Source organism: Dipteris shenzhenensis, chromosome 14, assembly GCF_047967505.1.
Source record: "Dipteris shenzhenensis isolate YYH24624 ecotype China chromosome 14, Dip_SZ_1.0, whole genome shotgun sequence".
Classification (NCBI taxonomy): Eukaryota; Viridiplantae; Streptophyta; class Polypodiopsida; order Gleicheniales; family Dipteridaceae; genus Dipteris; species Dipteris shenzhenensis.
In genome coordinates, this window is record NC_141609.1 from 36,136,166 (window position 1) to 36,208,254 (window position 72,089).

Below are 72,089 nucleotides of genomic sequence, written 5' to 3' on the forward strand. Positions count from 1 at the left end.
TGCTTTCTTTCCATGTGGCAAAGAAACCAAGTCCCAAGTCTTATTCTTCATAAGTGAACTCATCTCTGATTGCATAGCATACTCCCACTTGCATTGATCCTCACGCGTCATAGCCTCTCTATAACAAGAAGGCTCCCCGCAATCAGTAAGCATCACAAAGTCTACCCCTGGAAGAAAATTATCAGGTGGTCTAGACACTCTGGATGATCTTCTCAAAGGCATTTCAGCTTGCTGTCCCACCTGCATATCAGCCACATTTGGCTCATCATTTCCACCAATAGATGATCCATCATCTACCCTTGATTGTATACTTGTGGGAGTACTTGGTGGTACCATTTCTTGCACATTTGGTGCATGGACAGCTTGTTGTCTATCAACATATGCAGGTGGATTCACAACCTGGAAAGTGATTATGGACTCATTTCCACATCCCTCATGGGTGCCTTATGCATCTTCTTCTCATTGAAGACTACATCATGGCTGCATATGATCTTCTTTGCTTCTGGATCCCAGAGATGATGGCCCATCTCTCCACTTTCACCATAACCCAGAAAGATGCATTTCCTAGACTTAGGATCTAGCTTCTTTCGAAGCTATTTTGGCACATGTGCATATGCCTCACACCCAAATATACGCAAATGAGAGTAAGAGGGCTTCTTGCCACTCCATGCCTCTTCAGGAATACCACCATCCAAACTCTTACTAGGTGATCTATTGATCACATGTACTGCAGTCTTCATTGCCTCAGCCCAAAAACCACCAAAAAGACTTGCATTGGAAAGCATGCATTGCAACCTTTCTTGAATGGTACGGTTCATCTTTTCTGCAACTGGATTTTGCTGTGGAGTATGAGGGGATGTGAGCTCCCTCTTAATTCCACGTGTATCACAGAAATGCTGAAAGTCATGAGAGAGATACTCTCCACCATTGTCAGTCTATAGGCATTTAAGCGTTCTACCTGACTGATTCTCAACCAAGGCCAGCCATTTCTGAAATACCTGGAACACATCACTCTTCCAAGCTATAGCATAAGCCCACACTTTCCTAGTTGCATCATCAATGAATGTCACATAGTATTCAGCCCCGCCTAATGACCGTGTAGGCATGGGACCACATACATCTAAATGCACCAAATCAAGCTTTTTAAACTCTTTCTTTCCCCTTCTTTTATGGGCTGATTTAGTCTGCTTCCCATAGAGACAATGCTCACAAAATTCAAAATCAGAGAAACTCAAATGTGGTACATAACCCAAACGGCATAAGAGTTTCATTCCATTATGGCTCATGTGCCCCAACCTGCAATGGCACAAAGAAGTGCTTGGCTGCTCGGTTATTGCAACAACATGATCAAATACCCCTGATACATGTAAGGGATACAAAGTTCCACACTTGGCACCCCTGGCCAAAAGCATAGAGCCCTTCTGAATTTTCCAACTCTGAAAGCCAAAAGTGGTGTGAAAACCAGCATCATCTAGCTGACCCACTAAAATAAGACTCTTGGTTAGCTTAGGCACATGTCTCACATGTTTCAAAACAAATGTAGACCCATTTGCAAAAGAAAACTTTATGTCACCTGCTCCCACTATGTCACATGCATAGTCATTTCCAAGATGCACACAACCTGTCTTTCCACTATCATAAGTGGAGAACCATTCCCTATGGGGAGTAACATGGAATGAAGCACCAGAATCCAAAATCCAATCCTGGGAATATGCATCATCTGAAGTGGTAAGCAACTCTACAGATAAACTAGACATGAAGAGAACGTCATTGTCACTATCATGTGTGACTGCATTGATCTCCTCGATCTTCACTTTTCCTTTGTCCTCCCTTGGACTCTCTTCCTTTTGATTTGCACCCCAATTTGCATTCTTTTTCTTATCCTTTTGCTCTCTTTTTAGCTTGTAGCAATCCTTTTTCATATGGCCCTTCTTGCCAGAGTGGTAACACTCAATGTTCCGTGCCTTGGATTTGCTACGAGACTTCCCTCTTTCTTGGGACTTCCCCCTGAACTGTGATCTACCCCTTTGCACATTTAAGGCTGCATCCTGCTTGTTGCCATCCATAAACTTCCGTCTAATCTCCTCGGCCAACAAGCTACCCACAACATCATCAAATTTCAGTACTCCACCAGGTGCAGAGTTACTGACAGTTGTACGAAAGGTATCCCATGAGGATGGCAATGAACATAAGAGAAATATTGCCTTAGTCTCTGCATCAAAATTCATCTTCTGAGCCTGAAGCTGGCTGAAAATAATATTGAATTCATTCAAGTGAGAAGCAATGGAGACCCCTTCCTTCATTTGCAGCTCAAACAACCTCTTCATGAGGTAAACTTTATTAGAGGCAGTTTCCTTCTCATAAGTGGCACACAGTTTCTTCCACAAATCTTCCGTAGTCTGCTCATTTACTACTGTGAAATAAATTGACTGTGCAAGATGAAGTCTAATAGTAGACTTTGCTAATGCATCCAACTCATTCCAATCATCCTCAGACATATTTTCAGGCTTAGCTTCAATCCCTGCCAAGGGTTTAATCTGCTTCTTTTGAATAAGCACATCCCTTATTTGTTCTTTCCACAAAGAAAAGTTTGTCCCATCAAACTTTTTAATGCTGGAAAACTCCTTTTCAGACATGGAAGAGGATGCCATAATGCAAATAAAGCAAAATCCCAAATGGTAGTGCCTGCAAGAGAGAATGACACCAAATACCAAGTGCTCCCAAATGTGTATGCCACAATAGAGTGAAATATCACCAAAACTCAGAGCTCAAAGCATTAAAAGATGCATCTGACTCATGTGCATATACTATGCATCCATATGAGCAAATTTGACCCAAAAGAAAATGCCAATAAGTGCCAAATGACTCAAGCATAAACACCATCCACTAGCATATGCATCAATAATATCTCATCCAAGAGAGCATAACACTATCAGTGCATCACCTGCAATGTGTCAAAGCTGTCCCTCAGCTTAAAATAGCATCCATGTGCAAAGCGTCCATAAAAAATAGCATCCCACAAGTTAATTTGGGCCTATCAGCGCATCCAATAAGGACCGTAATGCATCCAAATGGCCTATAAATCATCCACTGCAACCCAATGCATACCACGAATGAGCGCACACTGCTCAAACTGCAACCAGAGTGATCTGCATAAGGTATGCTCAAGAAATCATAGTCCCACGATAATGAGCGGTACTGAAAATAGAACCTGAGATGCCTCAAAACATGGGCGCCATTGCATAATCGGACTCAGCAAGAAAATCTGCAAATATCTCTCTTCTGTCGGAACTCCAAAATCCCAACCAATGAGTGAGAAATGGGAGTCAACACTTATCCACTGCCATGTGGCATAAATCTAAGGTTTCAAAACCTTAGAATGAAAAATGCATAACAGAGAGACGAAATCGAAATATACACAGAGATCTATAACTCTAAAAATCCTCCACCGAATCACGCAAGAACTGACAGGTAGGGGTTTTTGGGTGTCCGGAATGCAATGGGACAGACGGTTTTGGAAACCGTGGTCTCAATCACTGGGTCCAACACACAGACTGAAAAACGTTTTTGGAAACAGAGCTATTTGTCAACTCCACCGGAGTGCGAATGATGAGCAACATAGAAGTTTTAGGACCTCCTGAGTCCACTGGAACTGACAGATCTGCAAATGGTTGCTCCAAACTTGAGTTCCAACAACCAGGCAAAAAACGCAGGAACTGACACAGTGAGTCAGAAATCCAATGAAATGATCCCAAATTCAAGAATGAAGGTGTTTCCAAGCTCCTGAAGTGAAGTGGACACCAAAAGCAAGCAATAATTGCCTCTACAAGTCAATACGGAGTCTCTGTCATCGAACATAACAGGGAAAAGCTCAAAAAACGACTTTTTCTTTGAAAGCTCTTAACAGGCTCTCAAAACCACTTCACAAAGCCAAAGTGACTTTTCCAAAGGTTCCTCCAAGGTCTCTACACACTCGGATGCAAGTAAAGTCACCCACAAAGTTTCCCACAGAGCTGCTGAGCTTCAAGCATTCATGCACGCTCAGCTAGATCACCCGGGCTCTGATACCAGTTGAGAGTGCTCTCAACGGAAGCAAGAATGGAAGAAGGAGAGAGAGAGAAACAGAGAGCCACACAAGTTTTAGTGGGTGCAGAACCACCCTAATCTTCTTTTTCATTCATTTATATATGTGTTTGAGTATTGTACATAACCGGGGTAAAGGCACAGTGACCTTTAACCCCCACAACCCCTTTTTTTGAAAGAAACCTTTGTAATACATGAGGTGAGAGTTTATGTAATATTTTTGAAATGCAACCAAATACAGAGAAATACTATACATGGAACTTGGAATTAAAATTGGTTTTCAATAATAGTGGGGTAAAATGGGGTTGAAACAAGCCCCAATCTACTCCACATAAATACTTTTTTTGAAAACACAGCATTAGTGCCTGACACGTATACTGACATCAAATACCAACATAGATACTGACACTGTCACTTTCCTATAGATTTTGTTAAGGATGATGCATATACCGATGGCGCTCTTTCAAAGGAAATACTGACACCTATGCCAATGTTTCCACACTTTGAAAAAAATTATTTCAATTTATTTTGCATCAAAATACAGTTCATCAAAAAGTGGCATATACCTTGTGGTGTTAGATCAATCCTCACCATATGGACATTTCAATATCAGTTTAGTCCAACCATAGTGCAACTCATATTATTAGTTTTTGCCATAGAGAAAATTAGGGAATTAGCTAGCAATTGGAGGGTGATTATTAGAGAAAAAGCTATGAACCTAATTTAAACGTTCAAGAAGAGGTAAAATAAAGAAATGTTACATTGTAGATTAGCTTTGGAGTTCCTTTGGAGAAAGAGATGGCAAAGACAATGATGCTAATTACGATTAATGTCATGTCAATTAGAGAAGATTTTGGCAACTTGAAGAGAGAACTAGAGCAAGAGAATGAAAGCAAGGAGAAGGAGAGGGAAAGGATAAGAAAAAAATAGAGGCAATCCCTACTATTTGTATGCATGATGTGGGCAAGGATCAGAATAAGACAAAAGCAAGCCCTACTATTTGTATGCTTGAGAATAGAATAAATGCTCTCTAGTATTGGCATAATATTACTGAATCATCTATGGTGCCTTGAGGTTTCTTGTAAACTAGCACCATTGAAATTCTCTCTATCATGGAAGATAATATAGACTCAAGCTTCAAATAATCTTAGAATACCATTGGGATGACCAACCCTCAATGCATGGACCAAGGCAAAGCAAATTTGTAACCCACTTTCAAGGTACTATGCTCAAATTTCAAGGTTCTTAACCTCCATAGATTCTCACATTGAAACTATTCATGCTCACTATCTATAAACAACAAAGGAAACCACAAGTTAGCACCATAGTTTCCAAATCTCTACCTTGGACATTCCCAAAGCTCAAAGCGAATCATAATCCTAACAATAAAGATGTAAAAATACATCTTCCTTAATTGTGAATGTATACTCGGTCCAATGCACAGATGAGGTAAATAAGCTCACAATCCTATGAACACACATAATGCAAGTCTCTAGATTGGAGCTGCTCACACAACACCACATGAAAAAGATGAAGAAGATCACAACCTTGACATTAGGGATTAAATCCATGATTGTGTTAGGGTAAAACTTTCTACGACGATGTGGGCCTAATATGTAAATAGTACCACTAGTAAGTGTGGACCTAAATCCAAGATTGGAAAATCTTGTACAAGGGTGTGGGCCTAAATGTACTAGGGATATGATTAATAATACCCTCATAATACCACTTATAATAATAGCATTATTAGTAAAATAATATTATCAATGATAAAGTAAAATCGAGCTGTGAGAGAATCCTCTAGAACACACTTTTGCAATGTCAAAGTGATTCTCCCTCTCTCCAACTTTCGTGAAGAGTTCAATAACTCTCATCTATTATTATTGATCTCATGCCAGACTTACGTAAGGGACAGGTGAAGTTCATGGTTGAGGTGTACCCTTACTCGTGAAAGATCTTGTCACTCTCCATGATTGGATTCAAAAGGCACCCGTAGCTACTTGGAGATGCTTAGAAGTTTCTTTGCGAGACTACGTTTTTACTAGGCGAATTAAAGTAACTTTTATGAAGCACAGAGATGATACTTTATGTGAACGCTCAAAGGTGATGGGTGCCCTACATGGCCCTACTCCCTTTAAGTTTTCTTAAAAAGTCACCAACAAGACTTGCTCTAACCAAGAGATTTTGTGTATGTTTTTGTTCAATGAGGATGGGTAAGTGAATAGACTACCCTTTTTAATTGGGGCTCGATGGAACCATGACATTCTCTGTATGTTCCTATTGCTATGTGGAGAGAGGAGAGACTAGCGGTTTAATCCCTTTCCTTATGTGAGTATATGAATAGCCTACTCTTTTCGTTCCTTTCCCTTTATTAAATATACACTTTGCATTAGTCAAAACCGTTTTTGTGGAAGCCTTAAGGACAGGCGAAGCCACCTTACATACCTACTGCCTTATCCTCACTCTATTCTCAAACTTCAGCTTAAGGGCACATCAATGGCTGCATGCTCCTCGCCCGCTCCCTCTCCTCCCTCGGCTTCTCCATCTCCTTTGTCTACTTCTCTTCCGAATACGCCCAGTTCCTCCACAACCATCGCCCCTCCTCCCCCCTTCACCCCTCCATCCAAATCCATGTCGTCCCAGATGGTTTCCAGCCCGGCGAGCCGCACTTCTCCTTCGAATTCATCTCCTCCATGCGCCAGGGCCGCGAGCAGCTCCTGGAGGAGCTTAACCTGAAGAATCCCGTAACGTGCCTCGTTTCGGATTCCTTCATCCCCGAGACTCAGGATGTCGCCGATTAATTTGGAATTCCCATTCAGTACTGGACCTCAACTGCAAAGGCGTATCTGATGGTTCGGAACCTTCCTAAGTTTTATTCGAAGGGATATCTCCCTCTCAAAGGTAGAATGGCTGTGATCCTGTAAAACATTAAGATGGGGAGCTTGTAAGAGTCTGTACTTTTGCTCACCCTTCTTCGTTTGACGGTTTGGCAGGTTCAGCTGCCCGCTGGAAAAATGACAACCCAGTCATGGTTGACTGTATCCAGGGTCTTCCGGCTTCTCCGGTCCAGCTGCATTTTCCTCAAGAACTGCTTGTTTCTGATCCATCCGGAAACCTTTCTCGCTTCTTGATGAAAGTTAGTTCTTGTATGCATGCCGCAGAACGGGTTCTCATCCATACAATATCTGAGCTAGAACCCGATGCCTTCGAAGCTTGCAGGGCGGCTCAAATTCCAGCGTACGCCATCGGCCCATTGCTTCATCACGCTTCGTCAGAACCGTCAATTCGATCATATGAGACGGCCAACAAGCACGAGTGCTTAAATTGGTTGGACACGCAGGCCGACTCGCCCGTCATCTATGTCGCATTTGGAAGCTACGCGACGTTGTCTCGGGAGGAGGTGAAAGAGCTGGCATACGGGCTAGAGGCAAGTGAACAGGCGTTCCTGGCGTTCTTGTGGGTTATCAGGAGAGATGCGTACGAGGGTGCGGGTGATGAGGTCGATGAAATATTACCGGAAGGCTTTTTGGAAAGGACGGAGGCGAGAGGTAAGATAATAAAGTGGGCATGAGGCGGTGGGGGGATTTTTGACGCACTGTGGATGGAATTCAACGATGGAGAGCTTATGGGCGGGGGTAGCGATGCTTGGCTGTCCGAGGGGGGCGGAGCAGAGGTCGAATGCAAACTACATAGATCAAGTATGGAAGGTGGGATTTGAGATGGAGAGAACGGAGGAGGGAGGCCTAACAAGAAGCTACGTAGAGAAAGGGGTGAGGAGACTCATGCAAGAGACCCAAGGGGAGGAGTTAAGAGTTAGGGCCAAAGAGATCATGCTGGTCGTGAAAAGCTCCTCCCAAGAAAGTAGCCTCTCTTAAGTTTTACCAGGACATGAACTTTCTTTGTGCCCAAGTCCAATGACTTTCTTAACATCATTTTATAGCCATGAATAATTGGCTTAGCCACTACCACATGCTATACACCCATGATTAATTTGTGTAGCTCCCACCACATATTCTCTCCTTTAGAAGAACCTTTTTTTCATCACCCAAGTAGCTACATAAACAAACTTAAAAGTCACTAATTTATGTTTTTACCCCCTTGTTCCCTACTTTTATAAATCGTTGTATGCTTTCATATTAGAGAATCTTTTGCAAAAACTCACTCTCATAAACATGAAATATGTGGTGAGATTGATACATGCCTTTGTTCTCTTACATTGTAACATTTTCCATCTCCACAAATGTTTTTTTGACACCAATATAAGAATTATATTATATCATTTTCCATCTCCACACATCAATACAAATGTTTTTTTAACACTAATATTAAACATTTGTATTTAACACTAATATTAAAAGTCACACTGCAAGGCTTTAGTTTCATTTAATTTTTGTCTCCATGTAGAAAATAAAATTTTAGAGATTCTAGTTTTATTTATTTTTTGTCTCCATGTAGAATATAAAATTCATAAAATCAAATACTTGATAAATAATTTAAGGATCAAAATTTCCTACAACAATTTCAGAAAAAGAACACTAAAAACAAACTTAATTAGTTTTGCTAGCTTTGCTATTCTTTAGACACGTCCCAAAAATCATTTCTAATTAGTGCATCATGTTGTCGTTGTCGCTCTTGCAAAGGTCAACAATAGGCCTTTGCACTGGGTGCAACAATACAAGGATGTGCATGACCAAGCTCGTGCACTATTAGAGACTGAGCTGCTTCCATTTGCGATTGTCATGTGTTGGCCACATCTTTTGTACCGTTTGCAATGGTCTCCTATTCAAGTTCATAAGTGGGCTCTGCTAATCCATATAGAAACAATGAGACACAAATGTGGTTGTTTATTCATAGAGTGGTTACATATATAGGCAACTGCCTCCATGTAGGTAGATCCCAGATCCACAATGATCTCCCTGATTATCTCAATCAATCACCTCCGATGATCACTCACTCATCACACCAACCTCACACACCTAACTAGAACATTTTAGCACACCTACACTCACACACTTCTTGCATAGGACTCCAATCCCATAGGCACACACACACACACACATCAATTTGCCCCTTCATTCCCCCTCTTAAATTGATGACCTCATCCCTTAGTAGTAGTACATGGGATGCTCCATGGCTTGCCCACTATCATGTGGCAACACTCATGGCCCCAACCTGTGACTCACTCATAGGACTCTTGGTTTACAACTGGGGGATGGTCACAGACTATGTATGTAAAGCCTAATGAGTCCAACATTGTCAAGGAAAAATCTCAAAAGACTAACAATCATTTAAGAATGGACTATCCATGGTAGAGAACCTTTATTGACCTCATACACACATAACTCAGGAAACATATGGATCCTTACCCTTGTCAGATTTGACTTGGGTGTTGTAAGCAGTGAGAGCTTGAGTTTTGACATTCTATGGTTCTTCTCAAAACATTGCGTGGATGGAGAGAATAGGGCTTCCCAAGCTCAAGGTAGACAAAGGAGAGATAGGAGGCATTTGAGAAGAAGATAGGGTCTAGTTGGAATCTTCTAGGAATCTCAAATTCTAACTTGGCTCTGATACCAAGTGTTAATCCATATAGAAACAATGAGACGCAAATGTGGTTGTTTATTCTTAGAGTGGTTACATATATAGGCAACTGCCTCCATGTAGGTAGATCCTAGATCCACAATCATCTCCCTGATTATCTGAATCAATCACCTCCTATGAGCACTCACTCATCACACCAACCTGAGAAACCTAACTAAAACCTTCTAGCACACCTACACTCACACACTTCTTGCATAGGACTCCAATTCCATAGGCGCACACACACACACACACACACACATGAATTTGGCCCTTCAGGCTCTCCTTGCTTGTCCTTTGTTTATGTGGGCCTTCACCTTCTAAAGACTTTGTTGCCTTTCTTAATGCCACAAAGGAATAATTGGATTTTCAAAAATGTTTGAGGAACATCATTGCTTATTTTGCTTTGGAACACATCTGTCACAATTTTGTAGTGGCCATATAGGGAGTGACCTTCTAGCAGTAGTTGTTCAACTATACATTGGAATCACATCAAGAAAGGAAGGAGCTCACGGTTCATCATTATTCTAATCCTCATATGAAAATGGATTTATAAAATATACAAGTTCTAAGGTGGTTCATGTATCTCTTATATGGACTATAATCTATCAAGATTGTAAGCACAAACCTTCAAATGCCTTCCAAAGCTTTCCTAGTGGTTTGAACATTACTTTCATGCCAACCCTATGAGGTCGAAAGAGCCACAACTTTTTTTGTATGCATTAGACTTCTTGTCCCCACACCATGAAGAGCGGGAGTTCTTTTTTTTAACATCTTCGAGTAATTCAATCTTGGGCCTTTGATTGTGTTAACTTGCACATGACCATACTAACACATTAAAGCAAAGACTTTCGAGGAATAGAATGCATCCGTTTTGCAAAATGATTGTTTATTTTTCAATGTGATGTGTCTTTAGGTTTGAAGGTTTCTTTTCGCTCAACTTGCATAATAAAAGCCCACTCAATCTAGAAGAATAAAAATTCCATGAATGAAATAGAAGGATTAAAAGCATTTATTACATACAAAGAGGAAATGCTCCGGAGGTATCCTATTCGAAGCCTACTTGGAGAGAACACACTACCACTGTAATTAACAAGACACAAAAATTAATAAAGGAACTTGAGAGAATGCAAGGTTCAAAGGATGTCAAGGAAGAATGCAATATGTTTTGGCCAAATGTTCATAATGATTTTCACCCAGCTCCAGTCTTTGAAAATGAATTTGTATCATTACTCCCATGTCCATATTGTGGACCGAAGAAGAGAGAGTTTATGCCACAAGTAGATATAGAGGTCGATTGTTTTGTTGTGGTTCGGCCATCGGATGATGAATATGAGAATGTGAAGTTTTGGGTTGCAAAAGTAGTTGATGTGCAAAGAGATGATCAAGGGAGAGCTACAACATTTACAGCGGTATGGTATGAGCCAAAGGGCAGGAAGGAGAATATGGATAACAACACATTGTATATTAATTGTATAATGAAGGAGTGGATCCCAAATGATGAAGCCATCTCACAAGTTTCGACGGAGGCAATCATAGTGTCTTGGCATTCAAGGGCAAAGAAATCAAAGAAGCGCATGGGATATGAGGTAGAAGGAAAAATAAAAATACCACAGCAAAGTATTTTGCATATACACGAATTTTTAAGGATGCTTGCCATGGAGGAAGTGCGTGTACATAATTCCCATGGTCTATAGACTATCCCTCTTTGGTATTGCCTTTGAAAACGTCCTTTCAAACCCTCGGGAAGATGTATTCACAAATTTGCAAAAGGCTATATATTTGAAGATGCGTTAAACGGTGTGTTCCATATCTCGTCTATCTCCCAACATTTTTTGTAGTTTGATTTTGGTATGAGAGCTTTGGGATATGCACATACCATTTTTTCACCTTATATAACCTACCAAGGAATCTCTAAAGGCTGAGGTTCCAAATCCTTGGACCTCCATTTGTGTATCCTTTTTTTTCTCCACACAGGCTTCTTTTTTGGAATAATACTATGCAGTCTACTAGCTTAAGCTACTGATGAAGTTTGATGCATTTATCTTAGTTCTCTCAACATGGTGTCAAGCCTCAACCAAAAAATAACCACATCGTTGATTTGAGCCAAAGAGCTCAAGACTTGGTGCCCTTGGCAAGAAGCCATGTAGAGAAAGGGGTGATGAGACTCATGCAAGAGACCCAAGTGGAGGAGGCAAGAGAGAGGGCCAAAGAGATCATGTGAGTGGTGAGAAGCTCCTCCCAAGAAGGTAGCATCTTATTTACTAACTTGCTTAAGTTCTATAAGGACATGAAGTTACGGTATGCCCGAGTCCAATGACACTTTAAACATAATTATATAGCCATGAATAATTGGTTTAGCCACCACATGATTATAGAGCCATGAATAATTGCTATAGCCACCACATATTGTGGGCTTTAGGGGAACCTTTTTGTTATCACCAAAGTAGCTACATAAGTGTTTTAGTACAAACTTAAAAGTCACTAGATTTTGTTTATTCCCCCTTGTTACCTACTTTTATAAATCGTTATATGCTTTAACATTATAGATTTTTTGCATTAAATCTACATTCTCTCTCAAGCATTTTTAAAATTTAAAGGTTATTACTATATAATATACATAATTTTAAATGTTATTAATGTATAATATATATTTATTTAAATTTATACAATAATTACATTATATTTATATTAGTTTTTAAGTTAATAATGTATATTTTTATTAAAACTAAAATTTAATATCTAGTTAATAGCAGGAAGAATATTGTAGAGATTTTTCAGATTAAGAACTATCTTACAAATACATTCACTAATTCTTCATTGTTTGAAGAATAAGTATTATATAAAGCACATATGCTAGAAGACCTCCCTTTCAAAATTATTTTTATTGTTATATTTTTTTAATTAATGTATTTATATATATTTTTATATAATAATTTTATAATATTTATATTAATTTATAGATTAACTCATATTCAACAATTGATAATGGATAGATGTTGGGAAGAACTCCATGAAGAAGAAAAAGCATAAGAAGAAGAGAAAGAAGGGAATTTATTTACATTTATAGAGCAATTATGTACCCTAAAGAAACCTTTAGAGAGATCTAAGAGCCTAGGATTTCAAGGGAAGGGGGGGTAAGTGAAATATATTATAAAATAGAATGATGCAAAGGATAGAGATTTTGATTAACAAGGCATGTCACTATAGATTATTAATCGCCCGACAATTTCGAGTATGAAAATTTCAAAGATTGTATATATACGAAATGAAGAGCAAGTTATTGATAGAGACAAATAGCTCTCTAGAAACTATGACATGATGCCAAATTAGATACCAAAATGGGAACAAGAAAACATTGAAAAGTCTATAGTGTAAGCAAAACCAATGCACCATAGAATACCTCTTTGAAAGATCGAAAAACAAAACAAGAAGAGGCCCTGTTTGGTGGTAGAATAGATTCATAGATATTCGGAAGTAGTGCGAGGCAGAGAAAGCCAGTTTCCTACTATGGAAGATCACTAACCACTGGCTACTATAATTAGAGGTTCGCTTATGAAAAGAATTCCTATTTCCCCGATCTGCCCGCTTTTAAGGCTGTGGAAGCCTTGAAGCACCTATTTTGGTCTTGTCCAATTACCAAGGAGGTCTGGTTTAAAGTGGAAGCTGCAATTAGAAAGGCAGAGGTCATGTCTTAGTTCTATATCAAAGGTAGATGGAGGATGATTCTGCTTGAGGAAACCTTTAGGCTGCTTTCTACCCTCCTGGCATCTTGGCAGTATGTTTGTGCCGGCGGTATGCCTCTCCATCTGTCAAATGAGAAATTGTTTGGCTTTCAAGGTCCAGATCATGCTTGGCCATAGGGAGTCTGCTATCTTAGCTATGGTCAAGGCGAACTTCAGAGATATAGGTTTGATGCTAGGGGAGAAATCCCTAGTGATCAGTTATTGCCTCCTCAGTATTGGTTCCCTCGTTTAAGTGCATGTGCTTGCTGGCTTTATCAACGTAGGCCACAGCTGTCCCCACTTGTAGTCGGCCCAGTTTTGTAATTGGTCGCCAGTGGAAGATGATGATCTAGTTTCTATGACCTTGAATGGTCTAGGAAAGGATTATGCACAGTTTCGGACATCCATTGCCGTTCGTGAAAAATTTCCAGATTTTGAAGAGTTGTTTGCTTTTCTAATTTTTGAAGAGCAGAGAAATGGGGGTGCATCTTCTTTAGGAGGAAATTCAAAAGAAACTGTCTTCTACTCAGGTGCATCAAACCACATGACAGGTCATGCAGAGTGGATGTAGGATGCAAGGAAAATGGAAAAACCAGGATTTGTGGAGATTGGTGATGATACTGCACATCCTATTGTGCAGATTGGTAAAATTCCTTTGTCTATGCAGGATGGGAAAAAGAAATATCTGTCTGATGTATTTCATGTCCCGAACATCACCAAGAACCTGGTTTCTGTTGGTCAAATGGTTGAGCAGGGCTTGCAGGTCATATTTAATCCTCATGGATGCTTTGTTTAGGATACGAAAAATAACGGTCGCTTGATAGCAAAAGGAAAGAAGAAGGATAGGATGTTTACGTTGGATGTGGACATGCCTGAATTGAGTGCAGCAATGTTTGCACATGGGACCGGTGTAGTTGCATATCTTGATATTTGGCATAAACGCATTGGTCATGTTAATATACAGCGAGTTAAATCAATGCAAGCCCAAAATATTGTTGCAGGATTGCCTAAATTCAAGGTTGCAGAAATGCATAAGGTTTGTGAAGCCTGTCAATTTGGAAAACAGGCAAGGAAACCATTTCCTAGGCATGTTCAAGAGAGTAAAAAGCCATTGGAATTAATCCACTCTGATGTGTGGACTACTAAAGCTGCATCTATTGGAGGCTGTCACTATTTTGTCACTTTTATTAATGACTTCAGCAGAAAAGTTTGGGTGTATTTTATGAGAAAGAAAAGTGAAGTGTTTGGGCACTTCAAAGCTTTTAAAGCTATGGCTGAAAAAGAAATAGGCCTGCAAATAAAATGCCTAAGGTCAGATGGAGGGGGAGAGTACCTCTCAAATGAGTTTGCAAGGTTCCTGCAGGAGCATGGCATAAAGCAGCAATATTCATGCAGTCATACCCCACAGCAAAGTGGACTTGCAAAAAGGAAAAATAGGCATATTGGAGAGGTATCTCGGGCCATGCTAAATGAGAAAGATCTACCAGATTATTATTGGGATGAAGCAGTTGCTACAACAGTTTACATAATGAACAGGACTCCCACTGCAGTGATACATGGGATGACGCCAGAGGAGATGTATACTGGTAGGAAACCAGACATTTCTCATTTGAAAATTTTTGGTTGCATTGCCTATGTTCATGTGCCAGATGATTTGAGGTCCAAGTTTGATCCAAAAGCTGAGAAGTGCGTCTTTATTGGTTATTCTCTGTAGCAGAAAGGGTATAGATGCTATAACCCTTCTACTTGTAAGTTTATAGTGAGCAGAGATGTTGTTTTTGATGAGATGAGCAGCTGGTATAAACCAGTAAATGTGATGATTGATGTAGATGCACAAAATGGTAATGCTGCATAGAATTCATAGCAACAATCACAAAATATCAGTGGATCTGCAGTGTCCTCTAGCAGTGGTTCACATACTTCGCCATGGATAGGTAGATTGAGATCAGGAGAATCTCCTCAAAGCAATGCAGATAGTGGTACGCAGATATCACGAAAAGGAAAAGAGAAGGTAGATCAGCCCATGTTTGATGTGAATGCAGGTCACTCTTATGTGGATGGTGAATCCAGTGGCTCAGAACTAGCCCTTTAATATAGCAGGCATTTTTTGTAAAAAATAAAATCATAATTTTAAAAATAATAAAATTTGTGAGGTGAACCCCTTGAGCGAAAGAGTAAGGCTTTCCTCTTTTAGATTAATTTAGCCTTCTGCAGGAGTGCGGGGATGTAAAGACGAATTAATTAATTGTATTTTGAGAGGCGAGTGAAACCAAGACTCGAAGAACATCATCCTACATAGTGCCACCCTTCAAAAATGGATTCTAAGAATCCTTTAATGCCAATTGCATAAAACCAAAGTTGAAAGGGTATATACTGGCTCCTTGTAAAAAGTAGTCACCCATAATCCAATCTCTCTCTCTTCCTCTCTCTCTTGTAAAAAGTAGTCACCCACCGACCAATCTCTCTCTCTCTCATTACAATTGAATTTTGAGAGGAGAGTGAAACCACATGAGAACATCATCCATGATTGGATATTCCTACATGGTGCCAAAAATGGCTTCCAAAAATCCTTTAACGCCATGTGCATAAAACCAAAGTTGAAAGGGTATATATTGACTCCTTGTACAAAGAAGTCAATCACCGACCAATCTCTCTCTCTGTCTCTCTCTCTCTTGTGCATGTGGTGTAAGAAAATGTCAACATCTGAAGGACAAAAAAAAGGCAATGGCAATATGCAAATTGGAATATTGGTCTTTTTCCACACGTCTTTCTAGCCCTCTGTTCCCCTTAGTACTTCCTTCTCTCTCTCTCTCTCTCTCTCTCTCTCTCTAGCTCTCTCTCTCTCGGTTTTCCTTGGCAATCATTACATGCATTGTAACTTATATTGACCACATAGTAACTTGTTAATGAATATGAAATTTAATGCCATTATAGAAGGTTGGCCCTTCAAAAATGGCTTCCAAAAATCCTTTAATGCCACTGAATAAAATCAACATTGAGAGGGCATATATACTTACTCCCTAGACCCTCTCTCTTCCTCTCATCTCATGCACTCTCTCTCTCTCTCTTTCCTTGGAATTCTGATCGTTTTCCATACGTGGCTCGCCTCTCTTTGTCTCACTACTTACAAGTTACTTCCAATCGTTGCCGTAACCGAAATAGTCAGGCAACACTATGGATCAACCAACCTTCTGTACTTTGCCTCATAACGAGGGGGACCTCCCTTTTCAGCGAAACAGTTGCATAATATTTTAAAACGTGAAAATAGTCTTGTAATATTTCCAAACCTCCCCTTGTTGATTTACCTTAGTAGTTATTAACGAATCATTACACTCACCTGGCTGCTTCTACGTGCACTACGAACAAGTTACTTCCAGTCTTTGCAAGCTGCCAAGTCTTTTACAGTCAACAAGCAACCGAAATAGTCACTGAGCAAGAGTCTGGACTCTGGATCAGCCAACCTTTCCTACTTTGCCTCATCCTGGCTGTCCCGAGAAGCTGTCCATCCCCAGAATGCCCCTAAAATCTCCCCTCCCATTCAACTAGCATACGTGCGGAGACCCTGCCCTTTCCCTCTCTCTCCCTCTCTCTCTCCCCCTCTCTCCCCCCGGGCCCCTACTCACCCAGCTTTCCTTGTATCTCTGTCCTCCTTTTGATGCTTCCCCTTGGTAGCTGTTAACCAATTCGACACGCACCCATGCCAATGTATTACTTCAACATGTATGATCGACAGAGTGGCCTATATAAGTGTATGGCTGGCTACTTCCACTTGCACTACTTACTCCTAGGCCTTCCAAGTCCTTTGAAAGCCACATTAGTCAGGCAAGAGAGCATGGATAAGCCAACCTTTTTGACTTTGCCTCAACCTGACCGCTCCGAGAAGATGCATGCATTGGTCATGTTAATGTACAGTGACTTAAATTAATGTAGGCCCAAAATATTTTTGTAGGATTGCCTACGTTCAAGGTTTCAGAAATGCATAAGGTATGTGAAGCCTATCAATTTGGAAAACAGGCAAGGAAACCATTTCCTAGACATGTTCAAGAGAGTAAGAGGCCATTGGAATTAATCCACTCTGATGTGTGGACTACTAAAGTTGCATCTATTGGAGGCTGTCATTATTTTGTCACTTTGATTAATGACTATAGCAAAAAAATTTGGGTGTATTTTATGAAAAAGAAAAGTGAAGTGTTTAAACATCCTACCCTTCTTTTTCCCTTTTGCTATCAAGCGACCTTTATTTTTCATATCCTCAACAAAGCATCCATGAGGATTGAATCTGACGTGCAAGCCCTGGTCAACCATTTGACCAACAGAAACCAGGTTCTTGGTGATATTTGGGACATGAAATACATCAGACAGGTATTTCTTTTTCCCATCCTGCATTGACAAAGGAATTTACCAATCTGCACAATAGGATGTGCAGTATCATCACCAATCTCCACAAATCCTGGTCTTTCCATTTTCCTTACATCCGGCATCCATTCTGCGTGACCTATCATGTGGTTTGACGCACCTGAGTCAACATACCACATATTATTGCTTTCTTCTGCACCATAAACAAATGCTCATTTTTGTCATCACCCTGTCTACTAGAGGATGCATAATTGCCTTGCTGCAATTTTCCATTCATGATGTCATTATGCTTTTTGTAGCAGTCTTTAGCCATATGACCCATTTTCCCACAGTAGTAACATTCAACATTGCTGTTTGCATTTTGGCTTCTCTGACATCCACCACAACCTCTTTGGCTCCCCCTGCCTCTAAAGTTACCACGTCCTCCTCCATAGGACTAGTTTTCTTGAATTTGCTGCATATTTTGATTTCTGCCATGACCTCCAGATTGGCCTGCTTTACCTCTACCTCTACCTCTTCCAGCATTTGAGTAGAAGACAACTTCTTTTGAAATTCCTCCTGAAGAAGATGCACCACCATTTCTCTGCTATTTAGAAATTAGCATAGCAATCAACTCCCCAAAATCAGGAAAATTCTCAGGGATGGCAATGGATGTCCGGAACTATGCATAATCCTTTCCTAGACCATTCAAGGTCACAGAAACTAAATCATCATCTTCCACTGGTGACCCAATGAAAGCAAGGGCATCTGCAATCTTCTTCACCTTCATGTGGTAGTCATTGATGCTCATATTTTCTCTCTGCACATTATGCAACTCCTACTTGAGCTGCATTTTACTGGCTTGCATATTTGTGCTATACATTTTTATCAAAGTATCCCATGCCTCCTTCGTCATGCTTGCATCCTGAATATGCACAATCGTAGAATCTAATACTGATAGATAGGCAGTACATAACTTTTCTGGCTCTCTCATGCTAGCCTTTAAATGCCTGCAATTCCTGTTGATTGGGAACATTAGGAATAACCGGTTCTTGTTTAGCTCTAGTAATGAACTCCTAATAGCCTTTTCCCTTAAGGAAATTCGTCAATCTAAACTTCCATGCTTGGAAGTTGTTCTTGTCAAGCTTTTCAGTGACTATCTATGAAAGAGCATCAGACGCCATTACAAAACACTGCAAAAATATTCTGTCACTGCAAGAAACACAACTTCTGCCTCACAAGGGCAAATTTGGAAAACTGAAAAAAGTGTTATTTGACCACACAGTAACTTCCTAGTGATAATTTTGCATCAACAGGAAATAAGAATGATTCTATCACCCCCAATATCTTTGCGCACAGGCATATGATGCAATTTCTGTGGCAACTTTTCACTGGGTTGTGGAATAATGGTTGCATAGCAAAAACAAGACACTTTTCTTAGTGCCTACGGAAAACTTTTGCCACCAAAACGGGCCCCGAAATGGCCTCGAATCAAAAAAATAATGTCACGAAGGGCTTTGCCCTAGCTCGCAGCATATACTGCCCTCTCACCACACTGCAAAGGGCATCCCAATCTGAGACAGCAGTGCACTCTTGCACTTTTTGGCTATGCTACCTATAGAGATTTGCTCCCAAACTCGAAAAAGGAAAGCAACACTGATCCTCTTACCAAGACACCGTGAACTTGGTTTGCTTTCTTGAGCTCCTTACCACGAACTGAGCTCTGATACCATGTGAAGAGAGTGGGAGAGAAGTAAGGAGTCTCACTTGCAGCTTTCTCACATACACAATGGGGGAATACACACAAAGGTGGAGGCTGAAAACAGCTAATTTTATTTGTGAAAGCCAAAAGAACTCTCTCTAAGTACAAAAGGAATAGGTGAACCCTATATGTGGGTCTCAAACCAAACTCAGCTAACCTAGGTGGCATACTAACTGAGCCACTAACTAGAGTACATAAAGAAACCTGTTATCTAGCTATTATTCATGGGCGGTGTACCAACCGCATCTACAACTAACAAGTCGGTGACATAAATGTAGAACGGTCACTTTAGCATATCAGGAGTGGAGCTCGGTATCTCAACAGGCGGTGAGGGCATAGTGGGGGAGGAGAGGGAGGGGGGGAGTATGGGGGAGGGGGACTAGGGAGGAGAGGGGGAGGAGGGAAAAAGGGGGGAACTAGCCAGAATGCATTTATTACACAAATCAAGAAAATTTGATGATTTGTGCAAAAGGCCAACCTATTGCACATGCAACAAGCTGGGGGTGCACACATCTATTGTACATGTAACATGTTGGAGATGAATACAACTTGCTGCACAAATCATCAAATTTTACCCCCAACCTATTGCACATGCAACAGGTTTGGGGTACACTCATCCTATTGCATGTGCAATAGGTTGGGGGTGCACACAACCTATTACACAAATCATCAAATTTTCTTAATTTGTGCAACACGTCATATGCACCCCCCACCTCTTGCACATGCAACAGGTTGGGGGTGTACACAACCTATTGCATATATCATCTTAAAATTTTCTTGATTGGTCTAATAGGTTATTTGTACCCCCAGCTCATTGCACATGCAACAAGTTGGGGGTGCATCAACCTCTTACACATGCAACAGGGTGATGGTGCACATAATCTGTTGTACAAATCATCAAATTTTCTTGATTTGTGCAATAGGTTGTGTGCACCCCCAACCTATTGCACATGCAATAGGTTGGGGGTATGCTCAACTTGTTTCACATGCAACAAGTTGGGGGTGCACACAATGTGAAGATAGTGGGAGAGAGGGAAGGAGTCTCACTTGCGGCTTTCTCACATGCACAATGGGGGAATACACACACAGGTGGAGGCTAAAAACAGTTTTCCTCTTCTTAGTTGTGAAAGCCAAAAGAACTCAGTACAAAGAAATAGAAGAAACCTATATGTGGGTCTCAAACAAAACTCAACTAACTAAGGTGGCATACTAACTGAGCCACGAACTAGAGTAGATAAGGAAAGCTGTCATCCAGCTATTATTTGTGGGCGGTGTACCAACCGCATCTGTAGCTAACAAGTCGGTGACATAAATACACAACGGTCACCCTGGCATATCACGAGTGGAGCTCGATATCTCAACACTCCCCCTTGAGCTCAATCCCAATCTTTGCACACCAAGCAGGTCTCTGAACTTGCGCAGCTTCTCTGCACCCAATGCTTTCGTGAATATGTCAGCTACCTGATACTCTGTGCTAACATAAACTAGATCAATAAGACCTAGTAAAACCTTCTCCCACACATAGTGATAATGCACCTCAATGTGCTTTGTCCTAGCATGATAGACTAGGTTATTTGCCAAGTGTATACTGCTCATGTTGTCACAATAAATGGCAACGGGCAAATCTGTAGATTGATGCATATCATAAAGTAGCTTATGCAACCAAGCTACCTCACATGCAGCCATTGCTGCACCCCTGTACTCAGCCTCTGTGCTCGACAAGGCAACTGTAGGCTGTTTCTTGCTGCTCCAGGTGACTGCAGCACTCCCAAAAGAGAACACATATCCACTGGTAGATCGTCTATCAGAAATACTACCAGCCCAATCAGCATCAGTGTATCCATGCAACTGTATCTGAACCCCAGCCTCATAAAATAGTCCACAATGCAATGTGGACTTCACATACCTAAGTATGTGTCTAGTTGCATCCAAATGCAGTTTCCTTGGAGCCTGCATAAACTGACTTACCAATCCAACAGCATAGCTTAAGTCTGGCCTGGTAATAGTCATATAAATCAAACTTCCTACTATGCATCTGTACATAGTAGGGTCTCCCAGAAGCTCACCTGCATCTGTGCTCAGCTTCACATTCTGCTCCAAAGGAACTAAAATAGGCTTACAGCCTTTCATCCCATATTTGGACAGCATGTCCAATTCATACTGCCGAGTCTGCAAGAGCTGTATCCCACTTGGTGATCTAATCACCTCAATGCCCAAGAAATAACGCAGCTCTCCCAAATCCTTCATATCAAACTTCTGCTTCAATAGCATTCTCACATTAAGGATATCTTCATCACTATCACCTGTGATGATCAAATCATCAACATAAATGACAAGCAGCATAATCCCTTTTTCCTTTTTTCTCACATGGAGCGAGAAATCTGCCTTGGAAATCTGAAAGCCAATAGTGACAAGATACTGTCCTATCTTGTCACATCATGCTCTAGGTGCTTGCTTCAAGCCATACAAGGCTTTCTTCAACCTGCAAACAAACTCAGGATGAATAGCATGAACATAACCTGCTGGCTGCTCCATAAAGACCTCTTCTTGCAAATCACCATGCAAGAAGGCATTCTTTACATCCATCTGATGTAAAGACCATCCCTTTGATGTAGCCATAGCAATGACTGCTCTTACAGTTGCCATCCTTGCAACTGGACTAAATGTTTCTTCATAATCAATGCCATATGTCTGTGCATACCCCTTGACAACTAACCTTGCCTTGTATCTATTCACAGAACCATATGCATTTTGCTTGATCTTATAAACCCACTTACAGCCAATTGCATTCTTGCTTTTAGGCAAAGGCACCAATTCCCATGTAGCATTGGCTTCCAAGGCATCCATTTCTTCATCCATGGCTTTCTCCCATTTTTCATTTCCCATGGCTTGCTCAAAAGAAGTGGGTTCTGGTTCCTGTATCACTTTGATCATATAGGCATAGTGAATGGCTGTAAATCCATCATATTTTAACCTATCCAAAGGATACCTAGCTCTGGTAGACCTGCACAAAATAGGCTCACTTCCAGGTGCTCTCAAAACATCCCTGGTCTTCCTTACTCCGGGTGTAACAACAGAAGGAATACCCAACTCATCATCAATGCTCTGTTTTCCATCTAAGTACTCATCATCAATGCTCTGTTTTCCATCTAAGTACTAGTATTTTGGTACACTATCTTTCTGTTTTCCATCTAAGTACTAATAAAAAAGCCCTTTTGTATTTTTACATTGTTTTCGTACAGTAGAGTATAAGAAGAAAACTTCAAAAACCTATATTACTATTGTATATTGACAAGCCAGACCAATGTAAACCTCTTCCAGATTCTATAGTTTTAAATACCTACCTTACAAATACATTATCTAATTCTTCATTCTTCGACTAACAAGTATTATACACATGGAAGAAAAGCATACATGTTAAAAGCACATGTGTAAATTTTAATATTTTCTTTTTTTTTAAATTAATTCAATTCTTGCAGAAGGTACATTTATTGATGATGCCTATTTATCATAGGAAGGGAAGCATTCCTTTCACAATCAAGCATTGTGTTGATGGTTATCCATTTCTTGACTTGTCATGTGATTGTGTTCAACACTTCGTACCTGCTCCTGCTAGACATGTTTCCGAAGACGGCCGAAACTTTATGTCGTGGTATGATTGGTATGGTGTGTTGGTAGATATTTCAGAATGTGATTGGTGAAGAGCCATCCAATATTAGATTAAACAATGTTCATTACTTTCTTTCTTCAGGTGGGTTGGAGAAGAGCCCAATATTTATGGCAGCTTTGCTAGAGGCATTGACACCATCAAATGGCAGTGTACTTGACCTAATGATGGGTTGTGGTAGCACTATAGAGGCTGCCTTGCACTCTGACAATATTTGCATGCATGTGGAGTTAGAATTGCTAGCATCTCTCCAAATGTGTATTATATTTAAAAAAAACTCACATACTCACTCAAAAAAAACTTGCTGTTTGGTAGCAACCTCAAAGGCTGAAACAAGTATAAAAATATAAAGATAAGATTTCATACATGCTGCAATGTAGTCATATTTTTAGGTTGTTCCTCAACATTAATAATGGTTTTTTCATTAGACTACATAGAAGTAAAAAGATAAGGTTTCATACATGCTTTCATTAGACCGAGTCTCTTCTCCTCTTGGAGGAAAATTTTAAAAAGTTATGAGATTTACACATCCCAAATATAGGTTTAAATAATCATAGAAGTATAAAGATAGCATGCTTTCATTAGACTCAGTCTCTTCTTCTCTTGGAGGAAAATATAAAAAGTTATGAGATTTACACATCCCAATTAAAGGCTTGAACAAGCATAAAAGTATAAAGATAAGGTTTTATACATGCTGCAATGTAGTCGTATTTTCAGGTTAATTCCAATGGTAGCAATTAGGTGCTGAATACTCTCAGCCTGAAACACTAGTAGATCGGCTTCTGTAAATGATTCCATTGGACTAGTAACTCCAAATCAAAAATCTCTTTAAGAAACAACATGCAGTTGTAGGCAACTCTCCACCCACAGCTGTGCCCATCTTTTTGCTCCACTGGTAGACATCATTTGAATTCTACTTGGTCTTGTTGCTCCCTGGTTGTTCTGACAGCAGATACTAGCCAATATGCAGCACTCTCCATCATGACATATGAAATATATTAATATGTCATGATCATAAGATACAAAATAAGAAAGTAACAAAAATATTAAGAGAACAGTTACCTTGGGGAGTTGGCATGATAGCCTGCCATTGAATTCACAAACCACAAACGGTTGACTTCAAGGTTCCAAGCAATTAGACTCCAATGTGAGCTACATGACCAAATTAAAAATGATTATTGTTTAACACAAACTTGCCAAAGAAGGTTGGAGTTGATACTTACTCCTCATGATAAGGCATAAAGATGACTTGCACCCCATCTAAATTCAAAGGGCTTCACCAGGTACAAACATCTTCTATGGTCTTTTAAGGAGAGCTAAGAATAGAAGAAAGGAGAGAATCGAGCATGTAAAAACAATTTTGCATTGCACTAGGAAGTTGAGATATAACTACACTACACCAAAAAATAAACAAATGTTAGCTCATAGACATGATTCTGCATCGTACACTAGGAAACTGAGATATAACTACACTGTAGACAAATAAACAAACCTTAGCTCATTAAAGTAGCAACAAATAAACAAACGTTGCCTAAGAATAGCTAGGATAACATTGTCATTAACCTCTTTTAAAGGATTGGAGAGGATTGAAACCTCCTCTCTACCAAAGCTTAAATACTGAGGTTCTCATTTCCAAATGACCCTAACTTCAAATGAGCTTTCCATTTTATCCAATGAAGCTAAATTTTTAAAATGGGTCTCTGTCATAGCTTGTATTCTATGTTTGCAGTCATTTTGCTTTTCTATGGTATCTTCAAAGCTCTTCTACTCATGGGATTCTTCAACCAAATTTAGAGGTGGTTGCATTGCTAAAGTAGAAGGGAGTGCCTTCATATTAACTTCATCCATTACTTCTCCCTCTATTGCCTGTAAACAAACATGAGAGATTAGATTCATTATCTTTAGATTTAAATCTTATTTTAAAAATGGTATTTAGTTGAGAAATAGAGAGTTCATACCACTAAGTATTGTCGTAATGGCCTTTTTACATAACCCCGTGAGCTATAATTATCAAAGAAGGCATTATCATCTTTCTCTTTATCCACCAACCTCTCTCTGAACGGGTCATGTCAACCTCTCTCTAAACGGGTCATGTCTTTGATTTTTTTTCTAAAGTTGAATTTCTTGTTAATCCTGCTAAATTTTTCCAAAAAGTTCAAATAAAATATCCCTCCTTTTGAATGCACGTGGTACACTAAAATTTTATGAGGTGAACCTCCTGAGATCTATTCCCTCTAACAAAAATTGCACATTGATAGTTTGCTAAGAGATCCAAGGCTACAACAAACCAAAGGTGTCATGCATATGATAGAGATGAAGCCTTTAGAAATGAGCATCATCACAAGCTGCATTTGAAGGACTAAAGCAGAAAACCAAAGGATATGGTAGGAAGTGGATCTCAAGAAACTATTCTTTTCCTATATGTATTTGCAAGCCTTAGGGGTGCATTTGGAAACAAAATGAAGGAATAAAGATCCACCCCCCAAAGAATGACCAGAAAATAAAGTGTATAAAATTAGAGGTTAAAGGTCAAAAGGTAAAGGGTGAATGATAGGCCAAAGAGCAAAAATGAGGCCAAGCAAGCATGAAGGGGCCCTTGCATGTGTGAGACTAGAAGAAGGCCACAACAAGGAAGATTCAAGGGAAGTAGCCTCAATGGAAGAGAAAACAATGCAATTGGCATGAAGCAGACATGATCTTCAAGGGATGCAGCCTCCAAACAACCATGAAGCATGGAAGCACTACCTGGCATACCTTGCATGTGCAAGACTAAAGGAAGGCTAGCAATAAGCATGTTAACAAAAGGTGACTTCACTACTAAGAACATCAGCTTCTAGGAGCCTAAGATCAAACACCAAAAGACAAATGATAACCATGACGCATGGAATTGCCGAAATTATAAAACAAAAGAAGATTAGGAACGTCACTAAGTGCAAAAGATGATTTCAGGATGGAATGTTCATGGGAGCACTAAGTGCATGAGGATATGGATGAATTTCGTTACTAATCGAGGCCAAAAGATGGAAAAGAAGTTCAATGTTTGAAGGACAAATGGTAGGCTAAAGGGCAAATGAGAGCTTTCGAGATTGATGAGATGAGCTACATATTAATGAATGGAAGAAGACCAAATAACAATTTCCCTAAGACAAAGTTGATAAGCCAATAAGGACCCAAAAGTGACTGCTTTGCCAGACAACGCCCATAGGGCCCCATAGCCTAATCCGATACATGCAAGTAGGGGGTTTGATGGGTGATGAGATAGGCCAATTAAGGTAGCATGAGAAACATGGGAGTCTATGCTAAAGTGAGTTAAGGCACAAGTCAATGGCTTGGAATTGTATAAAAGGGCATGGCCTTCTCATTGTAAGCTCTCTTTGTCCCAAGGGCATGGCCCAAGCTTTTGTAAAGCATTTAACCTTGTTTTGATGGTAGTCACTATAAATATTTTTGTTTAATGTCCTTGCATGGATATCAATAGGGAGCTTAGTAGATATGCGTGTTTCTCTCCTCTCTATTGTAATGTAGTGATGCTTATCCAAAGAACTCAGTACACAAAATGGTAAACAAGATGGAGTGCACCATTTGGCACTTGCTACAAGTTCTTTTTGGAGCTTGTATGGCTAAAAAATAAGAACATATATGTATCTACATACACCATCTCTTGGATTATAAAAGTAGAGAAGAATGGTACAATGGCATAGTGTTGTATTTTGCAAGGAGATTGCAAGGATGACAATGTACAAACCCATTTGGGATAGCTATTTTTTCTATGTTTTTCATATAGGGAGAGGCGACATAGCTAAGAAAAGGTGCATCCTTTAAAGAAAACAAAGTGTAACACTATGGTATTCTAGGCACAGCACTCCACCTCTCTTTCTTTGATCAACACATGCAACAACCAACACCCAAATTGAACTTGTCATGTGCAAGAAACTTGAATTAGAGTAGAAACTAGACATAGAGAATGCCATGAAGACTCAAAACTACTCAATATTAAGAATGAACAAAATGACAAACATTAGATCTCACCTCTATGGATGATTTTTGTTGGTACAATGGACTTTGACTCAGCTCTACAAATGAATTTTGCTCGTACAATGGACTCTTGACTTAGACTAAACGTCGTTGACTTAATTGAGACGACTAAGCTATCTTATAGCATGAAACGAGCTAGATCTGGAAGCTTGACTACACAATGATTCACTCCCATCAATAGAGATTCAAGAGAGTGCCCACTTGGCTATGACCCTCTGCTAAAGCCTCCAGCCACCACTTTGACCAAGTCACTATAAGAAATCTAATTGGTTGAACAAGGGATGTGCCATATAACACATCACATCAACAAATGCATGTGAACAAGCCACATTGAAGGTTCTCTCTAAGGATTCATGAGCCAGATACGTACTGTTATCCAATCAAGGCTCTATTTTCCATATGAATTAGGCATCTAAAATTGCGATCCTACAAACCTTTGCCAAAGAAGGTCCCCCAGGGATCAACCCAACACTCCAAATGGGGGATCAATCAAATAAGACAAACCCAAATAAGCATCTTGAATAAGTTAAAGCATGGCCTACTGACAAAGAGCAGAAGCCACCAACCATGACCACACACTCACTAAGGGCCCAGGAAATCCTAAAACACTATTCAAATCCTGTTCATTTACATTAGCATCCACTAATCTAGCAACTTCATTTTCTATTGGAGGGTCTTTAATTATGTAGTTTTTTACCCTTGAAGCCTTCAACTCTCCTCTCTCTATTTCTTATAACAAATTTTTTCCATATGCTCCTTTTTACCTTAATAATGATAGAGATTATCTCTACTTCCAAACCTTGTAGTTCTCTTCTTTTATTTTAGTACATATGTAGGTTCTCCAATTGGTAAAAGAGTTTTAAACTAGTTCTGCGCACTTAGCAACATAGAAATGGCATCTATTAAATTAAATATTGGTGACTTGTTGGACATGCTTACCTCAAAGAATTAGAATTTATGGGAGGAGTATACAGAGAAGATATGATTGATCTTGGATTTAGGCTATAAGTGACTACTATCTTTGAGACATGACGATACTAAACCCAATTTAAATGCAACTATTGAGGCTCAAGTTGGTGCTACTAAGTTGTTGTTAGGTGCTCTTGGAGGAAAGGGAACTTAATCAGATAGGGTAGAAGGTCAGGCTAAGACTTCCAAGAAGTCCTCAAAGGCCTTGCTTTGATACATTGAGTAGGTAGAGGTAGAATTGGGAAATCTAAGGCTTATGTTAAGAGGACAATAGTGGAATCTTTGCCTATAAGGAGTCCAAATGAATAAGTTAAAGCATGGCCTACTGATGACAAAGAGCAAAAGCCACCAACCATGACCACACACTCACTAAGAGCCCAGGAAATCCTAAAACACAATTCAAATTCTGTTCATTTACATTAGCATCCACTAATCTAGCAACTTCATTTTCTATTGGAGGGTCTTTAATCATGTAGTTCTTTACCCTTGACGCCTTCAACTCTCATCTCTCTATTTCTTATAACAACTTTTTTCCATATGCCCCTTTTTACATTAGTAATGATAGAGATTATCTCTACTTCCAAACCTTGTAGTTCTCTTCTTTTATTTTAGTACATATGTAGATTCTCCAATTGGTAAAAGAGTTTTAAACTAGTTCTGCACACTTAGCAACATAGAAATGGCATCTATTAAATTAACTATTGGTGATTTGTTGGACATGCTTACCTTAAAGAATTAGAATCTATGGGAGGAGTATACAGAGAAGATATGATTGATCTTGGATTTAGGCTATAAGTGACTACTATCTTTGAGACATGATGATACTAAACCCAATTTAAATGCAGCTATTGAGGCTCAAATTGGTGCTACTAAGTTGTTGTTAGGTGCTCTTGGAGGAAAGGGAACTTAATTAGATAGGGTAGAAGATCACAGGCTAAGACTTCCAAGAAGTCCTCAAAGGCCTTGCTTTGATACATTGAGTAGCTCTAGAGAGGCAGAATTGGGAAATCTAAGGCTTATGGTAAGAGGACGATAGTGGAATCTTTACCTATAAGGAGTCCAAATGAATAAGTTAAAGCATGGCCTACTGATGACAAAGAGTAGAAGCCACCAACCATGACCACACACTCACTAAGAGCCCACACAATCCTAAAACACTATTCAAATTATGTTCATTTACATAAGCATCCACTAATCTAGCAACTCTCATCTCTCTATTTCTTATAACAAATTTTTTCCATATGCCCCTTTTTACCTAAGTAATGATAGAGATTATCTCTACTTCCAAACCTTGTAGTTCTCTTCTTTTACTTCGCTACATATGTAGGTTCTCCAATTGGCAAAAGAGTTTTAAACTAGTTCTGTGCACTTAGCAACATAGAAATGGCATCTATTAAATTAACTATTGGTGACTTGTTGGACATGCTAATTACCTCAAAGAATTAGAATCTATGGGAGGAGTATACAAAGAAGATATGATTGATCTTGGATTTAGGCTATAAGTGACTACTATCTTTGAGACATGATGATACTAAACCCAATTTAAATGCAGCTATTGAGGCTCAAATTGATGCTACTAAGTTGTTGTTAGGTGCTCAAGGGAACTCAATCAGGTAGGGTAGAAGGTCAAAGGCTAAGACTTCCAAGAAGTCCTCAAAGGCCTTTCTTTGATACATTGAGTAGCTAGAGGCAGAATTGGGAAATATAAGGCTTATGGTAAGAGGACAATAGTGGAATCTTTGCCTCTAAGGAGTCCAAATGGAGTCCAAATGTATCTAAAATGCTTGCCCATATGTGTCTAATCTAATAATTGGCTCATCTATAAAGGGTTTAGAGTTTTTCCTATTGAGGGATAATTCCTTATGATTATAGAAGAGTTTGGACTAGCCTCTTTTTGTTATGGGTAGAGCTATTCCTCAATGCAGTCTAAGTGGGAATATAAATATTTCGATGAGCATAGGAATATGGCTTCCTGGGATAGCTAGTATGTTATGTATAGTGATAAGGGAGTGCATTGCTATCATTGTAGCTCTTACCTATCCTTTTTTAAGATGAACTATGTGAATGAACAATGTATTAGATCATCCTCTCTATAGCTTTGATTTAAGTAGGGATCAATTTTATAAGTAATTATTTTGGTGGTTTTCTATCTACTCAAGCATGGATATTTGTCTCTATGTTTGGGTTTTTGTGTTGGGGTTGCCATTGATAATCTCAATCAAGAGTATGAGAGGGTGATGAATATCCAAAGTGTTGGTAAGTTTTGCCTTAAGAGAGGGTTACTTGGTATTTATGTGGGTTACACAACCCATGAGGGTTCCAATTCTACCTGTGAGAGGCTACCATGGTTTTGCACTCATTCAAAAGGGTTGATCACTCAAGTAGCACTTGCACTTTAGTTTTCTTATCACTCCATGGTTGGATTGTGTTTATCCATTTGCTATGATTATTAATGCTAGCGCACAAGGGTATCACTCACTAGTTTTTAGGCACTAACTCACTTTTCTCTTTGGGGATTTGTTATGGGGTGTTACTTAGCAATAAATTTCCCATTGAGTGCTCAGAGAGACTTGAGACTTTATTTGAGGAAGATTTGAGCATTGACAAGTGGTCCTCGTGTGGACTCTACTTTTTCCATTGAGTCAATGGAATGGAATGTTGAGTGGGTTAGGAGGTGTTCTCTGTAGGTTGTGATGTTTCCCATAATGATTTATCCAAGTGGCCTTTAATATCGTTTAGACACATGACCATGCTAGAGCCTCCAAAAGAAAAAATATATCATAGAACAACTCCATAAGCTTTCCCTATACCTCTTGGTTGTGAGTTCGATACAAAGTACATGCCATCACACATGTGCAATGTAATGAAAGATTGTTGATTGGAGATTTGCGATCCGGTGAGGCAAGGCAAGTCGATATTAGAAGAGGGCCAAGGAGGAGATCCATGATAATCCAAATAAGTGGGAGAAGCACTAAAAAGCGACACGAGTTTGCATGTATAGGAAAGGTGCTTCACATTTGGGGAGTGGTGGAAAGTAAATACTCCACGAGCATAGGTGGTACTTCTTATGTAATTTTCTATTTGGTTTGAATACATTTATTTTCTCATAGCATGTCATATGATGTTTTAACTTTTAGTTCATAAGCATTCCACAATTGTGCCATGTCCTATGGACGAGGAGTATGACTATGCATTAGAGAATGGCACACATGCTCTCTTCAATAGACTAGATTACGAGGGATCCCTTGTCAATTGGAGGGCATTTGCATGCTATGTAAGTCTGCCATCCTATCCTCCTTATTCTCAATCATCTTTTTAAATCAAGGTTTGGTTATATTTTCTAAATTACTACACACAAAATTCTCACTAGAGTGAGGCATTAGGAGAGGAAGAGGGAGGAGATGAGAGGGGAGATGCAAGAGAGGGCATAGGCAAGGGAGGAGACCAGACTCGCTTAGAAGATGAAGAGGATGATGAGGACCATGAGGATAAGTAGATTTGGCTTAGAGATGTAGTTAGTTTACCTATGATTTTGTATATAGCCACCTTTCGTGCCATTTTGTAGCTCTCTTTTGACATGTATTCATATTTTATACGTACCCCATCTTTTGAAGGAAACCTTTGTAATACATGAGGTGAGAGTTTATGTAATATTTTTGAAATGCAAGCAAATACAGAGAAATACTATACATGGAACTTGGAATTAAAATTGGTTTTCAATAATAGTGGGGTAAAATGGGGTTGAAACAAGCCCCAATCTACTCCACATAAATACTTTTTTTGAAAACACAGCATTAGTGCCTGACACGTATACTGACATTGGATACCAACATAGATACTGACACTGTCACTTTCCTATAGATTTTGTTGAGGATGATGCATATATCGATGGCGCTCTTTTAAAGGAAATATTGACACCTATGCCAGTGTTTCCACACTTCGAAAAAAATTATTTCAATTTATTTTGCATCAAAATACACTTCATCAAAAAGTGGCATATACCTTGTAGTGTTAGATTAATCCTCACCATATAGACATTTCAATATCAGTTTAGTCCAACCATAGTGCAACTCATATTATTAGTTTTTGCTATAGAGAAAATTAGGGAATTAGCTAACAATTAGAGGGTGATTATTAGAGAAAAAGCTATGAACCTAATTTAAATGTTCAAGAAGAGGTAAAATAAAGAAATGTTACATTGTAGATTAGCTTTGGAGCTCCTTTCGAGAAAGAGATGGCAAAGACAATGATGCTAATTATGATTAATGTCATGTCAAAACTAACTTGCCATTAGAGAAGATTTTGGCAACTTGAAGAGAGAACTAGAGCAAGAGAATGAGAGCAAGGAGAAGGAGAGGGAAAGGATAAGAAAAAAACAGAGGCAATCCCTACTATTTGTATGCATGATGTGGGCAAGGATCAGAATAAGACAAAAGCAAGCCCTATTATTTGTATGCTTGAGAATAGAATAAATGCTCTCTAGTATTGGCATAATATTACTGAATCATCTATGGTGCCTTGAGGTTTCCTGTAAACTAGCACCATTGAAATTCTCTCTATCATGGAAGATAATATAGACTCAAGCTTCAAATGATCTTAGACTACCATTGGGATGACCAACCCTCAATGCATGGACCAAGGCAAAGCAAATTTATAACCCACTTTCAAGGTACTATGCTCAAATTTCAAGGTTCTTAACCTCCATAGATTCTCACATTGAAACTATTCATGCTCACTATCTAAAAACAACAAAGGAGACCACAAGTTAGCACCATAGTTTCCAAATCTCTACCTTGGAAATTCCCAAAGCTCAAAGCGAATCATAATCCTAATAATAAATATGTAAAAATACATCTTTCTTAATTGTGAATATATACTCGGTCCAATGCACAGATGAGGTAAATAAGCTCACAATCCTATGAACACAAATAATGCAAGTCTCTAGGTTGGAGCTGCTCACACAACACCACATGAAAAAGATGAAGAAGATCACAACCTTGACATTAGGGATTAAATCCAAGATTGTGTTAGGGTAAAAATTTCTACTAGGATGTGGGCCTAATATGATAAATAGTACCACTAGTACGTGTGGACCTAAATCCAAGATTGGAAAATCTTATACAAGGGTGTGGGCCTAAATCTACTAGGGATATGATTAATAATACCCTCATAATACCACTTATAATAATAGCATTATTAGTAAAATAATATTATCAATGATAAAGTAAAATCGAGCTATAAGAGAATCCTCTAGAACACACTTTTGCAATGTCAAAGTGATTCTCCCTCTCTCCAACTTTCGTGAAGAGTTCAATAACTCTCATCTATAATTATTATTGATCTCATGCAAGGCTTACGTAAGGGACAAGGTGAAGTTCATGGTTGACGTGTACCCTTACTCTTGAAAGATCTTGTCACTCTCCATGATTGGATTCAAAAGGCACACGTAGCTACTTGGAGATGCTTAGAAGTTTCTTTGCGAGACTACGTTTTTACTAGGCGAATTAAAGTAACTTTTATGAAGCACACACATGATACTTTATGTGAATGCTCAAAGGTGATGGGTGCCCTACATGGCCCTACTCCCTTTAAGTTTTCTTAAAAAGTCACCAACAAGACTTGCTCTAACCAAGAGATTTTGTGTATGTTTTTGTTCAATGAGGAGGGGTAAGTGAAGAGACTACCCTTTTTAATTGGGGCTTGCTGGAACCATGACATTCTCTGTATGTTCCTATTGCTATGAGGAGAGACTATCGGTTTAATCCCTTTCCTTATGTGAGTATATGAATAGCCTACTCTTTTCGTTCCTTTCCCTTTATTAAAGATACCCTTTGCATTAGTCAAAACCGTTTTTGTGGAAGCCTTAAGGACACGCGAAGCCACCTGACATACCTACTGCCTTATCCTCACTCTATTCTCAAACTTCAGCTATGGATGTGTCGCCTGCAACTCCCCACGCCCTCATCGTGCCTGCGGCTGGCCAAGGGCACATCAATGGCTGCATGCTCCTCGCTTGCTCCCTCTCCTCCCTCGGCTTCTCCATCTCCTTTGTCTACTTCTCTTCCGAATACGCCCAGTTCCTCCACAACCATCGCCCCTCCTCCCCCCTTCACCCCTCCATCCAAATCCATGTCGTCCCAGATGGTTTCCAGCCCGGCGAGCCGCACTACTCCTTCGAATTCATCTCCTCCATGCGCCAGGGCCTCGAGCAGGTCCTGGAGGAGCTTAACCTGAAGAATCCCGTAACGTGCCTCGTTTCGGATTCCTTCATCCCCGAGACTCAGGATGTCGCCGATTAATTTGGAATTCCCATACAGTACTGGACCTCAACTGCAAAGGCGTATCTGATGGTTCGAAACCTTCCTCAGTTTTATTCCAAGGGATATCTCCCTCTCAAAGGTAGAATGGCTGTGATCCTGTAAAACATTCAGATGGGGAGCTTGTAAGAGTCTGTACTTTTGCTCACCCTTCTTCGTTTGACGGTTTGACAGGTTCAGCTGCCCGCTGGAAAAATGACAACCCAGTCATGGTTGACTGTATCCAGGGTCTTCCGGCTTCTCCGCTCCAGCTGCATTTTCCTCAAGAACTGCTTGTTTCTGATCCATCCGGAAACCTTTCTCGCTTCTTGATGAAAGTTAGTTCTTGTATGCATGCCGCAGAACGGGTTCTCATCCATACAATATCTGAGCTAGAACCCGATGCCTTCGAAGCTTGCAGGGCGGCTCAAATTCCAGCGTACGCCATCGGCCCATTGCTTCATCACGCTTCGTCAGAACCGTCAATACGATCATATGAGACGGCCAACAAGCACGAGTGCTTAAATTGGTTGGACACGCAGGCCGACTCGCCCGTCATCTATGTCGCATTTGGAATCTACGCGACGTTGTCTCGGGAGGAGGTGAAAGAGCTGGCATACGGGCTAGAGGCAAGTGAACAGGCGTTCTTGTGGGTGATCAGGACAGATGCGTACGAGGGTGCGGGTGATGAGGTCGATGAAATAGTACCGGAAGGCTTTTTGGAAAGGACGGAGGCGAGAGGTAAGATAATAAAGTGGGCACCGCAAGTGGAGGTGTTGGGGCATGAGGCGGTGGGGGGGATTTTTGACGCACTGTGGATGGAATTCAACGATGGAGAGCTTATGGGCGGGGGTGGCGATGCTTGGCTGTCCGAGGGGGGCGGAGCAGAGGTCGAATGCAAACTACATAGATCAAGTATGGAAGGTGGGATTTGAGATGGAGAGAACGGAGGAGGGAGGCCTAACAAGAATCTACGTAGAGAAAGGGGTGAGGAGACTCATGCAAGAGACCCAAGGGGAGGAGTTAAGAGTTAGGGCCAAAGAGATCATGCTAGTCGTGAGAAGCTCCTCCCAAGAAGGTAGCCTCTCTTAAGTTTTACCAAGGACATGAACTTTCTTTGTGCCCATGTCCAATGACTTTCTTAACATCATTCTATAGCTATGAATAATTGGCTTACCCACTACCACATGTTATACACCCATGATTAATTTGTGTAGCTCCCACCACATATTCTCTCCTTTAGGGGAACCTTTTTTTCATCACCCAAGTAGCTACATAAACAAACTTAAAAGTCACTAATTTATGTTTTTACCCCCTTGTTCCCTACTTTTATAAATTGTTGTATGATTTCATATTAGAGAATCTTTTGCAAAAACTCACTCTCGTAAACATGAAATATGCGGTGAGATTGATAGATGACTTTGTTCTCTTACATTGTAACATTTTCCATCTCCACAAATGTTTTTTTAACACCAATATAAGAATTATATTATATCATTTTCCATCTCCACACATCAATACAAATGTTTTCTTAACACTAATATTAAAAGTCACACTGCAAGGCTTTAGTTTCATTTAATTTTTGTCTCCATGTAGAAAATAAAATTTTAAAGATTCTAGTTTTATTTATTTTTTGTCTCCATGTAGAATAAAATCAAATACTTGATAAATAATTTAAGGATCAAAATTTCCTACAAAAATTTTACAAAAAGAACACTAAAAACAAACTTAATTAGTTTTGCTAGCTTTGCTATTCTTTGGACACGTCCCAAAAAGCATTTCTAATTAGTGCATCACGTTGTTGTTGTCGCTCTTGCAAAGGTCAACAATAGGCCTTTGTACTGGGTGCAACAATACAAGGATGTGCATGACCAAGCTCGTGCACTATTAGAGACTCAATTGCTTCCATTTGCGATTGTTATGTGTTGGCCACATCTTTTGTACCATTTGCAATGGTCTCCCATTCAAGTTCATAAGTGGGCTCTGCTAATCCATATAGAAACAATGAAACACAAATGTGGTTGTTTATTCATAGAGTGGTTACATATATAGGCAACTGCCTCCATGTAGGTAGTTCCCAGATCCACAATCATCTCCCTGATTATCTCAATCAATCACCTCCTATGATCACTCACTCATCACACCAACCTCACACACCTAACTAGAACCTTTTAGCACACCTACACTCACACACTTCTTGCATAGGACTCCAATCCATAGGCACACACACACACACACACACACATCAATTTGCCCCTTCATTCCCCCTCATAAATTGATGACCTCATCCCTTAGCAGTAGTACATGGGATGCTCCATGGCTTGCCCACTATCATGTGGCAACACTCATGGCCCCAACCTGTGACTCACTCATAGGACTCTTGGTTTACAATTGGGGGATGGTCACAGACTATGTTTGTAAAGCCTAATGAGTCCAACAAGGAAAAATCTCAAAAGACTAACAATCATTTAAGAATGGACTATCCATGGCAGAGAACCTTTATTGACCTCATACACACATAACTCAGGAAACATATGGATCCTTACCCTTGTCAGATTTGACTTGGGTGTTGTAAGCAGTGAGAGCTTGAGTTTTGACATTCTCTGGTTCTTCTTCTTCTTCAGTTTCTGCTTCCTCAACAAGATTGGTTGCACATCTCTTTGTGGCATAACATTCCTTTTCAAAGTGTCCAGGTTTGCCACAAAAGTCACATTTCATTTTGCTCTTTCCCTTGAAGTTGCTTAACTTGCTTCTAGCCGAATATGCCCCTTCTTTGTAATCACTTCTTTGTTTGATCTTTCTCTCCTCCTCCAGCAGTGATGCTTCAATTTCTACCAGACTTATCTCTGGAATATTGGTGAGTGTGGTTACAATAGTGTCAAATTCTTCATTGAGACTTCTAAGTAAGATGGCAATGACAATATCTTCATCAAGATTAAACTTGATGCTAGATAATTGTGTCAAAATGCTCTTCATTGAATTTAGATGTGAAGAGATGGTCTCCCCCCTATCCAATCTTAAGTCAAAAAACTTGATAAGCAAACGATACTTAGAGGGTCTTCCCTGTGCTCCAAGCACATGATCAAGATGAGTCCATGCAGCATGAGTAGTCTCACATCTATCAATGTGATGAATAAAGGAATCACTCAGACCAAGAGCAATTACAGCAAGAGCTTTTTCATCTTTTGGAAGCCATGAAGCTTCTCCTTCTCTAGTTGTAGGTTTAGTTTCTTTGCCATTTGCTACCTTCTATATTTCCTTTTTCATGAGAATAAACTTCAATTTTGTTTGCCAAGTGTGGAACCCCTCTCCTTCAAACTTATCTATTTTTAGTTTGGAAGCCATTTAGGAAGGTCTTACTAGTACCTTGGAGGATTGCTACCTCACTCCATGTAGCATCAAGATTGGGGCATTTGCTACACAATCAAAGGTACCTAGTAAGAGAAGACTCAGTACAAATCTAAGGTGAAATGGTGTGTCACACTACTCGAGGCAGCAACATCTTCTTCAACTGTGAAAGCTTTGTCTTCTCTTAAATCGATTGGTTTTTTGTCGATTTCTCCTTCATTTTTGGACCAAGCCATCCCAAAATTCTTCAGAAGATAGCTCTAGGTGTAGAGTAAGCTTGGCTTAGAGGAATTGCAAGATTGTGGACTGAGTGTGTAGCATTGCAGAAGTGGTGCGGAATACACAGAGAGGCAGCGCAGACATGGTGATGTCTTTTATCAATCCCACCGGTCAAGGAGGTCGCCCAGAAGTAAGGAAGGTCTAGCTGAAGGGGCTCCTCAAAACATTGCATGGATGGAGAGAATAGGGCTTCCCAAGCTCAAGGTAGACAAAGGAGAGATAGGAGGCATTTGAGAAGAAGATAGGATCTAGTTCGAATCTTCTAGGAATCTCAAATTCTAACTTGGCTCTGATACCACGTGTTAATCCATATAGAAACAATGAGACACAAATGTGGTTGTTTATTCATAGAGTGGTTACATATATAGGCAACTGCCTCCATGTAGGTAGATCCTAGATCCACAATCATCTCCCTGATTATCTGAATCAATCACCTCCTATGATCACTCACTCATCACACCAACCTGAGAAACCTAACTAGAACCTTCTAGCATACCTACACTCACACACTTCTTGCATAGGACTCCAATTCCATAGGCACACACGCACACATACATCAATTTGCCCCTTTAGACTCTCCTTGCTTGTCCTTCGTATATGTGGGCCTTCACCTTCTAAAGACTTTGTTGCCTTTCTTAATGCACAAAGGAATAATTGGATTTTCAAAAATGTTTTGAGGAACATCATTGCTTATTTTGCTTTGGAACACAATTTTGTAGTGGCCATATAGGGAGTGACCTTCTAGCAGTAGTTGTTCAACTATACATTGGAATCACATCAAGAAAGAAAGGAGCTCACGGTTCATCATTATTCTAATCCTCATATGAAAATGGATTTATAAAATATACAAGTTCTAAGGTGGTTCATGCATCTCTTATACGGAATATAATCTATCAAGATTGTAAGCACAAACCTTCAAATGCCTTCCAAAGCTTTCCTAGTGGTTTGAACATTGCTTTCATGCCAACCCTTTGAGGTCGAAAAGCAACAACTTTTTTTGTATGCATTAGTCTTCTTGTCGCCACACCATGAAGAGCGGGAGTTCTTTTTTTTAACATCTTCGAGTAATTCAATCTTGGGCCTTAGATTGAGTTAACTTGCACATGACCATACTGACACATTAAAGCAAAGACTTTCGAGGAATAGAATGCATCCATTTTGCAAAATGATTGTTTATTTTTCAATGTGATGTGTCTTTAGGTTTGAAGGTTTCTTTTTGCTCAACTTGCATAATAAAAGCCCACTCAATCTAGAAGAATAAAAATTCCATGAATGAAATAGAAGGATTAAAAGCATTTATTACATCCAAAGAGGAAATGCTCCGGAGCTATCCTATTCGAAGCCTACTTGGAGAAAACACACTACCACTGTAATTAACAAGACACGAAAATTAATAAAGGAACTTGAGAGAACGCGAGGCTCAAAGGATGTCAAGGAAGAATGCAATATGTTTTGGCCAAATGTTCATAATGATTTGCGCCCCAGCTCCGGTCTTTGAAAATGAATTTGTATCATTACTCCCATGTCCATATTGTAGACCGAAGAAGAGAGAGTTTATGCCACAAGTAGATATAGAGGTCGATTGTTTTATTGTGGTTCGGCCATCGGATGGAATGTGAAGTTTTGGGTTGCAAAAGTAGTTGATGTGCAAAGAGATGATCAAGGGAGAGCTACAACATATACAGCGGTATGGTATGAGCCGAAGGGCAGGAAGGAGAATATGGATAACAACACATTGTATATTAATTTTATAATGAAGGAGTGGATCCCAAATGATGAAGCCATCTCACAAGTTTCGACGGAGGCAATCATAGTGTCTTGGCATTCAAGGGCAAAGAAATCAAAGAAGCGCATGGGATATGAGGTAGAAGGAAAAATAAAAATACCACAGCAAAGTATTTTGCATATACATGAATTTTTAAGGATGCTCGCCATGGAGGAAGTGTGTGTACATAATTCCCATGGTCTATAGACTATCCCTCTATGGTATTGCCTTTGGAAACATCCTTTCAAACCCTCGGGAAGATGTATCCACAAATTTGCAAAAGGCTATATATTTGAAGATGCATTAAACGGTGTGTTCCATATCTCATCTATCTCCCAACATTTTTTGTAGTTTTATTTTGGTATGAGAGCTTTGGGATATGCACATACCATTTTTTTCACCTTATATAACCTACCAAGGAATCTCTAAAGGCTGAGGTTCCAAATCCTCGGACCTCAATTTGTGTATCCTTTGTTTTCTCCACACGGGCTTCTTTTTGGGAATAATACTATGCAGTCTACCAACTTAAGCTACTGATGAAGTTTGATGCATTTATCTTAGTTCTCTCAACATGGTGTCACGCCTCAACCAAAAAATAACCACATCGTTGATTTGAGCCAAAGAGCTCAAGACTTGGTGCCCTTGGCAAGAAGCCATGTAGAGAAAGGGGTGATGAGACTCATGCAAGAGACCCAAGTGGAGGAGGCAAGAGAGAGGGCCAAAGAGATCATGTGAGTGGTGAGAAGCTCCTCCCAAGAAGGTAGCCTCTCCTTTACTAACTTGCTTAAGTTCTACAAGGACATGAAGTTACGGTATGCCCGAGTCCAATGACACTTTAAACATAATTATATAGCCATGAATAATTGGTTTAGCCACCACATGATTATAGAGCCATGAATAATTGCTGTAGCCACCACATATTGTGGGCTTTAGGGGAACCTTTTTGTCATCACCAAAGTAGCTACATAAATGTTTTAGTACAAACTTAAAATTCACTAGATTTTGTTTATTCCCCCTTGTTACCTACTTTTATAAATCGTTATATGCTTTAACTTTATAGATTTTTTGCAAAAATGCACTCTTCAAAAATATGAAGTATATGGTGAGGTAAGATTGATACATGACTTGTTCTCTTATATTGTATTATTTTCTATCTCCACACATCAATACAAATGTATCTTTAACACCAATATTAGAATTATATTGTATCATTTTCCATCTCCAGACATCAATACACATATTTTTTTAAAACCAATATTAGAAATCACACTGCAGATATAATTTTAGTTTTATTTATTTTTTGTCCATGTAGAAAATAAAATTTAAAGATTTTAGTTTTATTTATTTTTTGTCTCCAAGTAAAATATAACATTCATAAAATCAAATACTTGATGGAATATATAGGACCAAATTTTCCTACAACAAATTTGAAAAAAGAACACTAAAAACAAACTTAATTAGTTCTACCATCTTTGCTTTTCTTTGGACACATACCAAAAATCATTTCTAATTAGTGCATCACGTTGTCATCATCTCTCTTGCAAAGGCCAATGCTAGGCATTTGCATCGGTTGCAACAATATGAGGATGTGCATAACCAAGCTCTTGGAATTTTAGAGTTGCTTCCATTTGTGATATGTTATGTATTGGCCACATCTTTTGTATCGTTCTAAATATTTTGTTGCCTTTCTTAATGCCATAAAGGAATAATTGGATTTTCAAAAATGTTTTGAGGAAACATCATTGCTTATTTCACTTTGGAACGCATTGTCACAATTTGGAAGTGGCCATAGAGGTAGTGTCCTTCTAGCACTAGTTGTTCAACTACACATTGGAAACATATTTTAATCACATCAAGAAAGGAAGGAGCTCAAGGATTATCATTGTTCTAATCCTCATATGAAAATGGCTTTATAAAATATACAATTTCTAAGGTGGTTCATGCATCCCTTATATGGACTATCATCTATCAAGATTGTAAGCACCAAAGTTCAAATGCCTTCCAAAACTTTCCTAGTGGTTTGAACATTGCTTTCATGCCAACCTTGTGAGGTCTAAAGAGTGACAACTTGTTTTGTATGATTTATTCTTCTTATCTCCACACCATGAAGAGCGGGAGTTCTTTTTTTCAACATCTTAGAGTAATTCAATTTGGTCCTTACATTCCTACACATGACCACACTCACACATTAAAGCAAAGACTTTTGAGGAATCGAATGCATCCCTTTTGCAAAATGATTGTTTATTTTCAATGTCATATGTCTTTAGGTTTGAAGGTTTCTTTTCGATCAACTTGCATAATAAAAGCGCACTCAATCTAGAAGAATAAAAATTCCATAAAAAGCACACATACATGATTCCCATGGTCTACAGACTATCCCTCTTTAGTATTTCCTTTGAAAACGTCCTTTCAAACCCTTGGAAATGTGTATTCACATAGTTGCAAAAGCTATATATTTGAAGATGTATTAAATGGTTTGTTCCATACTCGTCTATCTCCCAACATTGTTTGTCATTTTATCTTGGTATGACTAGATGAGAGCTTTGGGATATGCACATACCATTTTTTCACCTTATTTAACCTACCAAGAAATCACCTCAAGGATGAAGTTCCAAATCCTCAATTTGTGTATCCATTGTTTTCTCCAAATGAGCTCTTTTTTTGGAATAATACTTTGCAGTTTGCTAGCTAATAATGAAGTTTGATGTATTTATCTTAGCTCTCTCAACATGGTGTCAAGGTCTTTTCTATTAAGAGGAGCCAGAACTAAAAAATAACCACATGGTTGATTTGAGCCAAAGAGCTCAGGACATGGTGCCCTTAGAGTGATATGGACTCTTGAAAAGGTGGGGTCAAACTGACCACAATTCTTTTGGAGCTTGTGGTTCTACGGAGATAATTGCGCTCCAAAATGTCTATGTGGTAATTAGGGAGCTCAATTATGATTCCCATGGAGCCACAATATCCAAAGATTGACTTGAGCCCAAGTGCTGAAGCATTGATAACCTTGGACACCAATTATTGAGCACTTTGGCTCCTCTAAAATGAATGTGTCCATCATTTCAAGCAACTCAAGCAATTAAACTCAAACCAATCACATAGTCAATTTGAATCTTATGGCTCCTCCAAAATGACTATGTGGTCAATATGAGCTCATGGCTCCACATAGTCAATTTGAGCCAAATTGATACGTAGTTGATTTGGAGCTCATGGCACCTCTAAAATAATTGTACAATCCATTTGAGATCATGGCTCCTGCAAAATGACCATGGGTCTCTAATTTGAGTCCAAGACTTGGATCGTTTGGATCAAATCAACTACATGGTTTATTCGGGGCTTGTGGCTCCTATATGTTGAGTATGCATGTGATTTGGAGCACATGGCTCTTGTAAAATAATCACACACTTGACTTGAGCTCATGGGTCCTCCCAAAAAAAGTACATCATCAATTTGGAGCTCATGGCTCTTCCAAAATGAATGTGTGGTCACTTTGGAGGTAATGTATCTTTCAAATAGATCACTCATGCTCATGGCATCTCCAAAACAACCATTTGGTCAATTTGAGAAACCCTTTAGTTCCTAGGATCAAATCAACCATGCAATAAATTTGGACCTTGTGGTGTTGAGATATGGTGCCATGAGTACAAAATTAGAGGCTAAGGTATGTGCTAAGGAAAGAATCAAAGTAGCCACCTAGCTCATGTGTTGTCTGGAGAGGTTCAACGAGGGGCATGTACCACTGGAGCTCTACGGGATACCTTGCAGGTTTTGTTGTGATCCAGAGATTTGTGGGTGGGAGATGCCACCACTTCCTGAGGTGCCAATAATCTGTGAAGAATTGACCATGGAGGAAGGCGGGAGAGAAGGTGGAGATGCAGCAGGCATTGCTAAGATATGCTGAGGTTGGGAAGCAAAACTAGAAGAGGTTTGAGAAGGAGAAGTAACATTCTTTCCAGTGCCTCCTAGACCTTCAAAAGAATGACTCCAACCTCCAAAGGCTAGCAAGCAAATTCTACACTCCAGTGCCATCCTCCTCCTTTGCAAGCCGTCGCCCCCTGCAACATATTTCCTTCAAAGCTTCTTTCTCCAAGGTTCCCTTGGATTGACATGTGGTAGATAATAACTAACCAAGGTTAGAGGAGGACCCTTGGTTGAGTTTGTAGTCACTATGGTTAAGTTAAACCTTGGTTAAATTTTATGGTTAGGTTCAGTTGGACCATGGTAAAGTTAATGTAACCTTGGGTTGACCTAGTTGGGTCAAAAGATTGCCACATAAGCATGCACAATCAGTAGTGCCACCCAAGCACAGAAACCCCTACCAAGTATAGTTTGTAAGCAACATATGAACTCCTATGCCACATCATCAAGACCCCCTCTTCTTCACAGAAACTTCGATAAGCCGTAACTTCCAATCCAGGAAGAATTTGCACACACCTCAAAAAGAAAAGTGATCATCTTTTCAAGCTCTGCACACCTATCAGTTCAGAATCATTGTTAGCAACAATTAGACACTGCTAATATTGAAAGAAATCAATCGGTAAGACCTTTGCAACAAATGGAAAAGCGACGCATGAATGCAAAAAGCATACCAAAAGCACAAGTCACTACTACACACGCATCGTATTGCGACGTTTACGTACCGACGATTAGCACCCGCTTAGCGTTAATCGTCGGTATAAAAATCGGGTTTCGCAAATCATCGCTATATAGCGACTTTTGCTAAAAGTCGCTATATAGCGACGTTAGGAAAAGTCGCTATATAGCGACATTTAAAAGTCGCTATATAGCGACACTGAGACAAAATATTATAGCGACGTTTTACAGAGAGGTTTTTTTTTTTTTTAGGCCTTAAAAATTATTTTTTTCCAATGACAAAATTTTTAAAATTTTCATACATGTTTGAGCTCATAGAGAATTAAAAAATGAGAGCATGTACATCAAGCTTTTGAAGCTCATATATTCATGTCCAAGTTTGAGATGAGAAAAATCAAATAAGAGCATTTACATCAACTGTTTCATCTTGAGCCAAGTCTAAGGCGCCAAGCAAGTCTATCTCCAACTCTATACCGAGTTGATCTCCTATATCATCATCGTACTCTAGTATCGTACGTTCACCTAAAAGTATTTGATCATCTTCTTCAATAAAGCTTAAGTGTGGTGATTGATCTTGATGATTGTTGTCTTCTTCGTCAATATCGTGATCTCCATCCTCCTCCCGTGCGATGTCATTATGCGCATCTTCCTCTTGCCTCATATGGTGATCTACATCTTCTTCGCTAGATTCATCAATTGGATCCGGCATTGGTAGTGGCATCTCCATATCCACATCTCGATCTTCAAATATTTGCTTACTTCGTGGTGCAACTTGGATCACGTACCACCATCTTGGATCAGAACGATCCGGATGAAAAACCACCTATATTGAAGATGGGTGCCAAATGTCGTCAATTATATATATATCAATGGACTTTAAAAATGAAAGCTTTGACTAATTAAATCATTAGTATGCACCTGCTCACAGTGCTCGGGAAGAACAAAAGTATCACTTTCATCGGTCCAATGTTTGGTGGAGTCTATTGCAAAGAGACCGCTACTATCTTTTCTCACTGTCGCATGGGGACCGTTGTAAGTAGTTCTAAACCATTTTACATCAAGAATGAAAATAGTAAATCGTCTGAAATCAATTTCATAGATGTCGCGTATGGTTCCACAATAATCCAACTGCGAGGAGAGAAGATTGGTATCCGAAGCACTTGCTCGGCTATCTTGTGTGAAGTTAGCCATGACTCCACAATCATACGTGACTCTCTTTGAATCGATGCGTTCCACGCGAAAATGTCGTCCATATGACCATAATGCACTGTACTTTTTGTACTGTAAAAGAGCATCATAAAATATATGAAGATGCACCTATTTTATAGCATATATTGCCACAAATAATTACTTAATTACGTCAAGAGATAAGAAACTTACATGCACCATACATCCAGATGATAACTCCCGCTCGCGCTCGTTTATTGTCTCTCCATCACGTTCGGCTTTATGTACAGCTAGTTGTAGCCAATCAAGTGACATGTGAGTAGGGAGAAGAGCCAGATCTCGTGGATATGGTTGTGATCGCCTGTACATTACTCTGAATCTCGTCCTTGCATTTATTCTTTCTGCTTTGGCCACTTCATATCTCTCAATCCACTTCTGCATCTCAGGGCTATTGAGGATACAAAACTTATTGAATTTCTCCATTTGCTCTTCGCTCATCTTTCTTTCAATCCCTTTTCCTTGGGGGACCTCGCCAATGATGCGATCATCATCCTTGTTGTGCCAAGCTTGTGGCATATCAGGATCCGTGGATGCAAGAAACTCTGTGATATATACTAATGACTCTTGCACAAGCCATCCCTCTGCCATGCTTGCTTCTGGTCTTGCTCTTTGTCTTACAAACCCCTTTAAAGTTTTCATAAACCGCTCGAGAAAAAACATCCATCGATTATGAACGGTACCTGCTATAGCCACCTCATCAACTATGTGCACAAGCAAGTGGACTTGGGTTGTCATAATGCTTGAGGGAAAGTGCTTCTCAAGCAAGCATACGGCTTCGATGGATTCCACCCTAGCCTTCTCGATGCTCGATATAGAGATCTCTTTTTGAGATATCCACCTATTTCACATGTCCATGCATATGTAAGATATTTGAGATATCCACCTATTTCACATGTCCATGAAGAAAATACATAATGCGAATTGATAGTAAGCATACCTCACAATACCACAGATCTTGAATATAGCATTTCTAACATCTTCTTGTAAGCACCCTTTTATTGTAATTGGAAGGATGAACTATCAAAGCAACAATGAAATCATGTCAACAATATAACATAATAATAATTACGCTAATGCATCACTATTATCGGTACACTAATTCTACTTAGAATACCTGTAAGACCTTGTGCCAATCATGGGACTTGAGGCCACTAAGCTTATTGTCCTTTGAAAATGCTCCTTTCAAGCAACGCATGTACCCTGTCGATGTTTGAAAAGAGGCAATGTTTGCCTTGATCGCTGCCTCCTCCCTCGTAGAGAGGATCCACGTTGCTTTCGGGAGGACAACTTTTCCCGAAGCATGCACTTGGGGCCACAAACGAGACATCCTATTCATAGCACGCAAGTCTTCTCGCACTCCTCTCGAGTCCTTGGAACCAACCAAGTGTGCCCAAATGGTAGCCCCCACATTCTTAAAGATATGCATGGGATCCAAGAGATGATTGATTTGTAACTGACCCCAATAAGGAAGCTCGTGAAAGATCGATAGCCTCTTCATACCAGGAGGAGGTTCCTCTCCATTCTCCCTCCAAGCTTGAATCGAATCACTTGCTTTCAAATATGATGGTGGTGGATCAAGCTGACCTCCACGTGCGAGATGGTCGAGCGGAAGGTATCGAGCATGACCTTCATAAACATTTTTCCTCATATGTTTGGAGTAGCGTGCAAGCGATTTCAGAGCGGGTCCACAAACAGGACAAGCATGGTACCCACTTGTAACAAGTCCTGCACGCGTGCATGAATATGTTAGTACAAGACATGCGTGCAAAAGAGAGTAAAAAAAGCATAATCCCTCATTGTACATGTAAAGACATAACCACGTACCTGCGCACTCTCCATATCCTGGGTAGTCATGCATGGTCCACATCAAGATACCCCTGACCAAAATATCATTGGTATGCCTAGGAGCTCTGGAAATATCAAAGACCTGCACTCCTCTCCATAATATCTGTAACTCCTCTATCAAAGGTGCCATGTACACGTCCATGTTTTTTGCCTTGTACTTTCCTGGCACAAGTAGTGCAAGCATGAGGTGTCCCTTTTTTATTGTTAGCCATGGTGGGATATTGTAATTCACCACGACTATGGGCCATGTCGACCAAGATGTCGAGCGTAACCCGAAAGGATTCACGCCGTCCATGGCTAGCCCAAGATGTAAGTTGTGTGGCTCCCTCACAAAGTCCGGCCACTGATTATCTATGTGCTTCCAAGCTACACAATCTGCGGGAATCCTCAATGTGTGATCAGTGGACCGATGAGATGCATGCCATGTCATCAACTCCGCTATGGATTTGCATCGAAACATGTGTTGTATTCTTGCAATGATGGGAAAGTGTCTCAAGACCTTTACCGGTATCCGCTCACCTTGCAAGTCATCTCTATATCGTTGTTCCCCACACTTTGGACAACTAGCCAAATCTCCATGCTCACGACGAAAGAGAATACAATCATTACGACAAGCATGGATGGTATCATAATCCATACCCACCGTTGTTAGCATCTTTTTCGCTTCATCTCTTGATGCGGGCATGGTATTTGGTGCAGGCAACATCTTCTGGAGCAACCTATGACAAAGACACTATCCAAATGATGATTCTCAAAACAAACAATATCCAAATAATGAGTCAAATGAATGCAAGGGCTAACCTCATTAAGGCCGAGACACTTGTATCCGACCACCCATACTGTACTTGTAGATTCAAGATTGAGAGACAAGCACGTAGTTTAGACATCCTAGCACCCTCGTACAATTGTGTTGATTGCAACTCTCACATTTTGACCTCAGACTCTGACATCACGTGTACGTGGGATGTAGTGGCCCTAAAAATGGAATCCATCATGTCGACCATACCCTCGTCGTCATCCGGGAGACTATAGTCTTGTTGAAAGTGAGAAGGTATATGTGTACCCTCGTCACCCTCCTCATCCTGTCATAAGCTCATTCGTGTAAATAGAAGATCTTCAATTTCCGGGTATACAATAAGATTGCGAACTTAAATAGCTTTGACTTACCGATGATCCATCAACATGTGCAACACCAACGGGGGGTACTGGTTCTGGCTCCTCCCCATACATCCGCAAGTGGCGCATGATAATACGACGTTGATGTCGTACTTCTCGCTTGCAATGAGTGCAATGACAATATAACCTCTCCGTAAGCCACTTCGTGCTCCCGGGCGTTGGCGCATCATCGGATGAGCTTCCACTCGCGTCCCTTCCATCTACACTTATAAAACCACAACATAAGCATGAAGAGGAGATATTGACAATTATGAGCATAGCATGTTTAATTTGAGCTTCTCTTGAGGCCATATAAAAAAAATGACGTCGCTATATAGTAAGGATTGAAACAAAAAATCCTATATGGTAAGGCTATATAGTAAGAGAAGATATTGACAATTATAAGCATAGCATGTTTGAGCTTCACAAGAGGCTACACAAAAAAATAAACAGTAAGCGTCGTTATATAGCGACGCTCTGTTTCGTCGTTATATAGCGACGTTTAATTTGAAACGTCGCTATATAACGACGCTTTTAATTAAAAACGTCGCTATATAGCGACGAAACAGCGTCGCTATATAGCGACGCTGTTGGTTAAAACCGAAAACGGCGAAACGCGCGGCGTTTTTGCATAAGCCATTCCTAATCTCTACAGTAAGCAACCCAAAATCTCCTCCCACCTATTTCAACGACCTCCCATCTATTCCAAGCAACCTCCCACTCTATTTCCCACTCCTCACCCTTCTCCTACCTCTTGTACTCCCTCTCTCTCCTTTTTCCCTCTTTGGTTTCCAGAAAGAAAGTTCTTCAAGAGGTGAGTTTGTTTCAACAATGTAGGTTGTTTGTTTGTTAGCTTTGGTTTTGTGAGTGTTTCTACTTGTATTGCTAAAGTTGTAAACTAGTTTTCATGCTTTATTTGAAAGGATTGAAACCAAAAACGAAATTTCAAGAAAGAAAGAAAGAAAGAAAGAAAACTCACCTCTTCTTTTTCCTGTATTTCTTTCCTTCTCTTTCTCCTTGTCTCCTCAATCTTCTCTTTCCTTGTCTCCTTTCAAGAAGTTGCTTTTGTGATCTCCTCTTTCCACTAACATCTTATTTGAAAAAATGGGTTGTTTTCTCTCTTTTGTAGGGCCAGTCCACTACACCGAGCGGGACATACTCTCTCTTTTGTGGGGCCAGTCCACTACACCGAGCGGGACATACTTTTACAGGTAAGTGCTTCCTCTTCTTTCCATTTAATATTTTTGTTATTTTCATTGGCCTGCAGCTAGCGCCTTAAGCGCTAGCTGCAGTAATGGGCGTAGGAACCCTCTCTTCCCCTCTCTCTCTTTCCGTCTTCCCCCTTCTCTTTTTCTCATTTTTCCCCCTTCTCTTTTTTCCCTTATGCTCATGCAGAAAAAGAGAAAGAGCTTATGCGGAAAAAGAGAATGAGAGAAGCATAAGCTTCTCTCATTCTCTATTTCCGCATAAGCTCATGCTCATGCATGAGCATAAGCATGAGTTTATGCTCATGCTTATGCTTAAGCATAGGCATAAGCATAAGCTCATTCTTATGCTCATATGTAGATGATTGCACCTACTATAAGAATGCGAGTATAGCATGTATGTGTCATGCACCTACCATAAGAATGCGAGTATAGCATGTAGTCTATGTATTCTAAATGTGAGTTTGTTCTTTATGGAATTTGCAAATCTATCGAAGATTCCCTTTGTTGAAAAGTATGATTTCTTTAATTTTCAAAAGTAAAGGGAAATACCTGGCTATAAATAAAATAGTGGACATGAGACATGACATAGGGTCCGTTAGGACCCGATCCTCCTTGCAAATGTCAGGGGTGGTGATTTATTATTGATTTTGTGATATCCATATTTTGCAAGCTGAAGTCCAAGAAATACATGAATAAGGCGATACAATAACTGATGCTCGTTGTTGCAGTTTATACAATTATCACATGGACTATGACCATATGAATAAATGTGTAGTCATCCTTCAATCTTGCATCCTTCTTGGATTTCCTTGCTCCCTCGCATCGATAGCATGCATTAAACGAGAGGAATGTTGTAAGAATTTAGATTAAAAATAAGAAATTTTGAACAGAGAAGTAATAGAAAATGTTTATATTATAATATATAATATATAATCATTATAACCACACATAGTGTGGGCAGGGAGTGGAGGCGGCGTGCTTCCTTCACCAAAGAATTATAATTCGAGGGAATGGGCCCTTCCCTGGGTGCCAAGATAATGCTGAGAATATAAACACCGAGAGTATTAGCACCGAGAATAAGTCTCACGAATGGATAGGAAAGTGGTATATCACCTCAAATTGAATGTCAATAGTCATAATTGTAATCGAACGCCGAGAGACAATATCCATAAAACTTTCTAATGTGAGCCTCAGAGGATTTGCATGAGTCCATGAGCGAGATGATTCCAACATTCTCAGATAGTTTAATAGCTTCTGGACAGCACAAAAAGACGAGTATCATTAGAGGAAGTTCGAAGTAGAGCACGTAACATTCTCACTTTCCACTTAGCTAGCGTTATGTGCCTCTCCAACCTCCGAAAACTGGGAGTTTAAAATTCAACGTATATCATCTATCCCTTAAATAATCAACAAAGCAATAGAAGGATGCAAATTCTCTTGGCATTGAGGACGATATTGCGTAGTGCATAGCTGAGGCATGGCAACAATGAGAACATATCAACCTAATTTACCGATGCATGATGGTGACAATACATTAGGAAAAAAGGGAGCTCATTTTGGGGCCTTTTACGGTTTGGAAAAATAAGCTCTCAACCAATCAATAGAGGCCAATGTAACGTTGGAAATTCATGAAAATAAGAGAAAACAGAAAAAAGAAACAATACTTTATGTAGGTACAAGCATGCTACATTAATGTGGAGATTGGTTTTTTATTCTCACAAGATCTTTGGACATGAAGATAGAATCTAGTCTGACATTTTATCTGACAAGGGCCTTCTCGCTTCCACCTTCCTTTGAACTTTGAAATGTTGTGCTACCTTTCCTTTGAGAGGTCTACCATTCTACACCACTGCCTCATTGTGCAGCAGCCTCTTCTTTTCCAAAACTGCTCCCTTGATCCTGTTTGGCATAGAGTAAGATGTTTCTTGGCAACTGTTTGTCTTCCCACTTTCTCTTTCTTGAATCTTCAATTTGTTATCTTGTTTACATTAGTTTGCTGTTGTTACAGATTCACAAGGTCTCCATGGTGAATAAAAACCATGGCCATTCTTGTGGAAGATGCTCTGTGGATGATAATGCTATGAAGGCAGAATTATACCACACATCCTTACCCCGTCGACCTGCTTCTTCTATTTCTTTGGTAGAGAATTCAAGTACAGTCAAAACGGAACGAACTTGGGAAAGGTTTAGTGTTTCGAAAGGAGCATGGGTGCTCATGCAACCTAGCAAAAGAAAAAGACCCTAGACAAAAAACATTTTCTTGGCGTCATGGAAGGGAAGAGTATGAGATTTTCTCAGGGGGGTCACTATGTACAAACCCTCTATATCACGTGCGTTCAAGGCCTATATTTAAAATCCCTTATCTGTAAATTTTTTCATTAATAAAATGTACCCCTTTTCTATACAAATTTGTAAATTTTTTCCAAAACTATTTTAAATAGTCCCTTATGTATATTTATTTCTGTAAATTTTAGAAATAAAAAATATCCTTCTGTTGAACTCACGTGATAGGGTTACATATGATGAGTGACCCCCCCGAGGAGATTTTAAAATCACCAGAGGGAAGATATCGATGAAAGAAGTTTTGATTCAGCATGTGTACATGCATAAAGAACTTGTCTTGTGAGACTATCCAAATGATCTTCCGCAACACAGGCCTAATTGTATATTTTTCTATTGTCGTTTTTTTCTTTACGAAGTGTATGGATTTTTAAGATGAAGCTTTCTTTCTTTGCTTATTGACATTCTTGTGTTGTTTTATTTCAGATTTATACCCTTCATCGTATGAGACATGGCAAAACATCAATTGTATTTTGGGATTTATAGATGTTTTGCATGGATCGATAGGAGAACAACAATACCAAGGTCGATGTGCAACAGAGCTAGCTCAATCGGGTATATTTTTTACTGATCATTTTTATCAGTTGCTGGATAATGCTAACACACATGGTGTGTTAAGGAAACAAGACCTTCTGGCATGGAATTTAGTGGATTGGCGTCACCCACATTTTAGTGTTATAGAGGCATATAGGGCCAAGCTTTTCAAAGAAGTACAGAAAGCTATGAGGCCCAATATTGCCACAAGGATAATAAAAATTTCTTTATGCATGCCTCTCATAGTTTTTGTGGACTTGTTTAATACCTTTCCAGTGAAGGTTTCAAAAACAATGTTCACAGTTAAAGCAACAAGTTCGACATGCATGCCACAATTTTTGGATAAAGGTTGGGATAAGAAGACATGTAGTTCAGTGTTTTGTGAGGTTGTCCAACCTTCTATGCAACTGAAGTACATGGGTTGCATCACAAAATTTTATTTTTTCTTTTTATTATAAGCGCAGTTGAATGCTAGGCACAAAACTAGTCCCAATGGATCAAGATGAAGATTCTTTTGATGCAGAAAATAAACTTCTTGATATTGATGTTGTTGAGAATGGTGATGTGCTAGTCAATATCTCATTAAAGAATGCTGCTCCCTAGCCTCTCCCTAGCTCAATTGTGCAATGACATTGAGACAGAAGGTTCTATTTCAAAGGACTTTTATTTATCTACAATAATAAAAAGGTACACCATCTGATTTATCCTAGTCTCATTAAGCACTGCTATTAGTTTACTTTACCCTATTGATTCATATTGCTTTTTTGCAGGTGCTCAAAAGAAGAGAGAGTTCAATAAAATGCAAAGACATTGAAAATTTGAAAATTGAGATAACACAGACTCCATAAACAAAGGCATTGTATTCAATAAAGTAAAATTTTGTACAGAAGTGTTTAATTGTACATGTAGAACATATTCTTGACAACCATTTTCTATTTATCTACAGCTTGATCTAGAGGCTGCTCTACATGGTCCAAGCTCTCCGTATCATCATTTTTTGGAGAATCTGTTTTCTGCTGCTCCATCCTGTCCTGTACAGTATCTTGGTGCTACTCCATTGTCTCCTCTACTGCCCCTGGAGCATCTGTTTGCTTCTGCTCCATCTTCTCCTCAACAACATCAGTAGCAAGTCCTTGTTCCTATGGCTTCTCCTCATCAGCACTAGGTCCTTGTTCCTATGGCACCACATCAGCTTCATCTGTGTCATCAAGGTGTATGACACCTTCTCAGATTTTAGAGCTCTCACCCAACTCGACAGTAGCTGGTACAATATGTTTGGGGGAGGCATAGCTCAAAAACTTCCAAATTGTATCAGCTTTGAAATTATATACATAGTTTGAGCTGAAGCTATCTTCTCTCATCTGCAATGGCATATGATGATTTAGAACACTTTGTACCACTATCAATTATCTTGAAGCTAAATGAAAATTATTTTTTCTTACAAGGTCTGGCTGTCCTATCTCAAAATAGCTTGAAAGTAGATATTTGGCACGGATCAGCACTCTCCATCCATAGCTATTTTAATCATCTTGTTGTGGTGTCTGTACAGTTGGAAAGATATGTTAGAAACTGTTAACATCTGAACAAAACAAAATTATTCAATAAGTTCAAAGGCATAGCATGAAATAGACATCAGTAGAGGGAATGACTTTTTACCTCTAGATTTACTGGCTCTATTGAATCCAAAAGAGAGACATTAGGAGGACAGTGATCCAATGCATCTAGAAGCCTTCTAATACAAATGCAATACATATAATTTAGTTAGTATGAAATCAAAATAATGAAGTTTGAAGTTAAAAAAAGCACACACACCACTTACAATTTTAGCTCTCTGTGTGTGTTTTTAAGAGAGTTGAATATAAAGCATTGCTTCTGCTGGATGTCAATAGAAACAAAACTCCAGTGGTCACTGCGTAAGGAAAAAAGCATTAAGAAATCAAAGGCTACAAGAGTTCTCAATCTTAAAGAAGAATCCCAAAAGAAGCAGTCACCCACATACCTGTTATGGTATGGAAGTAGCAAAACATCGATAACTTCAAAATTATAGTGTCTGAACCAGTTGGAAATACCGATGGGAGTTTCCTTTGCATCTTTTAACTTGGAAGAAATGGTAGGATCAATAATATGAACTATATGTTGTACAGAGTGGTGAAGCCAGCTTCTCATCATGTTGCATGGGACCAAAAAATAATTAGGGTAGGGTATAAAGGAGGTACAAGGAAGATTGTTTTGCAAACAAATGTAAAATAATAGACACTTACTAGAGCATTGCAAGAATGATACTATCTATTTCTTATGAGCCAATGCTGCCAAGCATGGTTTTGTCAAGTCAAAATCATTCACTGAAGTTTCATCCTCAATATGGACAACTATATTAGGGCCCAGCTCCTGCAACCTTCTTTGTATCTGCAGCTCCCTCTTTCCAGTCTCCACATCTATAACAGATTTTGATTCTTTTATTTGCTGCTTTAGTGACTCCTCATAAGCAGCCTTCCCTTTGGTGTTCTTTGAGTGGGTTACTTCAACAACCTTAACCTCATCTACCTTCGACTTCCTTGTAGGTGGAATTAATAATATGTCTCTCATCTTTATGTCCTGCCATTCCACAGGATGAACAAGCTTGTCATACCTCCATCTCACTCTAGACAAAGTGTTGAAGTCTTTGGCCATCAGAGTCACCCTGTGAGCATGGGCTGCTACTAGCATTGCATCTTCAAAATATTTTTCCAAGTAATCCTCTACCATTTCCTGTAAGGAAAGAATGGCAGTCCTATTCCACCTCAACCCAAGGTGCCAACTATCACATATGTCTTTCACCAGTCTTTGAAAAGGTGCCTTGGGGATTGCAAAGCCTATAGCTTTCTGTTGCTTCCTAATCTCCCTTAGCACACCTACACCATGTTTCAATCTCTTGGCCTTTTGCTGGAGCAGGCTCATTGGCTTACCCTTCTTGCCATGTGCACCTCTTCCCTTTGGAGGCACACTAAATTTCTTGGTACCTACCCCAGCTGTTGTTGCTGCAAGCCCTGGCCCTTTGCCAGCTTTCCTTGCAGTTGACTTGGTTCTTGCCATCACTCTAACAAACTGCATACAAAGCAATGGAAAGAGATTATAGCCATGGAGAACATGGTATGACACAAAAAGACAATGACAGGGGTGGATGAAGCAACATTGACAATTTTGCAATAAAACGCGATATGGACAGTTTGAAATTCCTAATAGCTTGAAATCGTGTTTTCCTGCAAATACCTGAAGTGACATGTTGGTGCATTCCTATAGTGATTTCTCTATCTTTACAACTAAATACAATATGAATTGAGTCTATGCAAGGAGAGTACAGCCATGGACAACTATGAAAGTCACAAAACTAGAATGACAGGGGTGGATGAAGCAACAATTCAATATTTGCAACAAAATGCGATTTCGGCTGTTTGGAATTCCTAGAGCCTTCTCCAGGAAGCCGCTCGCGAAGTTTAAGTAATGAAAAGAAAAGCAAAGCGAGCGGCACGCCGAAAAGCAGGTTTAAAAGCTGCGTCTATAGTGGCTTCTATTAGAGCATCTATAGTCGCGTCTCTTAGCGCATCTATAGTCGCGTCTGAATACACAGAGGAGATGCGTCTATAGTCGCATCTATTAGTGCGTCTACAGGCGCGTTTAAATACACAAACTAGACGCGTGTTTAGACGCACCATTAGATGTGATGTTAGACGCGACTATAGACATGGCGATAGACACAACATAGAGTTTAAATTAAGCATTTGAAGAAGAGAAAATTTGGTGGGTTGTTTGTTTGTAGGATGTCTCCATCTTCAACAAGTAGCTCCAGTGAGGATGAATCCCTGCGTATCCACCATCGCGAAATGTGGTTGGAGCAAAAAATCAAATGTCTGTGTGATCGATGTCGAGGAAACATGTATTGTGCATGTAGGATTACGCTCAATCATATCTCATGTAGCATGGCTGAGGGTTGGTTGGTACAAGAGTCACTTGTATATATTTCTGAGTTTCTTATTGATGTGGATAGCTCTCTCCCACGACTATGGAGAGATGATGAAGACCTAAGGATGACCTCTATTGTGCCTCAAGGAAAAGGACGCAACAAAGTAATAGACACGGAGTTGCGTAATAGTATCAAACTCTTTTGCGTGCTTAATAGTGATGTGATGAAAAGATGGGTGACAAGATACGAGGATGCAAAGGCAAGAAGACAAGAAGAAAGGGCCCTCTTTCGTACACACCACGGATCTCGTGTGCCATACCCTCAGCATCTAAGAGCACTTCCAAAGGATATTCATGTGGATTGGCTACTTGATGAAATGGAGAAAGCAGAGAAAGACGAGGGGATGCATATCACAATGGAAGAATGGGAGTATGCTAGGGGATGCATGAGCAAGGTCGGTATATAGAATGTTATGCATAAGTTAGGAGCTTTTTATAATTTAGATTGCTTATTTGATTGATTTTTTCTTGGTATAGTGCACTATGTTCAATGCTATATGGTGTGAGGGCAAGCATTTTCGAATACAACGGATTGATGATAAGAGAAACACACAAGATTGCGGCGTCATTGCTAGCTTTGAGGGAGCCAATGGAGCCATGGATGATTATTGTGGCATAATCCAAGATATCATTATGCTTGACTTTCGACGCTTCTTTGTGTATGTTTTGGATGTAAAGTGGTTTAAGGACGTGGTGGAAAGAGGCCCTAATGCAACAATCAAACGTCATGCAAGTGGCTTTGTAACTATTGACTCCACAAAGTTTTGGCAAAGTAGGAAGGACACACTAGTACTACTGCAACAATGTGAACAGGTACTGTGCACACACATAAAAATACTCGCTTTTAAATATTTGATGCAAGAAAAGTAACATGATTGTATTTGTGTTTGAATTAGGTTGTCTATCAACCAATGGTGGATAATAATAGATGGTGGCATGTCATACCTATTATGCCACGTTCCAAAGTGATGTATAGTACATTTACTAATATGGAGCGTATGGAGGATGATCATGGCTGCCATTGAATTGTCTAGAGTTTGTCTTCATCTTTGCTTTTGGGCTAGAAGAAAAGCAAGCTTGACTTTGGAGCTAGCAACTTTGCTTTTAGCATGCAGCCTCTGTAGTATGCCTCGGTAAAACCATTGGAAGACTTCCTTCAGACTATTTGCCTTTTTACTCCCTCCATCGTGTTGTGTGTGTCTGAAAAATGCATTACGTGCCATGTAGTGAGATTCTCCATGCCTTGGGTAGACCAAATTGCTGGGCATCCATACTTTTTGACAAAATAGGGAAGGTGGTTGTAGATGATATGCTGTAAGACATAAGAATGCATAGTATGTAAGACATAAGAATGCATAGTAAGTAATAAAAAAAAAGAGGAGCACACTTAAGTAAAAGAAGAAGACAGAACCTTACCATGTAGTGAGTTATATTGTAGGCTATGCACGTGTCTTTCATTGACTTCCCAAAATGTTTAATTGCCTCTTCAAAGTTCTCTCGGGGGGGTCACTCATCATATGTAACCCTATCACGTGAGTTCGACAGAAGGATATTTAAAATTTACAGAAATAAATATACATAAGGGACTATTTAAAATAGTTTTGAAAAAAATTTACAGATTTGTATAAAAAAGGGGTACATTTTATTAATGAAAAAATTTACAGATAAGGGATTTTAAATATAGGCCTTGAACGCACGTGATATAGAGGGTTTATACATAGTGACCCCCCTGAGAAAGTTCTTGTAATCACTCTTTGTCCATGCTACTTTGTCATAGAACATGAAGAGTTGATCAAGAGACCTCCACACCTCTGCCTTCACATTTCATGCTTCCCCATTTGCCTCATGATCTTTCACAGCATTATGGACTTGCTTCCACAATCCATAATTAATCTTTGAAACTGTTCTACCTTGCCTTACTTGCTTACTGTGTTTGGGTCGAGACAAGAATCTTCTTGCCTTAACACCACCAATAGAGAGCTTGATTGGTACCTCCTTGCCATTGGTAGACTTTTTAAAATCCTTTGTGATTTGAACATCTCCTCCATGTAGACCTATATCAGATAACACTTTTTCCAATGCTTGAAGAGCATCCTTTCTATTTTTTTCAGGATGGAGTTTCCAAGCAAATCCAATATACAAAAATACCAATTTCTCAATAATTTGACATAGACCATGCAATGTGTAGATGTGAACATTACATAGTGGAATGTCCAGAATGGCCTTGAAGTCAGGGTCAACTTTATCTCTAGTAGGTGCTCTCTCCCACCATTTGGAATCCATTACTTGAGTTGATTCTTTGCAGTAAAGACAAGGAGACTTTGAGTTGCCTCCTTTACTAATGTTATACATGCACTTAAGTGTTTTAAGATCCCCCGCCATGTGCCACTCTACTTGAAAATCACCTTTTCCTGCAACATGGAGATTCTCGCCTTGCACTTGTCTTTTGATTATTCTTGGTATTTTCGTGTGGTGAAACACCCAATCTAGTGTTTCATGGTCTTCTGTCTTCACCTACTAGATTATAGAAAACAAAAGTCTTACGATAATAGATTTGAAAACAATGACCAAAATCAAGTACGAAACAAAAAATGATCATACCTAGAATGAGCCTAACCACCATATGTGTTTCTCCGACTGCACAGTAAAATACTTCGAACTCGCTTCAGTCAATGATGTATCAAGTGCTCCATTCATCAATGTAATAGTAACCCTTCCATTTTCTTTTCCTTTACAACCTCACACTCATCTAGTTTGATAACAAATTTCAAAATGCCTTTGCACTCCTCAAATGTTATTCTATAAAGCTCGACCATTCTTCTTCGAAGTTGTTGTAGATCTACAAATATATTGTTCCAAGGGTCATACACAGTGGTTCCTTTACCATATTGAAATATTTCTTCAATATGGATATATTGCCCAATAAACTCATCTATACTTTCATTCAAATGACCTCTTATCCTCCACACGGTTGCTGGATTTGGCAGTAAAACTCGTTTAATCCTTTGATCTTTCAAAGTTGAGGATATCACATGGAAAATCAAACTATATCCCTTCCTGTTAACTCCACTAACATCAAGAGTCTCTTGGATTGTAGTGCCATCAACTTGATTATTGGATACAAAGTCCTCTACAACATTGCGTTTGACTGTTTTGTATTTTTTTTCCTCAATCAAACCTTTTGCTACACCACAAGAAAGCAATCCTTTCATTTGTTTAATAGGAAGAAGGTTCGGATCCATATTTTCTTTTGCAGGCTCCAATAATCTCCTATAGTAACAACACAATATGCCTATATCATTCAACACCTCCATTCTTGTTTTGCGGTAATGGACGAAATAGATATAGTCATTTGAGAGCCTTTTTGAGTATACAAAATGATAAATTTCAATCTAACCTTGCTTCTTGAATCCTTCGCTTGCATCCACCAGTCCCAGCCTTCAAATTTGCAATGTTTTTAATCTTCTTGCTTCGTCTCCAAGCACGGTTCTCTTCTTTCTTGCTCTTGTCAAATCTTTTTTACTCTTTGAATGCTCCTCAATTTCATTCTACAACTACTGCTCCAATTTTGCACGAATGGCTATCTCCTGTGCATCGTGGCCCCCCTTTCTTATAGGTACATCATTTTATACATTTTTGCAAATGCAGACTGCGCTGAAATATAACCAAGAAATCCATTTTGTCCATCGCCGGCAAACCTTAGTAATGTGGTGGGATTGACAAATGGAGGTGTAGAGTTTTTTACTTGACATTTTGGATATATGCTTCCATCGCACCATAAGTCAATATGTTGAAGCCCTTCTCTTCTCATATTTTCCCGCTATTGAGCATTCAGCACCGTATCCTTTCGTCTTTTTTATGCTGCAGTCGATGTGAAGATGGTGTAATTGCTTCTTTTGAGATAGTGACTCACTAGTATTGGCCATTTTTTGTGCTTCCGAGGTTGCGAAGTTTGCTTGTCAATCTCATAGGCGGTATCCATGTAAATATTTTGAAAAGGTGCAATCACCAAGTTCAATGATGGATTCTTTATGAGAGGCCTGCACACGTCGGCAAAAGAGATGCGGAATCTTCGGGAAACAAAAAAAAACTAAGGAGATATTTAATGCAAAATCATGTTAGGTAGACAAAAGATTATCTTATTCAACACCTATTTCATTAATTTTGGACTTTTTGTGTTGTTTTTGGATGAAGCCCAAAAATCCTTCCCAAATGAAAACTTTACTTTGTGAAAATATCCTTCCCAAATCAAAATTTTACTTTTTGAAAATATTCTTCCCAAATCAAAAGTTCACTTTGTGGCACTATCATATTCACATAAAAATATGGTTTTTTCAATCTATACTTTTGCACCAACATGCAAAAAATTGAAATAATCCTATATTAGAAATTGTAGCTATATCTAAGTTATTTGTTAATTTAATTATTTTTAATATTTTTCCTTGACGTTTTTCCTTGACGTGATAAATTTATAAATCCATGAAAGGAGACTTAAATATTTCATGAAAATAACATTGTCACTCGCAATATGCACAAAATATTTAAAACTTTTAATAAATAGAAAAAAGACATGATGCCATAAGACCCAAGTTTTGTATTAAACCAAAGAGGTATAATAGCAATTATAGCTATTATTATATGATTACATTGAGAGACGTTGCTCTCAGCTAGAGTCTTTATATCCAAAATGATATAGATTGAACATATGTTTACAATTTAAATTGTTGCTCTTAAAGAGCCTCAATTCATGCCATCTGCATAATTTGACTCCCCATTGTCTTATTGCTCAATGTCATGATAGTCCCTTGCCAGGTGCCATCTGCATAATTTGACTCCCACTTGTCTTGCCAAGCCTTGCCCCTTGGGTGCATTGACTCCCCATTGTCTTATTGCTCAATGCGATAGTCCCTTACCAGGTGCCATCTGCATTAACTCCCTATTGTCTTGCCAACAAGCCTTGACCCTTGGGTGACATCCAGTGCAAAATACAGGTGCCATCTGCATTAACTCCCACAAGTTGTCTTGCCAAGCCTTGCCCCTTGGGTGCATTGACTCCCCATTGTCGTATTGTTCAATGTGATAGTCCCTTGTTCAATGTGATAGTCCCCATCATGTGGTATACAATGTGTTGTTATCCATATCCTCCTTCCTGCCCTTTGGCTCATACCATACCGCTGTAAATGTTGTAGCTCTCCCTTGGTCATCTCTTTGCACATCAACTACTTTTGCAACCCAAAACTTTACATTCTCATATTCATCATCCGATGGCCGAACCACAACAAAACAATTGACCTCTATATCTACTTGTGGCATAAACTCTCTCTTCTTCGGTCCACAATATGGATGTGGGAGTAATGATACAAATTCATTTTCAAAGACTGGAGCTAGGCGCAAATCGTTATGAACATTTGGCCAAAACATATTGCATTCTTCCTTGACATCCTTTGAGCCTCGCATTCTCTCAAGGTCCTTTATTAAACTTCGTGTCTTATTAATTACAGTGGTAGTGTGTTCTCTCCACATAGGCCTCGAATCAGGATATCTCTGGAGCGTTTCCTCTTTGTATGTAATAAATGCTTTTAATCCTTCTATTTCACAGTTAGACCTCTCATTGAATTCTTGTATAGGAGCCCATGTTGGATACCTTTCCTTGCTAGGAATTGAAGTTAAGAGACTGTAAGGTTCTTCAGGTTCCCATTTTGTATCATGAGAATACTGTTGCCATTGCATTATAGGTTTTTCATCTTTTCAAAAAAAACGAAAGTAGTGTGGATTGGTATGACCTATCAATGCATCACCACCTGTTTGTATGGAAGGTATAATGAAGCTCTTCCAATCATACATTCTTTCGAGCCTCTCACATACTGTACTTTCCTTACGTCCACCAACTTGCCTACCACATCTTCTTACCAAGTCATCTATTGTCTCCACATCCTTACATTTAAGCTCCCTTGAGACTGTGCTAAAAACCTGATTGATATCCTCATGTGTATGCCCAACATACAAAAATCCACATTCGACCTCATTGAAGATTCGATGAGCAACTAGCATGGAGCAGAATGCAAACATGAGTACATTATTATTTTCTCGCCAGCAATTATCAGCTTGTATTCTCAAAGTCGGTGGTAGGCGACCTTTTTCTGCATGTATATTGCGAATTGCCTTCATAATAGATGTTACAACTTGATGGCTATCGTGTAGATGCAAGGAATCAATCCATATACCTGCAAAGAACTTAATTCCATGCACTAACACTCCACATAGATGTGTCTTTAGAAAGTGCTTTCCTTGTAATTTAGGTGGAGTGGCAACAAAACGAGGCAATGTTGTTGTATTCTGATCCATGCCATCTACAATAAGGCACATGTAGTCATCGGGATGCGAAATAGCTTGCTCCTTCCAAAATGCATATTTTTGTATGGAATGTCGAATAAGGTCATGATGAGATTTTTGTTTTTTTTTGTATAATTCCCTTTGATTTGGACATGTTGCACTCTCAATCACTCGCTTTAAATCATCACAGACATTGCACTTTGACATTTTTTGCCTCCTTGGGATTTTAACATATCCAAAGTTCTTCTTCCAAAGAGTATACAAAGTATGAGAAGAAGCTACGGCATCCCCTCTTTGCCTTTGCTTTTCTGCAATAGAGTCAAATACTTCGAGCTTTGTGAAGCCCATTGGAAGGTGCATTTCAATGATCACGTCATCGTTAGGGAGTTTGGTAGATATATGGGGTTGAGGTAAAGCATTTTCATGTATGAAGTCTTGCAAAATTGCTGCTGCCCTGACAGTTGAGATTCTTGATTTGGACCTTCCTCTATTACCATGAATTCTAAATTTGTTGCCGCCCTTTGCCTTGGTGACTAAATCCCAATTATATGTACCATGGGATAATCCAGTAATATTGCGATATGCCTTATTGCAAATCCTTTTTCCATTTACGAGAGGTTTTACCTTTTGTCTTGAACTTAGCCTTTTATTGCCATTCTGAAGAAAGCAAGAGAGACTTGTGAGAAGGTATTCATTTCTTTCGCTTCCTCTTCTTTGCCACACGTGTCCTCTACATTCCCTGATGTCTACAAGATCAATGAAGCGCATACATCTTCGCTTGCAATATAGATATCCTAATACACATAACATGTTCTCCTCCTTCATTACTCTCTTCCTCTTTGGTTGCTTTTGTGGATCTGTCTGGATTCGCTTTCTCTTCATGCATACGTATGACCGTTTTCGTTCCTCGTGCACGTTGTTATCTGTATTTATGCACTTCTTCTCCTCACATTTGTTTGTAACCAAGCATCCATGATTGGTCGTTGCATCCTTGTCCATATCACAATCAAAGTTAAATATTGAATAATCCTCTGTTGATCTCATCCTCGTTTTTAACATACTCTTAGGACCATTCAATGAATTCAATATTCTACGAGAGTATTGAGAACCTTGAAACTCTTCCACTTTTGAGAGAACATCACTCGTTGGGACATCCTGCATGGCTTTCACAAATCCACAAGCTTGATTGACACCAAGTTTGTTAATATTCAAATCCCAATACTTCACCTTCAGCTACAGTCTTATTTGCGAATGATCTCATTTGTAAAATGTCCCCTATAGTAAAATCCAAGGTGGTACACTTTGTATTCTTGATAATGTCTGTTGCATAAGTCTCATCTTTGTCCCATGCTATAAATGATTTGTTGGATGTATTGTAGGGCATAACATCTCCAAGTGTTTCCATATCTCCACATTTATACTTTAGCTCAACATGTGCGCTAAGAATCTTTGATACAGTAACTGCCACCTTATCTTCGCCAAGTTTTCGAAAGTGGCAAACTGAATTGGGATCACTATCATGGATTGTAGCAAATGCAACTACTTCTCTTTTGCTACATAAAATGATATCCATCCCTGGAACAAAATCTATAGCCATCTCCTTTGTGATAGTCCTTCGCAAGCAAGCTGTAGTAGCAATAATTACATAAATATTAGTCTCTTTTTAATAATCTACTCATTTATTATAATTTTTAATTAGTACTTAATTTATTGGTGGGAGAAGTTATCCGATCAAGTACTCATCAGATGGACACGCCAAGTTATCCTTTGCATGGTCGATCGAGCATTAAATACTATTTTTGCTCTAGTGTCATGCACATCCGTAAACAAACCCGAGCCTGCTAGGTATGTTATCCAATCAAGCACTTATGGGATGGGTATGCCACATGTAAGTCAATTCCACCTAGTTAAAGGTGTATGCAAAGTATTCTGCCCATAGGATATGCTTTTCATTGTCTATCAAGCATAAAACACCGTTTTTGCCTTAGTGTCATGCACAACCATGAAAAAACACGGTCCTAAGTGTGTTAATCAAACAAGTACTTATTGGATGGGGGCTCAGCTTTTCACGCAAGTCCGTTTCAACTAGGTTGAGATGTGTGCAAAGTATTGTCACCATCCGATATGCTTTGCATGGTCGATTACACATTATACAACGTTCTTCCCGTAGTGATATGCACATCTGCAAAAAGACACGCCCTTAGGTATGTTATCTGACCAAGTACTTATCGAATGGGTGTGCCTCTTGGACAAAATTTCAATACCACCTAGGTTAAGGCGTAGGAAAAGTATTGTTCCCATCGGATATGCTTTGCATGGTCGATCGAGCACTTATCGGATGGTCAAGTACTTATCCGATGGGTGTGCCTCTTTAAGAACATTTCAATACCACCTAGGTTAAGGAGTAGGAAAAGTATTGTGCCCATTGGATATGCTTTGCATGGTCGATTGAGCATGAAATACCATTTTTGCCTTAGTGTCATGCACATCCGTAAAAAAGCACACTGCTAGGTGTGTTATCCGATCAAGTACTTATGCGATGGGAATGCCACTTTGCATGTAAGTCAATTCCACCTATTTCAAGATGTGTGCAAGGTATTTTGCCCATCGGATATGCTTTGCATTGTCGATCAAGCATAAAACACCGTTTTTGCCTTTGTGTCATGCACAACCATATAGAAACACGGCCGTAGGTGTGTTATTCAAACAAGTACTTATCGGATGGGGGATCCACTTTGCACGCAAGTCCATTTCAACTATGTTGAGGTGCGTGCAAAGTATTGTCACCATCGTATATGATTTGCATGGTCGAACAGGCATTATACACCATTTTTTCCCTGTGGTATGCACATTCGCAAAAAAACATGCCCTTAGGTGTGTTATCTGACTAAGTACTTATCGGATGGGTGTGCCTCTTTGAGAACATTTCAATACCACCTAGGTTGAGGTGTACAAAAAGTTTTGTGCCCATCGGATATCCTTTGCATGGTCAATCGAGCATTAAATACTATTTTTGCTCTAGTGTCACGCACATCCGTAAAAAAAACACGCTGCTAGGTATGTTATCCGATCAAGCACTTATGGGATGGTCGTGCCACTTTGCATGTAATTCCATTCTACATAGTTGAAGGTGTGTGCAAAGTATTGTGCCCATCGGATATGCTTTGCATTGTCAATCAAGCATAAAACAACGTTTTTGCCTTAGTGTCATGCACATCCATGAAACAACACGGTCCTAAGTGTGTTAATCAAACAAGTGCTTATCGGATGGGGGATCCACTTTCCATGCAAGTCCGTTTCAACTACTTTGAGATGCGTGCAAAGTATTATCACCATTGGATATGCTCTACATAGTCGATTACGCATTATACAACGTTTTTCCCGTAGTGATATGCACATCCGCAAAAAAACATGCCCTTAGGTATGTTATCTGACCAAGTACTTATCGGATGGGTGTGCCTCTTTGAGAACATTCCAATACCACCTAGGCTAAGGTGTAGGAAAAGTATTGTGCCCATCCGATATGCTTTGCATGGTCGACCGAGCATTAAATACCATTTTTGCCTTAGTGTCATGCACATCCGTAAAAAAACACGCTGCTAGGTATGTTATCCGATCAAGTACTTATGCGATGGGAATGCCACTTTGCATGTAAGTCAATTCCACCTAGTTAAAGGTGTGTGCAAAGTATTGTGCCCATATGATATGCTTCGCATTGTCAATCAAGCATAAAACACCGTTTTTGCCTTTGTGTCATGCACAACCATATAAAAACCCGGGGGGGTCACTATGTATAAACCCTCTATATCACGTGCGTTCAAGGCCTATATTTAAAGTCCCTTATCTGTAAAAAATTTCATTAATAAAATGTACCCCTTTTCTATACAAATCTGTAAATTTTTTCCAAAACTATTTTAAATAGTCCCTTATGTATATTTATTTCTGTAAATTTTAGAAATAAAAAAAATCCTTGTGTTGAACTCACGTGATAGGGTTACATATGATGAGTGACCCCCCCGAGTATAAAAACACGGCCGTAGGTGTGTTATTCAAATAAGTACTTATCGAATGGGGGCTCCACTTTGGACGCAAGTCCGTTTCAACTAAGTTGAGGTGCGTGCAAAGTAATGTCACCATCGGATATGCTTTGCATGGTCGATCACGCATTATACACCATTTTTTCCCTAGTGATATGGACATCCGCAAAAAAACACTCCATTAGGAGTGTTATCTGACCAAGTACTTATCGGATGGGTGTGCCTCATTGAGAACATTTCAATACCACCTAGATTGAGGCATACGAAAAGTGTTGTGCCCATCGGATATCCTTTGCATGGTCGATCGAGCATTAAATACTATTTTTGCTCTAGTTTCATGCACATTTGTAAAAAAACATGTTGCTAGGTATGTTATCCGATGAAGCACTTATGGGATGGGCGTGATACTTTGCATGTAAGTCGATTCCTCCTAGTTGAAGGTGTGTGTAAGGTACTGTGCCCATCGGATATGCTTTGCATTGTCGATCAAGCATTAAACATCGTTTTTGCCTTAGTGTCATGCATAACCATGAAAAAACACGGTCCTGGGTGTGTTATTCAAACAAGTACTTATCGGATGGGGGCTCCACTTTGCACGCAAGTCCGTTTCAATTACTTTGAGGTGCATGCAAAGTATTGTCACCATCGGATATGCTTTGCATGGTCGATCACGCATTATACACCATTTTTTCCCGAGTGATATGCACATCCGCAAAAAAACATGCCCTTAGGTGTGTTATCTGACCAAGTACTTATCGGATGGGTGTGCCTCTTTGAGAACATTCCAATACCACCTAGGTTGAGGCATACAAAAAGTGTTGTGCCCATCTGATATCCTTTGCATGATCGATCGAGCAATAAATACTATTTTTGCTCTAGTGTCATGCACATCCGTAAAAAAACACGCTGCTAGCTATGTTATCCGATCAAGCACTTATGGGATGGGAGGGCCACTTTTCATGTAAGTCAATTCCACCTAGTTGAAGGTGTGTGCAAAGTATTGTGCCCATCGGATATGCTTTGCATTGTCAATCAAGCATAAAACACCGTTTTTGCCTTAGTGTCATGCACAACCTTGAAAAAACACGGTCCTAAGTGTGTTAATTAAACAAGTACTTATCGGATGGGGGCTCCACTTTGCACGCAAGTCTGTTTCAACTACGTTGAGGTGTGCACAAAGTATTGTCACCATAGGATATGATTTGCATGGTCGATCACACATTATACACTGTTTTTTCCCTAGTGATATGCACATCCGCAAAAAAACACGCCCTTAGGTGTGTTATCTGACCAAGTACTTATCGGATGGGTGTGCGTCTTTGAGAACATTTCAATACCACCTAGTTTGCAGTGTAGGAAAAGTGTTGTGCCCATCAGATATCCTTTGCATGGTCGATCGAGCATTAAATACTATTTTTGCTCTAGTGTCATGCACATCTGTAAAAAAAAACACGCTGCTAGGTATGTTATCCGATCAAGCACTTATGGGATGGGTATGCCACTTTGCATGTAAGTCAATTCCACATAGTTGAAGGTGTGTGCAAAGTATTGTGCCCATTAGATATGCTTTGCATTGTCGATTAGGCATAAAACACCGTTTTTACCTTAGTGTCATGCACAATCATCAAAAAACGAGGTCCTAGATGTGTTATTCGACTAAGTACTTATGGGATGGGCATGCCACTTTGCATGTAAGTCAATAATACCTAGGTTGAGATGTGTGCAAAGTAGTGTGATGATCGCATATGCGTTGCATTGTCGATTAAGCATAAATCAACAGTATCAAATACCATTTTTGGCCTTGGTGTCATGTACAACGGTTAAAAAACACAATCGTAGGTGTATTTTCCAAACAAGTACTTATCGGATGGGGATGCCACTTTGCACACAAGTCAATACTGCCTAGGTTGAGAAACGTGCAAAGTCTTGTGTCCATTGGATATGCTTTGCATAGTTGATCTCACATGATACACCACTTTGTTCCTAGTGTTATGCACAATCGTCATAAAATACGTTTGGAGGTGTGTTATCCGAACAAGTACTTATGGGATGGGTGCACCACTTTGTATGCAAGTCAATACGACCTAGGTTGAGGCGTGTACAAAGTTTTGTGCCCATCGGAGAAATGTAGATGCGATAAGATTAGAAAATTCTCGGTATGTGTATATGTGTGTGTGTGTGGCAAACAATTTTGATACAACAAAGTAAACACCTAGTGCACAAATTATGCACTTCATACCTTGAGTATATAAGCTTGTTGATGAGGATAAATACGCCCTTGAATAAAAGCACAGTTGTTGTATGACAACAATAGGATCACTTTGACACCTGTGATTTTGCCCACATGTAAGTTTGCTAATAGTATAAAAAATCATATAATAATATATTAATAGTTTGCAAATGAAGTGGAAGTGGGAGTGAGGAGGGAGGAGTGGAATGGGAGAGGGAAGTAATAGGGGTGTATGATAATAAGTAGAAAAAATAGTATAATAATATATTAATAGTTTTCAAATGGCAAGTGAGTAATGGGAAGTGGAAGTGAGAGTGGGGAGGGAAGAATGGAATGGGAGAGGGGAAGGTAATAGGGGAGTAGGATAATAAGGGAGTGAAATGAGTGAGGGAGTCAATAGGGGATGAAAAAGAGGAGGGTGAGATGGGGAAATATGGGATTTTGGGAAATGGAAGGAGTATGGGACGTGGTGGAAACGTGGGATGGGAGTGGTGGCAATGGGGAGGAAGAAGAAATGGATGGATGGGGAGAGGGCTAATGGAAGATTGGGATGAGGTATGGGCGTCCAATGGGAGAGAGGGAGTAATGGGAGCCAATGGGAGAGGGGATAAATGAAAAGCCAATAGGAGAGAGGGGAGCAATGGAAAGCCAATAGGAGAGAAGGAGGAAAACCTAACTTTTCTTATATATAGTCTTCCTTCTTCATTCATTCTCCCCTCATTTCATTCATTGAAGCAAGAAAGCAAGGACGATCAAGAAAGCAAGAAAGAGCAAACTTACAAACTTTTTCCAGGTACTTGCAAATTTTTTTTATTAATTCTTTATCTAGATTTTTTTTAAAAAATTTAAAGAGAGAGGAACTAGAGAGAGAAAGGTTGAGGGGAGGAGAAGAAGAGGATGAAAGGGCTGGAGGGAAGGGAGGAGGAAGGGAGGGAGAGGCGGGGGCAGAGTAGAGGGGGGAAAGGAGGAGGGAAGGGGGGGACTGGGACAGTCTCCCCTGGTGGAGGGGGGGAAGGGGGGTGAGGGGGGAAGGGGGGGGCTGGCGGAAGGGGGGAAGGGGGGGGGGGGACTCGCGGGGGGGAAGGGGGGAGGGGGGGGCTGGCGGCGGGGGGGGGGAAGGGGGGGGAGGGGCTGGTGACCGCGGCCGCCAGCCCGGGGCAAGGGGGGGAAGGGGGGGTGGGGAAGAGGGGGGGGAAGGGCTGAGAGGGGGGGGGCTAGGGGGCTGGCGGCCGCGGCCGCTAGCCCGGGGGAAGGGGGGAGGGGGGAAGAGGGGGTGAGGAGGGGGGGGCGGGGGTGAAGGGGGGGGAGGGGGAAGGGGGTGGGAGGGGCTGGCGGCCGCGGCCGCGGCTGCCAGCCAGGGGGAAGGGGGGGTGGGGAAGAGGGGGGGGGGAGGGGTTGAGAGGGGGGGGAGGAGGGGGGGAGGAGGAGGCAGGGAAGGGGGGGAGGAGGGGGGAGAGGAGGCAGGGAAGGGGGGAGGAGGGGGGAGGAGGAGGCAGGGAAGGGCGGGGCGGGGGTGAAGGGGGGGGAGGCGGAAGGGGGTGGGAGGAAGGGGGGTTGCAAGAGGGTGCGAGAGGGGGGGGAAGGGGGTGGGAGGGAGGGGGGCCGGGAAAGGGGGGGTGCGAGAGGGGGGGTGCGAGGGGGTGCGAAAGGGGGGGGGAAGGGCTGGTGGCCGCGGTCGCCAGCTCGTGAAGGGGGGGGCAGGGGTGAAGGGGCGGGAGGGGGATGGGGGTGCGAGGGGGGTGGAAGGGGGTGTGAGGGGGGGGTGGTGGTGAAGGGGCAGGAGGGGGAAGGGTGTGCAACGGGGGGGGAAAGGGCTGGCGACCGCCAGCCCGTGGAGGGGGGGGCGGGGGTGAAGGGGGGGGATGGGGAAGGGGGTGGGAGGGGCTGGTGGCCACGGCCGCCAACCCGGGGGGGGAAGGGGGGGTGGGGAAGAGGGGGGTGGGAGAGGGCTGTGAGGGGGGGGGCTGGGGGTGAAGGGGGTGGGAGGGGCTGGCGGCCGCTGGCGGCCGCGGCCGCCAGCCCGAGGGAAGGGGGGGAAGGGGGGGTGGGGAAGAGGGGGGGCTAGCAGCCGTGGTCGCCTGCGCGTGGAGGGGGGTGGGGAAGAGGGGGGGAAGGGGGGGGAGGGCTGAGAGGGGGGGCTGGGGGGCTGGCGGCCGCGGTTGCCAGCCCGGGGGAAGGGGGGAGGGGGGGAAGGGGGGGCGGGGGTGAAGGGGGGGGAGGGGGGAGGGGGTGGGAGGGGCTAGCGGCTGCGGCCACCAGCCCAGGGGAAGGGGGGAGGGCTGGCGGCTGCAGTCGCCAGCGTGTGGAGGGGGGGGAAGGGGGGGTTAGGAAGAGGGCTGAGAGGGGGGGGCTGGGGGGCTAGCGGCCGTGACCGCCAGCCTAGGGGAAGGGGGAAGGGGGGGGGAAGGGAGGGGGGCAGGGGTGAAGGGGAGGCAGGGGGAAGGGGGTGGGAGGGGCTGGCGGTCGCGGTTGCCAGCCCGAGGGAAGGGGGGGGAAGGGCTGCGCATGGAAGGGGGGGGAAGGGCTGGGGAAGAGGGGGGGTGGGGAAGAGGGGGGGGGAGGGAGAAGAGTAGGGAGCGGGAGGGGAGGGGGGGGGGAGGGGTCGAGGGGGGGGCAGAGGGGGGGAGGGGTTCTGGCAGCAGAGGGAGGGGAGGGGAAGGGAGGGCGGGGTCAAGGGGGGGAGGGAGGGGGGGAGGGGAGCGGAAGGAGAGAGAGGAGAGAGATAGAGAGGGAGAGGAGAGGAGGGA

The 72,089-nt window shown here is 40.4% G+C and overlaps 3 pseudogenes across 2 annotated transcripts; all 3 read left to right on the forward strand.

The window, feature by feature from the left end:
* Positions 1–6,575: 6,575 nt before the first annotated feature.
* LOC147894551 (UDP-glycosyltransferase 85A2-like) lies at positions 6,576–7,958 on the forward strand (annotated as a pseudogene). The gene is made up of 2 exons (XR_015542147.1): positions 6,576–6,984; positions 7,077–7,958. The product of XR_015542147.1 is annotated as a UDP-glycosyltransferase 85A2-like (transcript).
* Positions 7,959–34,083: 26,125 nt separating this feature from the next.
* On the forward strand, positions 34,084–35,541 carry LOC147894552 (UDP-glycosyltransferase 85A2-like; annotated as a pseudogene). Its single transcript, XR_015542148.1, has 2 exons — positions 34,084–34,552; positions 34,645–35,541. The product of XR_015542148.1 is annotated as a UDP-glycosyltransferase 85A2-like (transcript).
* A 16,930-nt stretch (positions 35,542–52,471) lies between these two features.
* Positions 52,472–53,591, forward strand: LOC147894553 (uncharacterized; annotated as a pseudogene).
* Positions 53,592–72,089: the final 18,498 nt, after the last annotated feature.